Below are 72,089 nucleotides of genomic sequence, written 5' to 3' on the forward strand. Positions count from 1 at the left end.
TGGAACATATACAAGGGGATATTTGTGGACATATTCACCCACCTAGTGGGTCGTTTAGATAGTTTATGACCTTAATAGATGTATTTTCAAGATGGTCTCATGTGTGCCTATTGTCATGTCGCAACCTGGCATTTGCAAAATTTATGGTACAAATAATTCGATTACGGGAGCAACTCCCCGATAATCCAATTAAGTATATTAGACTTGATAATACTGTTGAGTTTTCATCCCAAGTATTTAATGATTATTACTTATCAATTGGGATAAAAGTGAAACATTTTTGTAGCTCATGTTCACACTCAAAATGGCCTTGCAGAGTCTTTAATTAAACGTCTGCAATTGATAGCAAGACTGTTACTCATGAAAACGAGGTTACCCACTTCTGTTTGGGATCACGTCATTTTGCATGCAGCAATGCTAGTTCATCTTAGACCGACAAATTATCATAAATATTCTCCGTTGTAATTTGTTTTGGGTCATAAAACTAATATATCCCATTTAAGAATTTTTGGGTGCGTAGTATATGTGCCTGTAGCACCACCATATCACACTAAAATGGTCCCCCAAAGAAGGTTAGGAATATATGTTGGGTTTGGATCGCCCTCAACATTAACGGGGGATCTGTTCACTGCACAATTTGCAGACTATCGATTCGATGAGACACTTTTTCCAAAATTAGGGGGAGAAAATGGTGAAACCAAACGAAAAATTTTGTGGGAAAATTCATCGTTGTCTAATCTTGATCCACGTGCCTCTATTTGTGAAAAAGAGGTGCAAAAGATTATCATTTGCAGAGAATAGAAAATCAAATGCCAGACGCATTTACGAATCTGAAAAGAATAACAAAATCATATATCTCTGCAGAGAATGTTCCAATCCATATTTATGTCTCTATTGTACAATCTTCTAGTGTCATAGCTAATGAGTCAAAAGCACGTCTAAAACGTGGCAGACCATTGGGTACTAAGGATCGAAATCCTAGAAAAAGGAAAACAAATAATCAAAATGACACTACGAAAGAGTCTCACGAAGAAATCCACGATTTAATAAATTCTGAGATTCATGAAGAAACCACTAAGACTCAAGAAAATAAGGAACTATCAATAAATCCAGTCGATATTGAGAAAAATTTAAATCGATTGGATATAGTGGTGGATTATGTCTTTGCATATAATGTTGCATCTAGCATTATGCAAGATAGTGAGGATCCTGAACCTCGATCTGTTGAAGAATGTCGATAAAGACATGATTGGCCAAAATGGAAAGAAGCAATCTAGTCAAAGATGAATTCACTTGCAAAACGTGAAGTTTTTAGGGCTGTAGTCCAAACACCTAATGGTGTTAAGCCTGTTGGCTATAAATGGGTCTTTGTACGCAAGAGAAGTGAAAAAAACGAGATACAAAGATATAAGGCACGCTTTGTTGCACAAGGATTTTCACAAAGATCTGGTGTCGATTATAAAAAGACATATTCACCCATTATGGATGCTATAATATTTTGTTATCTCATTAGTTTTGTTGTCCATGCAAATCTTGACATACATTTAATGGATGTGGTTACCACCTACCTTTATGGCTCACTTGATAATGAGATATACATGAAAATTCCCGAGGGATTTAAAATACCTAGTACACATAATTCAAAGTCCCGAAAAATGCTTTCAATCAAATTGCAAAGATCTTTGTATGGTCTAAAGCAATCAGGACGAATGTGGTATAATCGTCTTGGAGAGTATTTGTTAAAAGAAGGTTATACAAATGATGACATTTGCCCATGTGCTTTTATAAAGAAAACAACATTGGAATTTGTTGTACTTATCGTATATGTCGACGACATAAACCTTATTGGAACCCCTACAGAACTCCAAAAGGCAATTGATTATTTAAAGAAAGAATTCGAGATGAAAGATCTCGGAAAGACAAAATTATATCTCGGTTTGCAAATTGAACATTTGGCGAATGGAATTTTTGTTCATCAATCTGCCTACATAGCAAAGGTATTGAAATAGTTTTACATGGATGTAGCACATCCATTAAGTACTCTGATGGTTGTTCGATCACTTGATGTGAATAAGGATCCATTCAGGTCTCAAGAAAAGAATGAAGAGCTACTTGGTCCTGAAGTACCATATCTTAGTGCAATTGGTGCATTAATGTGTCTTGCTAATGCAACAAGGCCTGACATTACTTTTCCAGTCAATGTCTTAGCAAGATATAACTCTGCCCCTACAAGGAGACATTGGAATGGGATCAAACACATATTGCGGTATCTAAAAGGGACTACCGATATGGGCTTATTTTATGACAATAATTGAAGTCCTGATCCTGTTGGTTATGCCGATGCTGGGTATTTATCCGATTCACACAAGGCTCGATCTCAAACAGGTTATGTGTTTATCTGTGGAGGCACCCATATCTTTGCGATCGACTAAGCAATCAATTATGGCTACTTCATCTAATCATACTGAGATAATTGCTATACACGAAGCAAGTCGAGAATGTATGTGGTTGAGGTCTATAATACATCTTATTCGAGACAAATGTGGTTTCAAATGTGACAAACTACCCACGATTTTGTATGAAGATAATGCAGCATGCATATCCCAATTGAAGGGAGGATTCATAAATGGAGATAGGACAACATTTTACCAAAGTTATTTTTCACACATGATCTTCAAAAGAATGGTGATATCAATGTGCAACAGATTCGTTCAAGTGATAATATAGTTGATTTGTTCACCAAGTCTCTACTGACGTCAACCTTCAAGAAGCTAGTGTACAAGATCGGGATACGAATGCTAAAGGATGTGAATTGATGCTCTCATCAAGGGGAGTTAATACGCGTTGCACTCTTTTTCCTTATAAAGTTTTGTCCCACTAAGTTTTCCTTGCAAGGTTTTTAACGAGGCAACCAAAAGGCGTATTATTAAACATGTGTACTGCTTTTCCTTTACTAGAAGTTTTCGCACTGGGTTTTATTTTAGTTAAGGTTTTAACGAACATTACATATTGAGTAGACATTCAAGGGGGAGTGTATAGAATTATAATTAGAGTAAATGTCTATCTTTTAGAGAGTTTTACTTTGTGGTTAAGTCATTTTTCCTTTATAAATAAAGGGGTCTTACCTCATTATAAATCATCCCAAAATTCAATAAGAATTCCCTCTCTCTCTTTCTCTGCAATATTGTTCGTTCTTTCTTTTATTGTTTCATTAAACATCTGAAGTTTTGATTGAAATTTTGATATTGTTTGTGCAACAAATTTTCGACATAAACGTTTAATAAATATGTATATCTAAAGTTTGAACTACCACTTTCGGAAGTTTCAGATTTATATGTTCGAAGCAAAAATTACATTTTTTAAAGCTTGAACTACCAAACTGCATATAGGCCTTACTTTCTTAAAATTTCGTTTATATATGAAATTTTACCTGATTTTAGTTAGATTTTCTTATTTATATAAAGTAACTAAAGTTTTTTTATAAAACATACACAAATTCGGTCCAAAACTATAATTTGTATATAACTTGAATATAATTTTTTATTATACAAATTTTGGCCAAAAGCTACAATTTATATGTATACAAAGTTTTTTGTACAGGGAATCTGGTTACAAAAACTATAATTTATATATAATATGTATAAATTATGTTAGTTGTATATATTTTATATATCATCTGTACACCCGAAGTATAAAATATATACCATTAATATTTTGTATATGAAAGGTTGCCCAACTAATCACATGTTAAGTATATACAAAATTGAATTCTAAAAACCTTTAAAGTAAGTAAAAAAGAGTAAATATGAATTTGCATTATTCTACCTTTCTCTATTGGACAAATGACTGATTTCTCGATAGAAAGCTCTTTATATCCTTATTAGGTTTATTCGTTTAAATCTGAATAAGTCGGACAACTTTGAATATGGAATGGTCAAAATCGAAATAAAAATCGATTGACATCTCAATCTCAAATTATCAACTAATGAATTATTGAATGGTTGTTTATCTACTTTGTGGATTCTTTTAATCCTTTTATTCTTTTTAGTATCCAAATTTGATGGAAAGATTGATGTTAATGTGATAATGTCCAAAGAAAATGACTACTTATGTATACAAAGAAGAAGCCTTGGCCCAAAAAATTTGGGAGGGGTAGCGAAATTTCTTGTCGCATAAGTAGCGATTTGCACGAATGATGTAACGACTATCCCTGTCTCCGACATGAAACCGCTACTAAGCAAAAAAAGTTGATAGTATGAAATATGAATTTAAATTATATATAGTGTCATTGTAAGAAATTTTTTACACTATCAAATCAGTTTTACCTTTCGTAACTAGTGACATATCTTATTTTCAAGATTACAAGTCTCATGGAGGCTTCTATGTAAATATCATTAGCATGACTTGTTAATGTCTAAAATTATTTATGTCAACGATGCATATAACTTAAACTCATGAAATATATATGAAACAAAGTTTCAAGCAACTTAAGTATGAATACATACTTATCTAATGTACTGATAATGCAAGACTGCAAAAACAAGTAATCAAATGAAAATAGAAAGATATAACAAAAATGCATTGTAAATGGTGTTAGAAATTAGACTGGTAGGTAAGTCATGCAAATCTATATAGAGATTAGTTTAAACCTACTATTCTTCATGTAACAGCAACACTTATAGAGACAAATATTTATCAATGAGTTCTCCAATAACATAATCATTACAATTATTCAACAAATTGATTGGATTTTTGGTTTGCTTTCTAAAATGATAATGGCATTCAAATTTATAGCCATATTGTTACTGGAAATAACTCTTGCATTATTTGGCAGGGAAGGAAATGTTTTTGCAGTTAAAAGCATTCAGGTATGGGTAATAGTTTTATGTACATTATATATATAATTTTTAAAAAACATTTCCCAGTTTCTTCTGAAACCTACTTTCTTTGATACCAAAAGAAGGAAGAATATCCATTTTCCTCTAGCTATATTGTTCGGACTTTTCAAAAAATTTGTCACGTGCGTATCGATCGGATTTTTCAAAAGTGCTTTTGAAGATTCCGATACTCGACGATATTTTTGAAAAGTTTGAACAACATAGTGCTTTAGTGCCATTTCCTTTTCCTTTTCCCTTTCACCAAGCTAGTTCACTTGACATACTATATAGTGGTATTATAATTTTTTTCCTTTCTCTAATCTATATTTTCTTATTGAATATTATAGTTTTATCTATACATTGAGTTGTTACTTGATGTTTTTTTTTTAAAAATTCTTTTGATTTTTTGTTAGAGTGAAGATGGAGATGTCATTGACTGCATTGACATTTTTAAGCAGCCAGCTTTGTCTCATCCTGCTTTGAAGAACCACAAAATCCAGGTTTGTTCAACTGATATTAAAAATTACAGGAAGAGTTTATTAATGCAATTATAAATACTAAAGTGTAAAAGTATTTTTATATTATCAAGTCATCTAAACGATAACTTAATTAATCATTCATAAAATGCAGAGATAGTAACTTAAAAAATAAGGAATATTAGTTACTATTTATTTATTACACCATGTTAAAGTACACAGATTATATATACTTCCCGTATTCCACTTTACATGATACTATTTTTCTTTTAACGTGCTCCAAAAAAAATTACACTTTCTATATTTGAGAAAGATTTAATTTTGAACTTCTCATTTTATCCTTAGTGGCATGATTTTATGGCTATATAAATATACGTGGCATGTTTAAGACCACAAAAAAGGGCAATCCGGTGCACAAAGCATCCGATGTTCATGCAGGATCTGGGGAAGGGCCGCACCCCAAGGGATATAATGTAGGTAGCTTACGCTGATGCAAGCATCCAGGGGCGAAGCTATATATCTTAAAGGATGGTCAATTGACCATCCTTCGTCGAAAAATTACACCGCGTATAAAGGTAAAATATTAGGTTTTAGAGGTATATAACATATATTGAACACCCTTTTTCGGGATTTTTTTTTACTTCTTTCCAGTTTGAGCATCCTTGGGAAAACTCCTGTGCTTCGCTACTGCATCTGCAAGCATCAATCGTTGATTCTACTATATATTTAAGATCAAAAATTTCAAAAATCTTTTATTTTCTTAAATCTATGCCGAATCAAACAACTTCACAAAAAATTAAACGGAGGATATTAGTTATATCATTATAGAATAAGATACATATATTTCATTCACAAAGCTGCATATTAAAACCATTTTGCTTCATTGATCAGATGAGACCGAGTGATAATCCAGTTATGGAGAATTCTCTCACAACAAAAACAGACCAAAAATTCTACAAGTTTGTCACGACACAAATCTGGCAAAAAAATGGAAATTGTCCAAAAGGGACAGTTCCAATTCGAAGAACACAGAAGAAGAAGGATCAATTGAAAAAGCCTAGCTTTTTTCATAGAGATAATGGATTGAAAAGCAAGAAGGATATCTACCTTTCACAGATGAATCACTCAGTGAGTCATTTTTCTGTCAATATAGTTTAATTTGTGATAGCGGGTTAGTTACTATTTTTATCGGGTTACTAATTATGCTTATATATATTGTTTAACTAAAAAATAAAATTTTAGTCAAAGCTAGAATTTAGAAGAACACGAGTTACTAATAATCAAAAGAGTGTATAAAAGAAAGTAATTTAAGTAGCAAGAGAGTAATCAAGAGAAAAACAAGTAAACCAAAGTTTATATCAATAGTATTTCGTGTCCCCACAATTGATCAGATATCTCCCTTTTATGGATATCTTGGAGATATACGTTTTTCCCAAATCATAATGAGGCTATTATGAGTAATTAAAGACATTGAATGATACGTTACATAATCATTACATTCAATACAAATTCTCTAACGTATTCCACATTTAATACCTATTAAATGTCGTATCTGCACTCCTTTCTATTGTCAGATTCATTCCTTTTGATTCTCGGATATAAATGACTTAGATAGGTACGGGCGTTGGGTTATTTGTATACCTGCTCGTGCCTCTTCCTCTGCCATTTGCTCGTATATGTTGCAACTCGTGCTTCTTGGCTAGTTGTAATTCTTTGATTATTTGACCAGTCTACGTGTTTTGACATGTCACCTTTATATTTAAATACAATTTTGTCCAATACAGATAGTCTCCCCACTTTCCATTTATTCATCAGTTGAATATTTGGGAAGTGGATTTCATTAAAAGAGAATTTTTGTCACCATTAATGCTATGACAAAATTGACGCTTCAATTGTCGCTTCCATTTAATGCTCAGTACACGTGTCCTTTTTCCATTGGTTCTGCAGTTTTGCAGCCCTTTTCAAGGTTTTTTACGGCTCCACTATTCACGAAGTGCCAGTTATCATTATTATGGTCCTTCCATCACTGCACTTTTACCTTTGGCGGTGGCGTATTAATATAAATATAACTTCTTTCCTTGTCTTTTACCACATAAAGTTTATTAAACACTTAATTCCTCAAATCTCAGTTCACTTCTTCCTCACATTATTCTTCTTCGCCATGTCTTCACCAAATCCTAACCCTAGGAGAGTTCCCATTGTTGATATCTTCCCTAATGCCCCCGTTAGACATAGAAGGGGAGGTGGGCTTCGTTGCTTAGGGTCTACTTGCGGTGGTGGTTCGTCTATACCTTCTCCTAGTTCTGGTCCTTTTTCTAGAACTAGAGGTTCCCTTTCTCAAAAATCTTCTTCTAGGGATAAAGAACCTTCTGAACCATTACGTGGGCCTTTAGTAGAGGAGATAGCCCCTACAGAACTATCTTTTTACCATGATAGGGAATCTCTTAGAAACCAGGTTTCCGCTTTAGATCGTGCTGACGCTTACCCCACTCAAATTACAGAAGTTTCGACTCCTGTAGTTCGCAAAGACTGCCATTGGAGTAATGATTTTCCCATTATTATCCATAATCCAAATCAGAGAATTACTTTTTACTTGACTAGGTTCTCTTTTGTTTATACATACCCTTTCACTTTAGGGTTCAAACCAGCTATTGACCCAGTCATTCTTAAATTTTGCCATTCTTTAATGTCTGTTTGGGTCAAATTGGCCCAATCATATGGAGGGTTGTTGCCTGTTTGAGGCATTTAACCAATATGGCTGACGTTTTCTTTACCTTCCCTCACATGATTCATCTTTACTCCCCTAGACTTTTCCGTAATGGCGTTTTTACCCTAGTGGATAGGAGTAAGAGTGTTTTAGTAAGCTCTGAAGCTGACAAGGACCGTGGCTAGTACGCTCGATTTGTTGCTGCCCCCACTATTGGTTTAGTGGGTGAGAATAACGCTCCCTTCCCTGAGAAGTGGAATTTTGCACGTAAGTCTTTTATCCATCTCGTGCCTTTTTCTTTCAAGTTTATCAACTTCTCTAGTTTTGCTTTTTTTAGCAATAATGGGAGTGGTGGAGGATATTCCCAATTTTCGTGGTTGGGTAGATAAATTGCTGAAGACCGCACCAATAGATGGTAGGTCTTGGAAAATACTTTCTTACCGTTACGGTTGGAAAGTAAAGACTCATGGTAAGAGTTTTTATTTCATCTTTCACGCATGTATATATTTTTCTTTATTGTTCTAACTTACATCCTTCTTTTTATCAGGATTTTCTATTTGAGGAGTTACTGCTGAAGCAGTTGCGGCCTCTCGTGTCTCTTCGGGAACCCGTACTCTTTCGGGAACCCTATTTCTTTAGAAAGAGCCCGAGAAATAGTCTTGGGTTCTTTTTCTGCAAAAAGGAAAAATGTTGAAGAAGAAGACTCTGAAGAAGAAGAAGATGAAGGTTCCCTGGTGATGAGGCCATGAGCTAGGAGACGCATCATCTCTGATCATGAAGCTGAAGTTTCCCCTCGTCTTTCTGTTCCTCTTACCGAACCTGTTGAAACCCCAGTAATAATTCCTGATGATGACGTCACTCCTCATGATACTCATGAGTCTATTTATCACCTTTTCTTCAGTGGTATTAGTAGTGGAAGTTTAGGGCCTGTTTTAGATGAAATACCCTTATCTTCTTTTTCAACTCCCGTGCCCGTGATTCCTTCCTTACCAGCCCCAGCTGTTTCTGTTCCTTCTTCTACTGTTTTCACTTCCTCTACCGCTCCTCCTTCGACAATTCCCCCTCCTATCGTTCACCATACGTAAGTGGGCTCTTCAAGTAGAAGTTCCGCTATGAGGAGAGTAACCATTGAAGTTCATGCTGATAGCAGCCTTTTGAGGAAGTCAGGTCAGGCAGATGTATGGCTGGAACCTTTAATTGATCCAATTGAAAAAGCAAAGTTGGAGAGCCATAGTTCCCTGACTCTAATGAATGAAATCGTGCATGCCACTTTGAAGGTATTTTCCTTCTCTCCCTTCTTTACTTTGTAATTTTTTTTATCTTTGGGCTTATTATATTCTTATTTCCCTTCCCTTTTTAGGCCAATCTTATCGGCACAGAAATGATGAACCAAATCCCTCTCTTGGAGAAGGTAGCACGTGATTCTCAGTTGGAGGCGATCAATTGGAAGGAACAATTTGAGAGTGCACTAATTGATATGGAAGATTTACAAGAAAGCAAGAGTACCTTAGAGCAGCAGATGCGGGCTTTAACTTCAGAGTTAGCAGTTGTAAAAGCTTCCTCAAGCCAAGTAGAAAAAGACAAAGAACGTCTCGAAACTTCCTTCTCAGAGCAACTATATAAGGCCAGCGAAGAGAACAGAGAGTTGAAGGCTCTTTTGAGTCAAAAAGAAGTTTACGCTGGGGAGCTCGTGCAAAGCTTAACTCAAGCACAGGAAGACCTTCGAGTCTCGGCTGATAAGGTTCGTGCTTTAGAGAGCTCCCATGCCTCTCTTCAAGCTTCTTACAACTCCGCCTTGGCTGAAAATGAAGAGCTAAAGAATGAGATTACTGATTGGGAAAAGGATTATGAGACCCTTGAAGAAAAATCTGCTATTGAGGTAAGTTGGGCATTTTTGAATTCACGTCGTGATACCCTAATTGAAGCTGGCCAAGAAAACTTCAACCTGGAGTCGGAGTTAGCTAAGATCAATGAAACCATTGAAAAATCTCAGCAAACTCAAGACTTCCCTTTTCCCGTGGTTGAAGCTCCCGTGAATGTTGAAGCTGATACGGGTATCCCAACTCTTTCAAGCCCAATCGAGCCTATTGCTGCAAGCCAAGTTGAAACCGCATCTGTTGATGCACCTGCCCAAATTGAGCCCGCTGCTATTGATGTTCCTGCTTCAGTTCCACAAACTTCTCAGTGACCAGTTTTAATCATTTGAATGATTTTGTTTTTGTTTTTATTTTGGAAAATTGTACTCAAACCCTTAGCTTCATTTGAGGGTTGATTTTGGAAACGCAAGTCCCCAAGTCTTTTATGGGGCAATCTGTATAAACAATTTCATAGTTTTATGACTAAGTTTGAACTTAGTCTTAGATTTTTTACATATTAAGAAGTTTTTCATGTTATTATCTTAAACTTCTGTTTGCTTTATTCTTGCCTTTATTTTTAAGGACTTACATTTGTTTTTCGAAAATGCATCTGTTAACCTCATGACTAATTAATTTAAACATGAGTTTTATAAAAGAGGGCCCTTTTATATTTCGACACTTAATGAAGAAGACGTCTCAACTTCATAATGGTGTTGTCATACGATAAAAGAAATAGGAACACACATGTTTCTTTGAAATAACTTTGACAAGTTTTGAATAATACTTTACATGTATTTGAATTACATCTATAACTTTCTCGTAACTGTTTTTCTTGTAACAGATTTTTTCAAAAAAAGAATAATAGACACGAGGTTTTTCCTTATAACCCGTTTTAGTACATAGCCTTTACCCTAACTATAGTGAGGTTTTTATTTGGCCTTAGCTCGTGGCTCTATCTCGTGACTTTGTGACTTTTACTCTGCACTTGACTCTTTTAGGCTTGATTTTTCCTTAATCTTCTTTGCCTTCTTTATACACATGTCTGTGTATATTATGTAGTCCCCCAAGTGTTTGAGTGTTGAAGTATGAAGCCTCGAGCACTTGATAGTTTTTCTCATTTGGTCCTTTTCCTGAAAAGGAAAAATATACAGGACTCGGAGGTGCGATTATAGATGAAGACTGCTTAACCCATTTGAATTTCTATCAGAATATTTTTAACCCAAGGCCAGGAATTTTAGGTTATTCTGTGTGCCTTACAGGTCGTGACTCATCATTTAGTACGGGTTAGCCTTTTGCCTATCTTCTAAAATCGTTAATAAAATTTTAACAATTCAAAAATTAAATTTAAAATGGTGATACCTAACCGTGAGTATTCCTTAGAAATAGTATCTCTTCAAAGGAACAACATTCCAATGTGAAGGTAATATCTTGCCATCCATTGTCTCCAGCTCATATGCTCTCTTTCCTACAATATCATGAACTCTATAGGGTCCTTACCATGTTGGACTTAATTTACCCGTGTTAGCTGCCTTTGTAGATTGAAAAACCTTTTTAAGCACGAAGTCCCCCACTTTGAAGAATCTGAGGCGTGCTTTTCGGTTGTAATATTGTTCTATGACTTGCTTTTGTGCTGCCATTCTTATTAATGCAGCTCCTCTCCTCCCCTCGAGTAAATCTAGATTGACCCGCATCTCCTCGTCATTAGATTCTTGTGTCGCCTGTGTGAACCGTGTACTTGGTTCCCCAATATCAACTGGAATTAAAGCTTCAGCTCCATAAACCAATGAAAACGGTGTTTCTCATGTACTTGTTTTTGCAGTTGTGCGATATGCCCATAAAACTCCAGGTAATACTTCAGGCCAGTTACCTTTTGATTCCTCTAATCGTTTCTTTAAATTATTGATAATAACCTTGTTCGTTGATTTTTCTTACCCATTACCCACCGGATGATAAGGTGTTGACGTAATCCTTTTAATTTGCCAACTTTGAAAGAATTCCGTGATTTGAGCTCCAATAAATTGAGGGCCATTATCACACACGATATCCTTTGGTACACCGAATCGGCATATGATATTCCGCCAAATTAAATCTTTGACTTCCTTTTCTCGCACTTGTTTAAATGCTCCTGCCTCCACCCATTTAGTAAAATAATTAGTGAGTACGAGCAGAAACTTTACCTGTCCTTTTGCTTGTGGTAATGGACCCACGATATTCATTCCTCATTTCATAAATGGCCATGGCGCAATGACCGGGTGTAATAACTCCGCAGGTCTATGCATATTGTTACCGTACCTTTGACATTTATCACATTTGGCCACGAAACTTTCTGCTTCTTCTTCTTCCATTTTAGGCCAGTAATAACCTGCCCTAATTAAGGTTCTTACCAATGACCTTCCTACTACGTGATTCCCGTAATGTCCCTCGTGTATTTCTTTCATTACATACTCCATTTACGAAGGTCCGAGGCATCTTGCTAAGAGACCACCGAACATTTTACGATATAAATTGCCTTGCTTTAAGCAGTACCGAGCAGCCTTCTTTCGAAGCGCATGAGCTTTCTTCTTATCATCAGGGACGATACCATACTGCAAAAAAACAATAATCTCGTTCCTCCAATCCTAAGTTAAATTATTAAAATTTACCCCATTCTTATCAGGATCGAGAACTGAATGAAATAAATGTATAATTGAGGCGTTTGCATCGCTTGCCACATCAGCTGCAGATGCGAGATTAGCTAGGGCGTCCGCTTCAATATTTTCATCCCTTGGTATTTGTATAACTTTCCAGGTTAGAAATTGCTTTATCAATTCCCGTACCTTTTCTAAGTATTGTTGCATCCTTGCTTCCCTAGTTGTATAAGTCCCCAGCATTTGATTAACCACGAGTTGCGAATCACTCTTAATTATAATCTGATTTATGCCAAGCTCTCGTGCCAATTCTAGACCTGCAATCATAGCCTCATACTCCGTTTTATTGTTAGTTATGGAGTGACATTTAATAGCTTGTCGAATGGTACCACCCGTAGGTGGTACCAAGATAATCCCTAAACCTGCACCTTTTACATTAGATGAGCCATCAGTGAATAAAGTCCAAGTTCCCGGGTTAGTTCCATTGAGTACCTGTAATTCTTTTTCTGCTTCTAATTACATCTCTTGGCTAAAATCAGCCACGAAATCAGCTAACACTTGTGATTTTATAGCAGTTCTAGGTTGGTATGTGATTTCGTATTCACTTAACCTACCTGATAGCTCATGTTTATGTAATATATTACGTAAAGGGTAGGCAGTTACTACGGCGATAGGATGACACTGAAAGTAAGGTCTTAACTTTCTAGATGCCATGATTAATGCAAGTGTAGTTTTTCTAATTGAGGATATTGCATCTCCGCATCTAACAAAGATTTACTAACATAGTAGATAGGGGATTGTTTACCTTGTTCTTCTCGGACCAAAACAGCGCTTACCGCAACTTCCGAAATAGCAAGGTAAATGAGTAGTCTTTCCCTAGCCTTTGGTTTTGCCAGCAAAGGTGGATTTGATAAGTACGTTTTCAAATTCCTAAGTGCTTGTTGACATTCCTCATTCCATTCAAAATGATCCTGCTTTTTAAGGGCTGAGAAGAATTTAAAACACTTTTCTGATGATTTAGAAATGAATCTTCCCAAGGCTGCAATTCTCCCGGTTAATCTTTGAACTTCTTTCTTGTTTGAAAGTATATCAGGGATTTCCTCAATAGCCTTGATCTGTGCAGGATTTACTTCAATACCACAGTTAGAAACAAGAAAACCCAAAAACTTGCCTGATGCAACGCCAAATGCACATTTTTCGGGATTTAACTTCACATTAAATTTGCGCAAAATTGAAAATGTGTCAGATAAGTGTGGTATGTGATCTTTTGAATACTGAGTTTTAACAAGCATATCATCTATATATACCTCCATAGTCTTTCCTAAATGCTCTTGAAACATTTTGGTAACTAACCTCTGATATGTTGCACCTGCATTCTTTAGACCAAAAGGCATTACTTTATAATAATAAGTCCCCCTGTCTATTATGAATGAAGTTTTTTCTTCATCTCCCGAATCCATTTTAATCTGATTATAACCTGAATATGCATCTAAAAAACTTAATAGTTTGTGACTTGCAGTTGCATCAATCAATTGATCTATGTGTGGTAGTGGAAAAGATCTTTAGGGCAGGCTTTATTAAGATCTATGTAATCTACACAAACCCGCCACTTACCGTTCTTCTTTGGAACTACAACAGTGTTAGCTAACCAGTTAGGATATTTTATCTCATGAATGGAACCAATTTTTAGCAATTTTTGGACTTCTTCTTGAATCACCTGATTCTTGAAAGTTCCTTGCTTTCTTTTCTTTTGCTTGACAGGAGGGTATGATGGATCTTCATTTAGTTTATGAGTCATCATCTCCGGTGGTATTCCTGTCATGTCAGAATGGGACCAAGCAAAGCAGTCCACGTTAGTTTTCAAAAATTCAATTAACTTATCTCGCATACCTTGGCTAAGATTGGCTCCAACATAGACTTTTTTATCAGGGCATTGAGCAAATAACACGACAGGCTCTAATTCCTCTAATGTTGTTTTGATATTTTCATTCTCTTCTGGTTCTTAAATGGTATCAGGCCTTGAATCTACATATATTTTTCCTTGTTTAGTTGAGGTTTGTGTTGTAGTGACCTCAACTGCCTTTTGTGGTTGCTATTTACCTTCATTTCTCGTGCTTGTATCTGCAACAGAGTTGATAGCCCTGGCTGTATGTTGATCTCCACGAATTTGACAGATTCCCCATGGCGATGGAAATTTAATAACTTGATGCATGGTTGAAGGAACAACATCCATTTCGTGGATCCATGGTCTCCCAAGAATCATGTTGTAAGCCATCTCCATAACTACCACCTGGAACTTTGTATCTTTAACGACTCCTTCAGTGAATGTGGTGAGTGTTACCTCTCCTTTCGTGAGGACACTAGAATTATCAAATCCAGATAGAGTATGCGTCTTTGGTATCAGTTTATCTTCAGCTTGCATCTCACGTAACTCTTAGTAAAATAATGTTCACGGAACTACCTGGATCAATCAAAACTCGTTTCACATTAGTATCATGTATAATTAAAGATATTACCGGTGCGTCGTTATGAGGGGTTAATATGCCATCTGCATCTGCATCATTGAATGTAATGTTGTCTTCCTCTAAAACATGTCGCACCCGTTTCCCTTGGGTTATTGTTACTTTGAAAATTTTGTTAGCTGCAGTATATGATATACCATTGATGTCTTCACCCCCACTTATAACATTGACAGTTCTTTTGGGAGAAGGTGGTTTTGGAGGCTCCTGCATGTTCTTCATGTAAGCTTGCTTGCCTTTCTCACTGAACAACTCAGTAAGATATCCTTGTTTTAATAAATGATCAACTTCACTTTGTAAAAATCTGCAATCTGATGTTTTATGTCCGTGGTCATTATGAAACTTACACCAATGGTCAGGGTTGCGCCTGTTTGGATTCGATCTCATTTCCTTTGGCCATCGAACCTTATCTCCCATGCTTCTCAAAATAGCTACGAGCTCGGAGGTGCTGACGTTGAAGTTGTAACCACCGAATCTCGCTTTTAAATTTCTATCATCATCTCGTGACTCATAGTTGTTTTGCTCGTTCCTAAATCTTCATGAAGAACCCGATTCTCTGTTTCTTGATCTGTGATCGTACCTTTGATTATCTTGCTTTGATCGTGAGTCCTTTCTCGCGGGTCCCATGTAAGGCTCGTACCTATTTTTACCGGATTTTTTTAGGTATGCGCACATCTCGAACTTACCTTTTCTTCTTTTTGAAATCGTGGAACAGTATCTTCCTCAATCCTCAGCTTCGTGCTATACCTGTTAGAAACATCATTCCACGTTGTAGCCGGGAATTCTCGAAGGCTTTCCTTGAGTCTCCTCGTAGCTTCCGAGATTTTTTCATTCAAATTACTTGTGAAAGCTATAGCTGCCCAATTGTTAGGTACACGTGGCAATGTCATTCTTTCATGTTGAAATCTGTCCACGAATTCTCTAAGCATTTCTGAGTCCCTTTGCTTGATTTTGAAAATATCCTCCATTCTTTTCTCTACTTTTTGAGCTCCCGAGTGTGCTTTGATGAAAGAATCTGCAAGCTCAGCAAAAGAATTTATAGAATTTTTGGGTAAAAGAGAATACCATGTTAGCGCTCCTTTAGTGAGCATTTCACCAAATTTTTTGACTAATACTGATTCAATCTCCTGCTTAGTCAAATCGTTGCCTTTTACACCCATTGTGAATGCAGTCACATGATCTCGTGGGTCTATTGTTCCATCATATTTTGGAATATCAGGCATTTTGAACTTTTTTGGAACTGGGAGTGGAGCAGCACTTGGCTTCCATCCATATCTACCCCTTTGATTATGGGCGGCACCCCGAGTATCTGCTCTATGAGCTCACTTTGCTCCTTGAGCTGTTTCTGAAAGGTTAGTACTAAATTTTATAAATCTGAATTAACTAAATTACCTGGTTCTCCATCTTGCGATTCACTGGGGGTTCCTCCGCTGCCTGAATTCACAAGCTCGGAATGAGGGTTCTCCAGAGTGTTGTTATTTGGAGTAGGTGTGGGTGGTGCAGAAGGTAACTGGCTAACCAAGGACTGAACGGCTTTATTGACCTGTGCGGTAATAAGTTTTTACAAAGCCTCATCCATAGCTTCAACATTTTCGAATTGAGTCTGTCCATCTGTATGAGATCCCTCAGGAGTGCCTTCACAAGATTGCCGAGGAGAGCCTTGTGGAGAAATATTTAGTGCGTTATTATCCTGAGAGTCTCTCTAAAGTTGTTCGTTTATTTGGTTTTCTTGGTTTCCTTAAATGTTGTCATTGTTGTTCGACATAGTTGATGCAACAAGGGAAGTTAAGCGAAAAGAAAATAGATTATCAGATTCCCGGTAACGGAACCAATTTGTTTAAACAAAAAATAAAATTTTAGTCAAAGCTAGAATTTAGAAGAACACGGGTTACTGATAATCAAAAGAGTGTATAAAAGGAAGTAATTTAGGTAGCAAGAGAGTAATCAAGAGAAAAACAAGTAAACCAAAGTTTATATCAATAGTATTTCGTGTCCCCACAATTAATCAGATATCTCCCTTTTATAGATATCTTGGAGATATACGTTTTGCCCAAATCATAATGAGGCTATTATGAGTAATTAAAGACATTGAATGCTACGTTACATAATCATTACATTCAATACAAATTCTCTAACGTATTCCACATTTAATGCCTATTAAATGTCGTATCTGCACTCTTTTCTATTGTCTGATTCATTCCTTTTGATTCTCGGACATAAATGACTTAGATAGGTACGGGCGCTAGGTTATTTGTATACCTTCCCGTGCCTCTTCCTCTGTCGTTTGCTCGTATCTGTTGCAACTCGTGCCTCTTGGCTAGTTGTAATTCTTTGATCATTTGACCAGTCTACGTGTTTCGACACATCACCTTTATATTTAAATACAATTTTTTCCAATACAAATAGTCTCCCCACTTTCCACTAATTATGCTTATCATATATATATTTACTAGTAATGAGAGTACATTTTAGAAAAGGGGTAAAAAAAATGACCCTCTACTATACGAAAGTTATATTTAATTTTATCCATCGTTATACTTTGGACCCTTTATACCATTGGCGTTAGCAAATGGTATAAAGAATATTTTTCCTGCATTATAATTTATAAGTGATGGAGTTAGCAAACCTTGACATGAACGGAGTTCAAAATCTGAAGTATAACAAAGAATAGTTCTAAACCATAGTCAAAAGTAAAGGGTAAATAGGACTTTTTCCAAATATTTTGACACACGAAATAATTATAATGTTGCATTATGCGTGCTTGATTCGATCTCCTAACCTAATATAATGAATGAGAAGGTGAAAATTATCACTCAATTTATTCGCTAGCTAGAACTACATTTAATTGTCAAGACCAATATTTTACTAACGATAATAGTATTAACAACGTCAAGGTACAACAAATTAAGGGTAAAATATTGAGATATATATTTCTTATAGAATTTAAATATTTTTTTTCTACATTACAGGTGATTAGATTATGTAAATATTATATCGAAATTCTTACTTCTCGTCTAACCCTATTCTTTTTATTTCTTTTTCATTTTGTGACATGAATATGAAGTTGGCTATACTGCATACAGAAGGATATAGATATTTAGGAGCAAAAACAGACATGGTAACGTGGAATCCTCATGTTGAAGCAGATGATGAGTATAGCACTTCTCGAGTAGCTCTTATGAGTGGAGCTTACTATGACTATCAAGACATTGAATCTGGATGGGCAGTTAGTATAATATTTTCTCTTACCTTCTCTTTTTATTTATTTATTATCCCTTATAATATGCTGCTCGGATTCTCCAAAGATATTGTTGGGATATCGCCGAATGCGCGTTGATATATCCAAAAGTAGTGTAATTTAGCGGATTTGACAAGGGTGCAACATCATTTTCTAGAGAGTCCGCACAATATAATGTTGTTCGTACTTCTAATTTATGTTGCTAAGACTCTCCAAAAATATTGTCGGATGCACTTTTTTTTTTTAACTGAAGTACCCCAGACAGAGGTCGGGGAGATGTTGTATTTCAAAAAAAATTGCAGTGAGGGTGGCTTGACCTTACCTCAATAAGATAATACAACATGGTGATTTCTATCGCCCAAAAAATAGCAGGAGATATACAAAGTCCTCTCAACTGCCAGTACATATATATATACATAATAAACTAACAAAAAAGTTGCACTTATCATATTTTGTTCTAATACCAGGCATTTGCCATTTATCCAGAATGAAGGGGCCTTTAGCTTCCTTTTGTAGTTGGCCGAAAGAGTGGCAGATCAACTTTGTACTGGAGGTGGAGGCTAGTTTAGCTAAGGCATCGGCTACTGGTTGCCCTCTCTGTAGCAGTGTTGAACAGTCGCATTTGCATTTTGGACAACTTTTATAATCCTATCCACCACCATTTTAGTTTCATGTGCTTTGTTCCTCTTTGGTTGATCATGTTAACAATGACAGTTGAGTCTAGTTCGAGAGCAAAATTAGCGAAACCTAATTGGTTGCACCATTTTCCTCTAAACTCCGCAGCTAAGGCTTCGGCCATGTTGTTGCTATCACAATTAACAGGCATAACAAAGGCCATGATACAATTGTCATTCCCATCTCTGATTATCCCTCCTATGCCAGCTTTCCTGCTTTCCTTTATGTAACTACCATCAGTGTTAACTTTGATAGTGTCATATAGAGGAGGATGCCATTAAACTTGCTTTCAAGTTTGAACAGGTCTCAACTTTTCTATCCTGCTGCATAAGGTAGGTCAGTGATAAGAGACCTCTCCATTCGGCATTAGATTGGAGATTATGGATTTGATAGTCCATATAACCTGAGATGAAATTTCTTCTGCGTGCCATATCTACAGGAGCTTTTCTGTTTCCAAATCCCCCAGCATATGACAGTTGGTGCTACTTGGAGAATCGGGCCATGTACTTTGTTCTTTGCTTTTCCTTCCCACCAATTTTTGAAGATGGCATGAATAGGGGCCTGTTGATGCCCAATTCCGAGCGGGTTTTCCATTGCCTTCCAAATGAACATAGCTGCCTCGCTTTCCACGAACACATGTTGCATAGTCTCAACCTGTTGGACACTACAACAAGAACATCTCGAAGTGATGTTAGTACCAAACCTACCAATCATGTCATCAAACGGGAGTTTTATTTTAAGAAGTCTCCAAGTTAGGAAGGACATTTTAAAAGGGTAGAATGATGCCAAACTTTCTTTGAGAAATCATTTTTTTTATTTAATTAGGTGCCAAGCCAATTTGTTTGAAAACAAACCATCATCAGAAGAATTCCAAACAGGGAAGCCATCTTCCATATCATTATCTATATCAATTTTAATAATGTAACCAGTAATATGAGAAGGAAGAACCTGGTTTAACTTGTTGATGTCCCATTACCCATTATGAAAGAAGCCATTTACTTGAGTGTTTGCAAATTTCCTGATACCTTGATACATGTGAGCTAGAGTCCTTTACCAGTCCAATTATCCCACCAGAAGCTGGATGAACCATTTTGAATTTTCCAGTTAATGTGCATTTCGGTTTTACTCCTGGTCTTCAATAGATATTTTCATCTGTGAGAATCTGATGAGTTGAGGACTTTACTCACATGATGAGATCTCTTACAATACTTGGCTTTGAGAAAGGCGGCCCATAAAGAATGTTGCATTCTAAACCTTCCCCATCTTTTGATATTAAAGGTTTCAATCACATCTTGCATCTTCCTTATGCCAATGCCACCTTTATCTTTGGGAAGGCACATATTGTGCCAAGAGCTCCAGTGGTATTTGTTCTTACCATTTGTAGATCCCCAGAAGAAATTCACAAAATGTTTTTCCCTGAGAGTAATAGTAGATTGGGGGGGTTCATAGCCGACAGAATATAAGTTGGAAGCGATTGTAGAACATGCTTGATCAGAATGATTTTTCACCTGATGATAAAATCTTGCCTTGCCATCCATCGAGTCTTTTAACAATTTTAGCTAATATGCCCTCAAATAGGACAGTGTTCTTCCTCCCATGATAGATAGGGCATTCCAAGTAATTGAAAGGAAACCTTTTATCCATGAAACCAGAAGCTTGTCTAATTCTATTGATCCTGTAGGCAGAGGTGTTAGGAGAAGTAATGAGGTAACTCTTATCATTGTTGACTCTTTGCCCCGAGGCCTTTTCATACCTCTTGATTTGATTCTTGATAAGCTTGATAGACTGCTTGTTTCCACCACAGAATATGACAATGTTATCTGCATAGGCTAAGTGGTTGATGTTGGGTCCTCCGTTATTCATGCTGAATGGAGTGAAGTTGTCATATTCAAATAGTTTAATCAAAGATCTGGACAAAACTTCAGCACCAATGATGAACAAGGATGGGGACAAAGGACCCCTTATTTCAGACCGTGGGAAGAAGTAAAGAAACCTTTTCTATTACCATTGATAATAATAGAATACCAAACTTCATTGACCAAACTCCAAATGATGTCAATCTTTTCCTTGGAGAAACCATATTTCCTCATAACAGACATAAGAAAATTTCAAGACATTCTGTCATAGGCTTTCTCCATATCTGTCTTGATAATAACATTACCACCACGGTTCCTATGGTTGATATTCTGAGTGATCTCTTGCGCAAGTAGAATGTTTTCAATGATAGATCTTCCTTTGACAAAACCACTTTGATTCTCTGAGATAAGCTTGTGAAGCATAGGGTTAAGTGTTCTTGAAAAGATTTTGGAGATGATCTTGGCAGTGAAATTGCTTAGACTGATAGGTCTAAGCTCAAAGAAATTGTTTGGAGACTCCACTTTAGGAAGCGGGACACGGCAGGTATGTGAGAAGAATTTGGAAAGCCTCTTCCCATTGAAAACCTCTTGAACAAAATCAGTAATATCATTTTTGATAATATCCCAGCATTTATGAAAAAAGGTGCCATTGAAACCATCAAGCCCTGCTGCACTTGTAGCTCCCATATCAAAGACAGCATCTTTGATTTCATCAATATTAGGAATGGCAGTGAGAGTTCTATTGTCTTCACCAGTGATTCGTTGAGGGATGCATTCAAGAATTTCAGTATCTCTGAATTGGTGATTGATGTTGATTCTCTTATGGAAGTGTTATGGCAACTTTTGCTATGTTATCATCATCTTCCACCCATTTGTCTCTATTATCTTTGATCCTGTGGAGTTGTAGTTTTCTTCTTTTTCTCTGATTAAGCTGTGAAAGTGCTTGGTATTGGAGTCACCTTCTTCAAACCACTTGATATTAGCTTTCTGTTTCAAGATAGCATCTTGCATGGTCATCCATCTAATGTATTCTGCTTGCCCTTTGTTCGGTTCTTCTCTAGAGAAATCAATGTTGTTTTTTAAATCTAACTCCTTAAGGTCTTGAATTCTAGCCTCCCAGTGTTGAATATGATCGAAAATATTGCCAACTTCTTTTTTAGACCATTGAGTAAGTCTTTTGCTGAGCATCTTTAGTTTCTGTTTAAGTTTCCACAAAGCATTCCCACGTATGTTAGTTGCTCACACTTCTTCAACCAGGTTCATGAAGGAAGGCTGCTCGGTCTAGACGTCAAGGAATCTAAAGTACTTTATGCCATTATTGTTCCTGTTGTAACAACTAAGCAGCAATGGTCTATGGTCTGATCCAGTCCTCGGAAGGTGCTTGACAATGTTATTTTGAAGTAGTTGGCACCATAAATCATTTACAAAATTCTATCAAGTCTCTTCCAAATTCTTCTTCTAGACTCCCAATTATTACACCAAGTGAATTTAGGTCCAACGTAGCCCAAATCCTTAACTTCACAATTGTTCATACAAGAGCTGAAATCTAGGCTTTTGTACATTCTGTGTGGACGACCCCCCTGTTTCTCATATGAATCAAGAATAACATTGAAATCTCCTCCAATGCACCATGGCCCATCAATCAACATATGAGTATCCTCTAAACTACTCCAAAGATCTTTTCTTTCCTTTGCATTACATTTAGCATAGACAACAGTGATGAACATATTAGTAGTACTCACCCCATTCTGCATTTTGATGGTGATTTGTTGGTCATCTATACTAATTACACTTGTTTGATAATTACCTGACCACACGAGCCAGATTTGCCCATTGGTGTTGGAGATGCAGTGTCGAAGCTTGAGATACCTCATGTATTTATCAATCTTGTTCATGTTGGCAAACGGTTCCATAATAGCTATGAAATCCACTTTGTTGATGTTGACAAGTTTTTTAAGCCTAGGCATGTCTTTCTTGGTGTTCACTCCTCTAATATTCCAGAAGATTGCACTAATCATGGAAACATGGGAGGAGGATTAGTTTGATCTACCTCCCCGAGGAAGTGAATTGGTATTGCATTTTTCTTCTTTTCTTTCTTTTTATTTTGGTTTCTGGGTTTGGTCACAGGTAGGTGTGTCAACTGAGCGGGTCAAAATGGGTTGAGTCAATAATTGGGCGGGTCAAATGACCCGCCCAAAAGTTACTTGGGCTAAGATGGGTTAGGTCAAAATGGGTTAAAATTCGGGTCATAACTCAATCCGCCCAACTCTTATTAAACTTTAATTAATATATTCTATTTTCTTATAAATTGTATAATTACTAAATAAGGATTTTTTGCTTTTGTTATGGTCATATTTAAAATATTAGACAAAAAATAAAATTATTTCTCAGATATTTTGACAAACTTACTCATGGATCAATTTGGGCTAAAAATTAGTCCAACTTTAATTGGATTGAGATGGATTGGGTCAAGATGGGCTAAGTTCAATAAATGGGCGGGTCAATAACCAACCCAACCTTGGACGGGTTGGGCGGGTCATTTGGGCTTGGGCCAAATTTGACAGCCCTAGTCACAGGTGAGAAACCATCCCCTTCCTCGTTGTCATGCCCAGTATGTAATTGATCTTTTGGAATCACAACAGTGACACTGTTGGGGGAAGTTACTTCAAATTGTTGTTGAGTTACTCTGCTCATTGAGGCTGCTTCTGTGTGGGCTTCCTGTTCTTCAAGGATTAAGTTAACTGCCAGGTTAATTCCTGGTAGATTCTTAATGTCTGAAGGGACACTAGTTGATTCATTGATATACATCTGCCAGTCAGGGACTTTGTCTTTTTTGGTGGCCTCAATATTGCTTGATTCTTGCACTGCTTCTTCATTCTCATTTTGACTATCATTCTTGATCACATCAGTGCTTCCTTCATCTCCATTTTGTATCTTATCCTCACTTCTGTTAGTATCCATCTGAGTATTCATTTGCAAGTTGTTTTCTTGTTGGTCATTCATAGCAGCTTCTATACCTCCCTTGTTTTTGGAGTTGCCAGATACCTTAACATGTTTAAATGTCACCTTGGACTTCTTTTTTGAAACTCTCTTTTGTCTTCTAACTTTCAGTTTTTTGGTCGTTCTTCCCTTGATGCTTGTTGGATGCACGTTGAATTCTTCAAAAATAATGTATTTTGACGGATTCTACATGGATACAGTAGCATTTTTAGAGAGTCCACACAACATAACTTTTAGTGTTGTTCATATTTCTAGTTTATGTTACTAAGACTCTCCAAAAATATCGCCGGATGCGCATTGGAATCTCCAAAAGTAATGTATTTTGGCAGATTCAATACGAATATGACAACATTTTTGGAGAGAGTCCATGCAACATAGCTTCTAGTATTATGTTATTGGTAGTGTAAAAATTCTTTAAACTATCAGTGAAGTTTCATAGAATTAAATTCGCACGTCATTAATAATTTGTAGCATTTACTAACTGGTTGATTTAACTTCTAACATTTTAGGTTAATCCAAGGGTTTATGGTGATAGGCAGACGCGATTTTTCACTTATTGGACTGTAAGTTCTTATATTTTTTTCTTCATTTTTTTAAGTCATCATTATTTTTTTTATTTTTTTTGGAAGTTCAACACATATATAATATATAGGACTATTTTGATAAAATTATTTACCATATTATATAGGGGTGCATTTAACACAATTTACTGTTTACAACACTAGAAAGAAAATAACTAGTGGTGATCATATTCTCTTTATTTCATGCTTGACTTCTTAAAGTTGTAATTTGAGTGAAATGGCTTGAAATAAGCTTGAATTCTTACTAAGAGCTCGTTTGGCTTAGCTGATTTAAGTAGCTGATAAGCATTAGGTGCTGAAAAACACTTTTAAGTGCTGAAGCTGATTTAAAAAATAAACAGTTACGTGTTTGGATAAAAGTGCTGGAATTAATAATAAGCAGCGGAAGAATTGGGTATACGAAGAGTTTTGTTTAAAAAGAATTATTTTAGGGATAGAATAGTAAATATTTTGGTCAAACCTAAAGTGCTTATAAGCTGAAATTTGATAAGTTGGGGGAGACCAACTTATGCCTTTTGGCTTATTTTTGGCTTATAAGCACTTAACTTATAAGCACTTTTAATTTTACCAAACGCGTAGATAAGCCAAAAAGTGCTTATAAGCCAGTTTGACCAGCTTATAAGCTTAGCCAAACACCATCTAATTGGCTCTCTTCTTTATTATCTCATCTCTTTCACCTTATCTTTTTAAAGTCTGGTCTTGAAATATAAAAAATAACTATGATAAATGTAATCTGACAAGTTTAGTGATTCTAAAAGGTTTATTCAATTTGAAATGATACATTGAATTATATTTTCCTTTTCGTAAAAGGTAAAACCAATAATGGTAAATATGTCGTTCTTCCTTCAAGAGATAGAAAAATCAAATATGGTAAGAATATCAGGAAGGAAAAATTGATATCTTGTTATATGTGAAGACGCTTTAGTTTTATCACTTTTATTTTGTTCTTAATGACTTGTTATATATATATCAAGAAAGAGTGATATCTTGTTATAGATAAAAACTAAATATCGTCAAGAATATGTGTCAAGAATCTTACTGTTTTATTAAGTTACGTGCTCATTCAAATACTGTCATATAAAATGAAACAAACTCGATCTAATAAAGTCTTATGTAATGAATTTCACTTGTGTTTGGATGTTCAAATGATAGACTGATGGCTCAAGAGAAACAGGTTGCTTTGACCTGGCTTGTCCTGGTTTTGTACAAACCAGCCATGAGATAGCACTTGGTGCAGCTATATACCCAATCTCAACCCAAAATGGTCTCCCTTATTCAATTACTGTTTATATTTACAAGGTTAGTAACATAATACTTTTTTTTTTTGGTTTTCCAGTTCGATATTCACATTGGGTCCAAACTAATTCTGATTTGCGTCGTAAGTGTAAGATCCATTGTAGAAGGAAATGCTCCATATTTTCTTAATTTCCTATATTTGAAACCGAAATCTCGGGTCAAGGGTGAAGAATTCTTATCCATCACACTATGATCCATATACATTTATATGACAACATCTTGAAATATAAACATGTTTAATATACTAGACATTGACAAATATTCTATTTTTTTCCCCTTCAAATAAGAATGATTTGCTTGCATTTTGACAACAAACATGAGTCTTATTTTTTGTCAATTTTCACGGATGCTTTCGCAAATTAATACACGTCGAGGGCACGTTATGTTATGAATTTAAGTTATATATGTTGATAATGTATTAATTTTATAGTATCAAACTAATTTAATTGGACTTAGCAGGTTATCATAATATCAACATATATATGTAATTTTTTAGGTTGACAATAATATGTAACTTTTTATAGCAAATTTGATAAAATAATTACTAAAAAAATAGAATAACAAATTGCTAATTATATCTAGTTAAAGTTTCCTAACAACATAAAAATTATTATAGCACTATCAATATATATAATTAAAATCTTTAAATCTTTCTTTTCTTATTTCTTGTACTCATGCATATCCAAAATCAAGTTAAAAAAAACATATTATTAATTTAATTTACTTTTATCTTGTTCTCGTTGTTGCTTGTTGCTACCGCTCTTTTCTCATTTTTCTCAAGCCGAGGGCCTATTGAAAACAACATCTCTACATTTACTATAGGGGGAAGGTCTGCGTACTATCTATTTCCCCCAGACACTACTTGTAATAGAAATATATTGAGTTTGTTGTTATTGTTGTTGTTGTTGTATTAATTTAATTTACATGCCTTGGCATAACTGATAAAGTTGTTGTCATGCGGCCAGGAGGTCACGGGTTCGAGCCGTGAAAACAGCCTCTTGCAGAAATGCAAGGTAAAGCTGCGCACGATAGACCCTTGTGGTCCGGCCTTTCCCCGCACCCCGCGTATAGAGGAAGCTTAATGCACCGGCCTACCTTGCTTTACAAATATAGATAACTTGCTCACATTTGACAATTCTCTCTTTTTTTTCTTTGATCTTATAATTTCTCTATATTTTTCACCAAATTAGGATTTAAATACAAGCAACTGGTGGCTACAATATGGAGAAAAAATAAACATAGGATATTGGCCATCAGAGATATTTGAAGGTGGGCTAAAATACCATGCAGAAACAGTTCAATGGGGTGGTGAAGTTTATAGCAGCAAAGTAGGAACACATCCACATACAAAAACACAAATGGGAAGTGGAGCATTTCCTATTTTTATATATGCAAATACAGGATTTATGAAAAGAATAAGAGTTCTTCAAAATTCAATGGAGTTGAAATTTCCAGAATATGTTGATGCTTATTCTGAGGAATATGATTGTTATCGTACTCAGTATATGGGTGATTATGTTGAAGAACCTGAATTTCATTTTGGAGGTCCAGGAAGGAATCCAATATGCCCTTAAAACACATTGTTAACAGTGACGCTCGTTTCAGTTGCAGACAAGTTGGGGTCGGCTATATGAATTGTCACTAATTTTGAATTTTGTTGAGTTTATTATCAATCTTGGTTTCGCTTTAACAGCTAGTTTAGATGGTTGTTCTCTATTGTATTGTATCAATTTTCTTTATTATTATTATTATGTTGAAAAACCTGAATTTCACTTTGGAGGGCTGGGAAGGAATCCAATATGCCCTTAAAACATATTGTGAATTTAGAATATAGCGACACGATGACGCTAGCTTCAGTTCAAAACAAGTTAGGGTCGGCTATATGAAATTGTCACTAATTTTGAATTTTGTTGAGTTTATTATCAATCTTGGTTTCGCTTTAACAGCTAGTTTGGATGGTTGTTCTCTATTGTATTGTATCAATTTTCTTTATTATTATTATGTTGAAAAAGCTGAATTTCACTTAGGAGGGCCGGGAAGAAATCCAATATGCCCTTAAAATACATTTATGAAGTTAGAATACAACGACAACGACGACGCTAGTTTCAGTTCCAAACAAGTTGGGTTATTCGGCTATATGAGTTGTCACTAATATGAAATTTTGTTGATTTTATTATCAATCTTGATTTCGCTTTAAGAGCTAGTTTGGATGGTTGTTATCTATTGTATTGTATCATTTTTCTTTATTATTATTACGTTAAAAACCCTGAATTTCACTTTGGAGGCCCGCGGGAAGGAATGCAATATGCCCTTAAAATAACTTGTGAAGTTGGAATATAACAACAACAATGACGCTAGCTTCATTTCCAAATAAATTAGGGCCGACTATATGAATTGTCACTAATTTTGAGTTTTGTTGAGTTTATTATCAATCTTGATTTTGCTTTAACAGCTAGTTTGGATGGTTGTTATCTATTGTATTGTATCAATTTTCTTTATTATTATTATGTTGAAAAACCTAAATTTCACTTTGGAGGGCCGCGAAAGAATCCAATATGCCCTTAAAACAATTTGTGAAGTTGGAATATAACAACAACAATGACGCTAGCTTCAGTTCCAAATAAGTTAGGGTCGGCTATATGAATTGTCACTAATTTTGAGTTTTGTTGAGTTTATTATCAATCTTGATTTTGCTTTAACAGCTAGTTTGGATGGTTGTTATCTATTGTATTGTATCAATTTTCTTTATTATTATTATGTTGAAAAACCTAAATTTCACTTTGGAGGGCCGCGAAAGAATCCAATATGCCCTTAAAACAATTTGTGAAGTTGGAATATAACAACAACAATGACGCTAGCTTCAGTTCCAAATAAGTTAGGGTCGGCTATATGAATTGTCACTAATTTTGAGTTTTGTTGAGTTTATTATCAATCTTGATTTTGCTTTAACAGCTAGTTTGGATGGTTGTTATCTATTGTATTGTATCAATTTTCTTTATTATTATTATGTTGAAAAACCTAAATTTCACTTTGGAGGGCCGCGAAAGAATCCAATATGCCCTTAAAACAATTTGTGAAGTTGGAATATAACAACAACAATGACGCTAGCTTCAGTTCCAAATAAGTTAGAGTCGGCTATATGAATTGTCACTAATTTTGAATTTTGTTGAGTTTATTATCAATCTTGATTTTGCTTTAACAGCTAGTTTGGATGGTTGTTATCTATTGTATTGGATAGTTACTTTAAATACAATATTTATTTTGATTATTACTTAATTTATTTTATCGTATCATTAAATTTATTGTTACGTAATGACGAAGAGCGTCGCTCTCTTTGTGTACCTTCTTGGTACACTTTTTATTAATAATACTTCACCTTATCATAAAAATGACGAAGAGCATCGCTTTATGTAACGACCGATTTGGATGTGGTCGCGTCGCTAACTATTTTTTCCTCTCATCTTGCCCTTCCTTATTATTAACTAAACTTATTTTATCACTAATATGGAATTTTGATGTTTTGATTATCAATCTTAATTTCGCTTTAATTTTGCAAGAATGGTGGGCTATTTCAAGGAGTAAATTTCATATGTGGTCATCCATCTTTATGTTCATTACCCAAAAGTCACTATTCTTTCTTTTGTTACGTAAAAGTCATTTTAATTTGCTTCACTTATGACAAAAATAACTTTAATCAATATTTGCAAAAAAAACTACCTGAAATACGAGAAAAAATGACAAAAGTGATCCTTATATTTGGGACAACAACAACAACCCAGTGTAATCCCACAAGTGGGGTCTGGGGAGGGTAATATGTACGCAGACCTTACCTCTACCCCGAGGGGCAGAGAGGCTGTTTCCAGGGATCCTTATATTTGGGAGTAAATTCAAAATAGACCTCTAGTTTTTTTCTTTTTAACTTTTTTTTTTTTTTTTAAATTTTCAAAATAGACCCTTAAATATACTCTATAGCGATTTTATCATATAAGGCCGTCAAAAGTGAGTACTTTTGGTTTTTCTAGGATCTAACAAACTAGAGTTTTATTTTAATGAAAATAGCAACAACAAAAGGTGGGAATGGGGCCGGCTAGAATACAACAACAATAATGATGTTAATTTCAGTTCCAAATAAATTGGGATCGACTATATAAATTATCACTAATACAGAATTTTATTGAGTTTATTATCCATCTTGATTTCGCTTTAATTTGGCAAGAAAGTTGGACGACTTTGATATGAATTTCGAGTTCATTAGCCTTAATATAGAGTTAATATTTTTGGTATCTAAGGAGTTTTTTATTGTAACAATTTTGACTATACTTGTTTTTTTTTTTTTGGTTTTCCATTCGGTGTTCGGTATCCACATTGGGGCCCGATTAAATCCGGATTCGCATCGGAAAGTCCCACATTGGGAGTAAAGCGCTCCCTAACAAAGGCGACTACATACCCAGTGACTCGAACCCGAAACCTTTGATCAAGAATGAATGAATACTTAACACTCAACCACAACTATGGTGGTTTGACTATACTTGTTGCTGTGCAGTTAGACCTACATATTATCCAATGATAAAAAAATGAAAATGCAACTCGAACTTTTAAATGCAGGCGACCGTCTCCCCAATGAACTGATATTTGTCTTATTGTCTACCAATCAAAAATTACTTATATTAAAAGAGACATATACTTAGTTATTTTAATGACCAATGTGACATAAAAAAAAATGAAGAAATCTCAATCACAAACAATCCCAACAATAATTGTTGTACTCCAATAAACTATCTCTATATCCTACCCAAAATTGGGTCCATGGCCAAACTTTTTTGGCTTTGATTTTTTCCTTCAAGAATTCCCCTTTTCCCATTTCAAGAATCACTTCTTGTTTCTTCACTTTAATCTCTTGTTCAAAGCAAAGTTCATGTCTTTTTGCTTCTGGGTACTTCTAAAAGTGCTTGATTTGAGGTAAAGAACTAGTTTTTTTTTTTTAATTCTGAGTATATGGATTTTAGTGTTTTCTCAAGTGGGTTAGATTAGTTTTTAGTAGCAGTAATGGAACATTTGTGGTAAAAGAAAAGACTTGCTAGTGAAATTTGTATTTGCAAGTCATTGGAGGAAATGGGTTGATTTAATTTGTGGGTTTTTGACTTTGTGATTATCTAAATAGTTGATGGTTGCTCTTGGGGGATTCTTGAATTATTCAATAGTAAATACTACTTTGTTGTATTGTGCTGGTGAGAGGTACTAGGTACGTGGTGAAATAGTCCAGGTGCGAGCAAGCTGTCCTGGAAACCATCGTCATAATTTTGTGCGGGTGAGTAGTACGTATCCGGTGCAATAGTTGAGGTGCAATAGTTGAGGTGCAAACGAGTTGGTTTGGATACCACTGCCATAAAAAATAATACTTTGTTGTATCTTTGATGATGGGAGTTAGTAGGTATCCTGTAGAATTAGTCGAGGTGCGCGTACGTGTAAGCTGACCTGAACACCACCCTCATAAAAAGACTAGAAGGGGAGTAAGTGGGTAGAGGGGCGGACCCATTATCCCGAGCTTCGACTAGAAGAGGAGTAAGTGGAGAAAGGTAGAGGGGTGAGTCCATCATCCAAGAGTTTCGAGGGCTGCGGTTGGTCCCAGAGTTCTCGGTCATAAAAAAAGAAGTACTAGAAGTGTAGTGAGGTGGAAGAGGATGAAGAGAGGGAAAGATGAAGAGAGAGTAATGGGGCCAATGTTTCCAAGGCTTCATGTAAATGATACAGAGAAAGGAGGTCCAAGAGCACCTCCAAGGAACAAGATGGCTCTTTATGAACAGCTTAGTATCCCTTCTCAAAGATTCAGCCCTGGTGATTTGCCTCTTAACAATAATAGTAACAGTGTGCCTCCTTACTCAAGCCAGGTAAACCAAGTTCACATAGCTGTTGTTTACTTCCTAAATAAACAGGATACGTTCTAAACTTTGTCAGTGGTTTTTAGATCAGGACATTCTGCTTGAATTTACATTGTTATGGTAAGCAGAAGCAGATCCAACATATAAACAATGGGAGACTCTACATCTATATATATAAAATCCAATTTGTATATATGTTAAGAGCTGCAGCTGAGGGTCTATCGGAAACAGCCTCTCTACCCCTCGGGGTAGGGGTAAGGTCTGCGTACACACTATCCTCCCCAGGCCCCACTAGTGGGATTTTACTGGATTGTTATTGTATGTTAAGAGGTGCACCATCATCTTTAAAATTTGATTCCACCTCTACTGATAAGTAGTTTTTGTTGTTGAGTAGTCCATTGACCTTGATGCAGATAAAAGCTTGGATTGTCATTATTGGTAGTGGCTTCTTATGCCTCTTTGAATTCGTAAAACAACCTGTTGCACTGAGCTCCCAATATCGCGGGGTTTGGAAAGGACCGGATCACATTGAGTCTTACGTACGCAGCCTTACCTTGCATATGCAAGAGGTTGTTTACCACGGCTTGAGCCCGTTACCTTGCGGTAACATAGAGGCAACTTTTATTGTTGCGACGAGGCTCCCCTTAAAAAAAACCAAAAGCAAAAGAAAGAAAAAAGATAATAGGTTGTTCTTCTTGTTAAGATAAATGGTAGTACAGAATTTTTTCCTTGACTTGCTTGACTTCCGGTGCATTGATTGAGGATGAAAAATGAATCAACTGTCATCACTTTATGATTTGGTATCATGGCATTGCTGCTTGTCTATGTTATCTGCACTTTTTGTTCTTGTGTGTCTGTTTTTTTCTTTTTACAGGGGGGGGGGGGTCAATTCGAGTAAGGCTTACATTGGAATTTTTCTTCTTTACCAAGTATCAAGTACCAATAACTACAACTAATCCCCAGATGTTTCCCTTTAATGCTCCAGGAGGATGCTATTCAACTCTGTCGATGTGTTTCCATTTTCTTATAGGTCTCTTTATGCAAGTTTGATCACTTCTTCCACGTAAAATATGTCGTTTCCATTCCTCCATTTCTCTCCTTGTGGTCATACTTACAGCTACCTCGACTTTATACTTAAGTTGTGAGGTGGTACTCCTTAGTTACTGGTTTAGAAGGTTTCTTGATGTCAAACTTTATCTTTCCCGACTGAGCTGTTATTTCTATTTTTAGTGCATGGATAGTAAGTTTGTGGTTGTTTGAATTTTTTATATCTGAGTTCAGCAACTAAATTGTGTAGGGGAATGAACATGAAAGAGTTGTATTTTTCTCGAGACAGCTTCCTGCATCAAGACATCCAGTTGAGAAGCCACATGGCCGCAGTTATGGTTCAAATACCCCGTTGCAGAAAGTTGAGTCTAGAAAGCAAACAGAAAAGAATGATTTTAGAATTCCCACGTTTGGTAACTTCAAGGTAGATCAGGGACATGGGAAATTTAATAACAATATTGATATGGAAAAGCTCACTCCCTCTAATCAAGCAATTTCAGGGTGCTCAAACAAAGAATTGAAAGAAATCACAGGTCTGATTACGAGACAGCTTGGTAAAATCCAGAATGGAGAGAACTCCAAAGATCGTGCAATAAGCCGTAAATGTACCTCAGATTCTTTATCCATGGATAAGGCAGAAGGTATTTTGAAGCAAACTGATAAATTGTTGCATTTCAAACCGAGAAAGAATCATGCAAATACCTTTGGTGATTTACAGAAGACCAATATTGTACGGTTACAAGTCAGACCTGATTCTCTAGTTGATTGCACTGTCTTTGCCGGATCTGCCTTGGATGTTGATAAGGGTAATTCTTCATTTCATTTGAAGGAGTTTGCATAAGAAAAGCGGATAAATCCTAATAACCTTATTAATGATACAGAATTCCATGAACAAAAGACATGTAAATCATCACAAACAGGAGAAACGGACCGGAGTGATGACTTATCAGAGACTTCTATGGTGGAGTGTGTATCTAAAGTGGACATATCTCCCGATGATATTGTTAGAATAATAGGACAAAAGCATTTCTGGAGAGCAAGACGAGCTATTGCCAAGTAAGTCCGAGTTCTTGGTGCTAGCTTTGGTTGATTGTTGCATGCTTGAGCTTGATATTGCATTTTCTTATCACGTTGTGCGAACATGAGACCTATCTTTGTCTTTGGCGGATGTGTTTTCGGGGATGTTATAAATTGGCTTTATTTTGAACCTAACTTTTACTTGCTGATGATGTACTTTAAAATGCCACTCAGATCATGACTTGTACTATGAAAGTAAAAAATTGTCCCTTTTGTGTATCCTCATGGTATTTTTTTTTTTAAATGAGAGATGTGCTCCTCAAATATTTCTGCAGTCAATTAGCACCAATATGTTCTTGTTAGTGTTAAGTTATCTGCTTTTGAATACATGTTTATAGTATAACCATTCGTAACATACAGTTGTTTTTTCAAATTATTTCAATGATATTTGTGATTCACTTCTACATAAATTTACATCTCAACTGCGCTTTCTTGTATATCGAGAACTTCATCAAACAATGTGTCTTGAAGATCTCTTCATGATGTGGCTTAGTCTTTGCCATTTGACGCATGGTTGAATGACGTGTTACTTGGATGAATGTCAAAAGCATTTGTGAACTTTTCCATTTGGACCTGAAAAGGGACAACTTGTGCAAACATGGTTACTACCATTTACTAGCATTCTGTTGTGTGCTTCATCTTGCATTTAATGCTGATAGGCTTTGTTTGACGCTTTTGTTTTTATCAAGCGGCTTGTTAGACGCTTAGACCTACCAATTTTGTATTGGTAATCCTGCTTTCCGTTTGCTTGAGTTTGTTTTGCGAGTTTTAGCAATTATATAATTTAGAGCGGTACTTGTCTTCCAGCTGATTTTCAACTGTACAATGTCTTATATTAGTTTTATTTTGTATTGATACTTGGATGCCAACATTAAAGAGCTAGTCTTTTCCTCTCTGTTATTTGTTATATTGATCCTATCCCTATTGTCCTGGTTGCAGCCAACAGAGAGTGCTTGCAGTCCAAGTATTCGAGTTGCATCGACTACTCAAGGTAAAGCAACTGTAGAGACTGAATAACTTCAATTATCAGCTTTGAGATTTTGCATTCCCTGTTTTTCCTTGGACTTGGTATTTTGCTCAAATTTTTCTGTTTGTTACTCATTAGGTCCAGAAACTGATAGCTAGTTCGCCAAATAGTATACTCGAAGATGGTTCTTCTTTAGGCAAACCTTTAAAGAGGTTGTCTACTAAAAGACTTGCATTGGAGTATAATGTCAAAGCACCTGAAAATGTTTCGAAACAGAAGAATGATTCTGAGAAGCCTAACTCTAGGATGGAATCCAATGCCGAAAATGATGTAGGAGAGACATCTCTTTCTTGCCGCAGACCACTTTCAGAAACCCCGTCACCAACACCAGTAAAACACGTTTCCCACATGGGTCCGTGGCTCTTCAATCAACCTTCGGGACACCAATGGTTGATACCCGTGATGTCTCCTTCTGAAGGACTAGTATACAAGCCACATCCTGGACCTGCATTCATGAGTCCAGTATATGGCGGTTGTGGACCCCCGATTCCAATGACGGGAAACTTTTTAGCTCCGGCATACTATCAAGGAACGGGAGCTCCTTTCGCACCTCAACCTAGTCATGGCTACTTTCCTCCGTTTGACATGCCAGTTATGAATCCAGTAATCCCATCTCCAGCTATTGATCAACCGGACCAGGTTGCTGCAACGGGTTTTCAAGGTCTGTTATCGAGAGATCAGGAAGTTAATTTTCACATTCAACAACAGAACTCAAGTAATGTTGCGAGAGAGAATAATGTAGCCGCGCCAAAGGTTGTGAGATTGTATCCCTCTAGAGATTCTGAGTTGCAAGCCAGCACTGCAAGTAGTCCAAGGGAAAGAGGTCATGGATTAGACGTGGGCAACTCCACCGGAGGAAGAAGCGTGTTTCCTCTGTTCCCAACTTTTCCTGCTATTAGCAACCCCGCTAGTAGCTCCCAGCCTCATTTTCCTAGTCATACGGCTAGAGTTATCAAAGTTGTGCCTCGTAATGCCAGTGCTGCTACAGAATCTGCTGCTCGGATTTTTCAGTCTATACAAGAAGAGAGAAAACAGCATTGACTCAGATTTCTCTCATTTATAGCTATACAGAGAACAGAATTGACTCTTATCCCCTCATCTAGAGGTTGTACCTAGGCCGCGAATGTGACCATGTACCTTTGATAACTCGGTCGATGAGCCTTTTTAGATAATATACAGTGTACAGTGATTGCTTCTTACCATGCTGTACACTTATTTCCATTTTGTTGTTGGTCCTCATTTTGAAAATGGACAGAGCTCTCTTAAGATATGTCTTCGTTCTAGACCTCTTCTTTCGAATGTATTTCGAGATTAAATTTTTCATTTGCATGTGTTGCTACTACTGATTGGTGAACAAAGGAATTTAGCATCAAACTGCAAAGAAGTATAAGAACATTGAATCTTTGAATACTTTTTGTTGCATCCCTATCTATAAAGGGTGAGGGTGACAATTTTTAGTGGTAGTATTTGCAAACTCATTCTATGTTTGGGTGTCTTGTCCCTTGTACATTCGTGTTCCCAGGAAATTACACCCAACGACCTCAAAAATGGATGGTCTTGATTTTTTAACCCCCGCTTGCCCCCAAACCTTTAAGGTCAAAAGTCAAAAGTATTGACCATGAGGCAAGCGAGGGGCAACACTTGTTAAACTTAAAGTTCTGCCCATTGGGCTAAGCGGAGTCAAAAAAATTAATAGTGGCACCAAAGTGTCCTATTTGTGCAAGACGCCCGTTCGTTCCTTGGTCTTGCCGGTTTGGCTTCATATTGCTCATAACTTAGTTCATATAACTCACCAATTTTATTTGCTTCTATGGGAGGCTCGCTTCAAGCAGGTTTGAATCACTTACAATACACGGGGTCTATGAAAAAAAAGGGTTAAAAATGTTTTGAATATGGTTTTAAAAATGTTTTGAATATGGTTTTAAAAATGTTTTCGAATGGTTCTTTTCCGTATTTCACACCTACAAATGATAGCTTAAACTTGAGAATTCTCTAATAGATGACTAGAAAAGTTTTAAGCGTTCTTACAAAAAGATTATCTATTTCCACGATTCCAACCTGAGACATCTGATTCAAGGTGGACGAAGGTATCCCGACCATTCCAGCACACCCTGAGACATCTGATTCGGTGGTCAACATTACCACTCGATTTTTGAAACGTTGCAATCAAACCACTAGGAGCAATGCAGTGATCTTCTGACTAGATCACCATGAGTCAGACTAGTACCAGGTAATGTACACAATCAGTCAATCATATGCCAAATTTGTATATAGGAAAAGCACAAGACACAAGATCAAGTACAAGGAAAATCTGTATAGTACTAAAAGAGGCACAGCAAAAAAATATTTTGCACTCTGCAGGGCAGCTGCAGGGGGGGTATATATGTGAACTAGTAGCCTGTCAATGACATAACATTGATCACTTTCCTAATGTGCACCAACACACTACTGCTCTCTACTTCTATTTAGAGGTGAAATTCACAAATGAATATTTAGTGGGAACTGGGAGGAATGAACCTCAGTTGTGGTGATATGCGAAATCACTTTTGGAAGCTGCCAAATTGATAGTTCTGGTGACTTGAAAAAAAGTCATCTCCACCCGTTGATGTGGACGTGAACCCGGATTGGCCAAGCCCGGTTCCTTGACCCATGGCTCTACCCATGTAAAATGTAGTAGGCCCTTTTTCTTTCACATCTGACCCATCGGTCAATCCACCCACGATGCCTACGTCTGCAAGGTTGACCTTTTTGGCTGCAAATTTCGGGGGAGATACAGAATAAGTACAATCATCTATAAGATGAGTAACTGTAGCCTAGTTCTACTTTAAAGCTAACAGATTTAAACCAAATATCTAATGGTAAGCATACTATATACAATTGTTCAACCACCAAAAGGTCACTGGTGGAACCATAAAGGTTCCTCTACCCTTAACCAGAGGTCTTGGGTTTGAGCCCTGAGAATGGAGTTCTCTTTGGTAGGGACTAGGGAGCACTAAAACTCCCGTAGTGAGCTTCTACAACGTGAATCCAAATTAATAGGGCCACTGGCTTCCAGACACCGTATGGTTAAACCAAAAAAAATGTAGTTGTTCAACAGAATGTTGCCAGTGATAACAGAGAACAGAAACTTACGTGCAGAGATATTCAGATCAATCAGTCCACGGCTCAATGAATCAGCCCATATTCCAGACCTGACTTGAAAATCATCCTTCTTTGGTGCGGGCTTAGCTTCGACAGAAGATTTATCTAATTTGCTAGGAGTCTCCTCCTGATTCCCACCACGATTAGCATTTTCACTGGCTACTGATACAGGATCAGCATGAGAAACAAATGTACCAAAGGGATCAGAACTATCAAAGGTATTTAGTGGAACTGCAGCAAACGGATCAACCGTAGTAGCATTTATCTTGTCTGATTTAGGAGATCTGATATCGGATTGTACAACAGGATCTGGTGCAGAAAAAAAATCTATGGTTGAAGGAGCTGCAGATGAAGAGGCAGGCTGAGAAGCAAACAGATCTACACTTATCTGCAGAAAAGACAGACGGCCAATTTTAAACCAACAAACCAAAAAGCAAAATTGCGAAAAAAACATGATGGAGTGTTGCACACTGGAGCCTGAGAAGCTACCCTCACCTCAGACTGTGGTTTCGCCAATGCAAAATTGGCATCAGCAAATAAATCAACCTCTGATGGATGACTGGAGACAGTAGAATTATCAGCTGGAACAGGTGTTGGTACATCCAAGAGGTCACCAATCAAATTTTGTCCAAATAGATCTACTTGGTCAGATTTTTCGGTGGAAGGCTCTGCTTGACAATCAAAAGAAATAGTAAATTGCAAAGAAACAACAACTGAGCCTCAATCCAAAACTAACTAGAACACACATTCTACATGGAATAGGTTCCAGATGAATTTATTATACGGATCTTTCTTTAAATATTTTGCATCACAGAAACCAAATCCAATAAAAAAAAAATTGCTTAGGATTTGCCCCATTGGAATTCCTGCCAGGTTGTTGAGAACAAAATATCAAGGTACTTAGGCTTTCTTTCCATTTTCCGGTAAATCGAGTCCTTAAGATTTTACTGGCATTATCTTCGTCAAATCAGAAAAACAATCAACCAGGTCAACTAAGGAAAGGCTTCATTGAAGGCCCTTAATCACACAAAACAATAGGTTGACTACATGCACAAGTACCAAAAGGCAAGGGTGTGCGTGGATGCGGGTATAAACATGATAGAGAAAAGAAAAGGGTAAACAAACTAAAAGTGAAAGTTGCGCAAGGAAATCTGTATGTTGTGACTTTAGCACCAAACATGTAATGCTACATCATAAAGCATATAAAAATGAGACGTACATAATCATGAGAAAAGGCTGCTCAAGTTACTATGACCATAATGAAGACTTCACTTGATTTATTTTTCATTTCTTTGAAATGTTTGAGGATGTCTCTTTTGTATGCTCTCAAGTTGTTGGACAGTTACTTATTTACCTTCATATAGAAGTAATTTCCTAGGAAATAAGAAAATGAGTTCCAGGAATGCCCAAGTTTAAAAACCTCCATGTCATACTTTTCACCACATATATTGTCACAACTCTGCAATTTGGAAGTTCCTGTCACACACCCCACCCACCCAAAAAAAAAACCCAAAAAGAAAATGCATTTCATGTAAAAAGCTGCATTGTTCTAAACATCCAAAATGTTCGGCACACAACTTCATTAGATAAAAGATTAATTTAAAGATAAATGTCTTCTCTATGAAACAAAACGACTGCCGGACAAGCAAACCTTATCTTTGGCTTTTCATAACCAATAAATAGCGTTAGTATTTTGTAGTCCAGCCAACCTCTTTCTTCGGCATCAAAAGGACATCTTTTTAAAATTTACTAATTTTTCACTTGGAATCCTAAGCTTTTTGAGGCGAAAGAAAAATTCTTCCTATCTTTTGGATCCCCCAAGTGGATATCTGATAGATAAAAAGACCAGTTAAGTTCTTTGGCACAGACCACCAAAGTTTGTAAAAGTGAAACTTTGCCTTTGTATGCAAAACATTGGTGATACTTCACCTTTTTTTTTAACGACCGAGAAGTTTGGCTGGAGCCGACCCTTTGAGCCAACCGCAGCCTTCGAAACTCATGATGATGGGCCCACTCCTACCTTTCTCCACTTAAATACCAGAGTTAGTTCGGTTGGTGCAAGGCTCAAACGTGCGACCTAAGACACAAGTCCCTCAACCTTTGCCAATTGAGCTAACCCCCAGGTGCAAAAAGAAATGAAATGGAACCTAGTGATACTTCACCTTTTTATGCAAACATTAGGCAAAAGACTTGGAAAGGGCCTTCTAGAAAACATAAAGTAGAATAGCATTGCATCTATTACAGATATACAGATACTTACTAGTACTTGAAGTCCCTCGAGGATCAAAATCATCAAAATCTTCCTCATATTTGCTTGATGATACAGCTGCACTATGTGGAGGATTAGAAGTAGCTTTATCAGGTTTACCTACCCTCTTTGACGTCTTTGATCCACTAGATGAAACAGTGTCTTGAACATTGCTGCAAAATGTCCTTGAGTTTAAGAAAACGGGGATATAATGGAGTTTAAAGTGCAACAGTAGAACCATTGTGGAGATGATTGCCACTTAAACTTTAGTCAATTTGAATGCTAAATCTAAAAGTGATATAAAGAGGAAAATAAAGTTCGAACAGGTACGTATAAGCTGCATAAACATGCTGGACAGAGAACTACACAACAATTGAGGCCCAAAAGTATGCATAGAGTACACTATGCAGTAACCAATTCAGAAAATTGAAAACCTAATTGGGGAGAGAACCAATGAAGAAAAAGAGACAAGTTTCTCTCTTTTAGAATCAGAAGCAATAAGTAAAACTTTATACCCCCCCCCCCCCTTTCTCTTTATGCTTTATTACACTTCTCCCTCAACAGAAACCAGATAACACCACACTCTATTTTCTCTAATCCACATTCTTCACTCGCATCACTCTCTTCAGACACCATAACCTACAAACCCATCAACCTGCTTATGCCAGTAAAGAAAGCTACTGGATTTGGTAACTAGAGTACTAGACCATCATAATGCAGTTTGTCACTTTGTTTCTTGTAGAAGATTCTAGGCCCACAAGTTGGTGATGATAGTTCCCGAAGAAAAGTGAGGAAAGAAAAAACAAGTCCACTGGCTCTAGAAGTTCTTTGTCAATTATAATGACCTTGATTAGACAACAAAACAACAAAAAGTAATTCTAACCTACACATACATGGACTCAGGTATGATTAACTGATGGATATGTTAAGTTTCTAAAAAGGTTTTAGTGCATAGTTCGTCCATAGAGAGTGACCATAATCATGTATACTTCATTTAACATGGGTTTGCCGAGGCAATCAAAGAATCAGGGTTTAAAATTGCTTCTTCCCGTAAATCTAGAATATGCAAAAAAGAACTTGGAGGGAAAAGTCACACAGTAGCAATGAAATGATAAAGTGGAAGGACAATAACAAAAGATCTTCAGTCCCAAATGCTGCCAGAAATAGAACTTTTGGCCCTTTCCTTTACTGATCATTTTGTTTATTTTTAAAAAAGGTACTTTTTTTTGGTAATTTAAAAAAAAAAAACCTTTTGGCCCTTTCCTTACTGATCATTTTTTTATTTTAAAAAGGTACTTTTATTTATTAAAAAAGAAGATATATGCAATTGAATGGTTGTACATCAGTGCATAACAGGCTGTTGCAACTGTAACGGAACCAATAGTAAAAACACCTATGCCACAAACCCCAAATAGAAGGACAAAGTGAAGCATAGTAGAGAAAAAATAATCATGCTGACCTTCCATAACGAGAAGACCCCTTCTTTGATTTAAACTGGTCAAATTTATCTTCACCATACCGATCCTTTTCCCTGTAACTATCCTTAAATGAATCGCCATCACTTTTATTTCCAAAACCTCCATATCGATCACCACTCTGAAAGTTGCTGCTGCTATTTAGGGAGGCAGAGCTCGATTTAAATGTTACTCCAGAAGATGACAATCCAAAGTACCTAAAAGGTGGCATTCCATCATGACCATGCAACTAGTTACCAGGGACTCTTTGAATAATCAAGAGCAAAGTCAGACCATAAAGGATTAACTTACTTGTCGCGATTTGCAGCAGCTTTATTTCTAGCGTCTTCGATCTTTTCCTTGTTATTCAATAGTGCCACAATATTTTCTGCTTTCTTCCTCACATTGATCCCCATATCTTTCCCATTGGGTTCAACATACTCGAAACTTGTGAGAGACTTGAGTAGCAAAAGGAAAGAGGGAAAGAGGTAAGATACACGGGGAGGAGGGAAAGGACCACACTCCTTTAAGTATGACCACGGAACAACTGTCACTGGCAAAGAAATTTAACGCAATGACACAAAAATACATACAGATATCTGATAGGTATGTTCTACGATCTCATCAACAGCGCGTTCAGATCCGTGAGCCACCAAATACTCAACAACAGCCAAAGACTGGTACCAAAAGTATTTCACAACTATTAGACCTTATATAAGTTGTTCGAGAAGGTACAGAAATGAAACTCAAAATTTAAACAAAGAACCGACTATTGGGAGCTTGATATTTTAAACTTTTCTTCAGTTTTCTACAGGTTCTTAGGTTTTTACAATTAACTACAAAAAGTTGATACCGCAAAAGGATATAGTACACACCTTATAAACATAACGCCAATTCTTTCCTGTTTCAGTCAATCTTGTCCACAGGACATTCATAACCATCTGACACTCAGAGCTGCGGGATACACCAGTAATTGATAGCTCAATGAACTTACCATTATGATGAGAACAAATGAGAAAATCCAAAGAGTTAAGAATTAGCAACTATATTGATGAGGTTGTACAATTTTTTTGTAGCCTGAGCTATCTCAGCCAATGCAGTACCATGGGGGCCCCAAGGTTCATCATCCGTAGCGTCCAATACCTATTCATGTTATAATATTACATTATAATCAGAATATGAAGGGGAAAGGACAAAAAGAGCATAGGATGCAAATCCATTGTTTTTTGAAAGTGAAAAAGCACAAAAAAGAAATAAGCCTCAATTGCTTTAGGATTGAACTACACATAGGTGGACCGTCTTTTGGCTATGGCTTCATCTGAACCCAGAATTTTTGACACGAAATATAGATATATATGTAAAAACCTACTAAAATCTTAAGAAATATTAGATATGAACCCATAATTTTAACTGTAGAGTGAGTTCACGTTGAACCAATTAAATTTAAATTCTGGATCCGCCTCTTGTACTATAATAACTTTAATTGAAATATTATTTCCTAACAACCTGTAGAGCTACAGAATCTTTTGATAATTGAGATAGAGAAAGACAAGAGTGGACTGAGTAGAAGAAAAAAGCAAAAGAAAATCCAAAAGTAGAAGTAGCATAAGAGGAGGACTTGACAAAAAAATGAAGAGGAAAGAGTCATTTCAAAGGGAAAATAGGAACCTAAGAAGCAAATCTGAGAACTAGTGAAACAGTAGTAGTTAAAGAAGAATTGCTGCAACCCACAGAAGAAGAAGACAACAAAAAGTACACTGAAGTATGTCGGGAGAGGAGTCCTAGCACTCACAAGAGAATGCCCTATTTCCTTATCCTCCCTTTACCCTATCTCTTAAATCTTTAGGATCAAATTCAAAGAAACGATAGCTTCTCCATTACTTTGTGCCTCACTGTCCGAAGCGCAGACTTCTTCTGAATTCGCTTCATTTAACCCATGATAAGCGGTGGTCCCTCACTTCGCATGCTCGGTCGAAATTACTGTTAATAACTACATATAATACAGACATACAGTCCATACAACTAAAGTTTCCTCAGTAATCTCACCATGTAGTCAACGTTCATCACTATCTGATTCTATTGAATACATGTCGAAAGAAAAACAACAAAAAGAACCATGATCATATGCCCAGATATCTCGTCATTGACATTTCAGCACAGACATAATTATGACTTTCACGAATCTCATTTCTGCATCAAATGATAGATATTACACCTCACAATGCATGTGACAAAGAGGTTATTGGCATCTACCACAACATAATTAAGTAGAAATTTGTTGATCAACAAGTACGAAACAGAAAAACCGGATCTAGTTCAGAAAAAACAATAAATTTCAGACAAATCCTGAGTTTATTAATCAGTCAATGTGCTTTCCTTGAGCCATCTAGTTCTTTGTTAATCATCAATTACTATATAAGATCAAGGAATAAATATTATTTCTAAACTAAAACACATGATCCATTGATATCGAAAAACAACAATTTGAGTTCACCTTTTTTTAGTCCTTTGAAACGACACGTGCTACTCCTTTTCTGATAATGGGTGCACTGATACTTTTCTTTTTTTGATAACTGAGAAATCCCCGAGGTCTAGCGGCACACGATTCGAAACTAATGGGTCCGCTTCTCTATGTAAATACCAAGTTTTTGTTTGTGGCAAGGTTCAAACTCGTGACGTGCGCCTATTGTGTAATGGGTGCACGTACTTTGCACTTACAACAACAACAATAACAACAAACCTAGTGTAATCCCACAAGTGAGGTCTGGGGAGCAAGATTTTACGTGGAAACCCTTCTGAATAAGGGAAAAAACACGGCCAAGAAGAGCAACTGATATCACTATAGCGAGGAATTTTACACTGTGTAGTAACGAGTACGAATACTCCTAAGACCACTACATCCTCAAAAGAAATAAATACTCTTTTGCTTTTTCCACCTCACTACAATATCTCTTATTTTTCTTCACAAGCTATTTTCTTATAGCTTATGGAATACCTTCGTCTCTCTCTCTTTTCTCTCTTTGTTGGTGTGTAGAAATGAGAGTTAAAACTCTCCTTTTATAGCCAAAACCTCACTCTCTAAAGCCTACAATATTTGACAATTTGCACACCCTTTTCACAATTTCAACAAGGTTGGCTACCAAACCAAACCAAGTCAATAAAATTGGCTACCAAATTATACTAATTCAACAAGGTTGGCTACCAAACCAAACCAAATCAACAAAATTGGCTACCAAATCATTTGAATGAGATGGACACCATATCAATCTCCCCCTCCAGTCTCATTCATCTAGAGGAGGTAGCACTGTCTTCTGGTCTGAGTGCATGCCGACAAGTTCTTTGCATAGCTCGAACTTGTCTCTTGGTACCACCTTGGTCAACATATCATCCACATATAGCAAGAGGATGATAAAATCATCATCAGAAAATCTTTGTACAAACACTGAGTGATCTGAAGAAGTCTTCTTGTAACCTTGCTCCCCCATAACAGACTCAAACTTCTTGTACCACTGTCTGAGATCTTGCTTCAATCCATATAGACTCTTCTTAAGTTTGCATACAGGATTTTCCTTACCCTTTGAAATGAAGCCCTCAGGTTGTTCCATATAAATTTCCTCTTCTAAGTCACCGTGAAGAAAAGCAGTCTTCACATCTATCTGCTCAATCTCCAAATCAAGACTGGCAGTCAAACCAAAAACTGTCCCAATGGAGGACATTTTCACGATAGGAGAAAATATTTCGTCAAAGTCAATACCTTTCCTTTGACCAAATCCCTTGACAACCAATCTAGCTTTGTATCTGGGCTTCAAACTATGTTCTTCAGCTTTAACTTTGAACACCTACTTGTTCTTCAAAGCTCTCATGCCCTTAGGCAATTTCACCAACTCATAAGTATGGTTCTCATGCAGAGATTTCATTGCATGGCTTCAATCCATTGATCCTTGAGCTCATTTTCTATGGCCTCCGCATAACATTCAGGTTCTCCCCCATCATTGAGTAATACATACTCATTGGGTGAATAACGGGAGGAAGGAGTACGAGGTCTAGAAGACCTCCTAAGTGGAATATCTAACTCGTCCACAGCTTCGTGAGTATAAGCATCTGCCTCATCAACATTAGCATTGTTATCACCATCACCATCAATATGCTGATTTGAAATATGGTTCTGGGCATCACCATCATCATTGAGCCCACCAACGTCATCCGCATTTGTATGAGGAACTTGATCAAGATTGACTAAACCTTCAGAACTAGGAGATTTTAGCTTCTCCGCTTTGTTAATATCCTCAATGGTTTAATCCTCCACGAAGATAACATCACGGTTTCTCACGACCTTCTTCTCAATTGGATCATATAGCCTGTAACCAAACTCATCAAGGCCATAACCAATGAAGATGCACTGTCTTGTCTTGGCAGTTAATTTTGACCTCTCATCTTTAGGCACATGTACAAAATCTTTGCAACCAAACACTTTCAAGTGGTCATAGGAAACATCCTTGCCATACCAAACTCTGTTTGGAACATCACTTTGCAAAGCAACCGTAAGGGATAGATTAATAACATGTGCGGCGGTCAACAAAGCCTCACCCCAAAAGGAATTCGGCAACTTTGCTTAGCAAACACCTGACTCTTTCCATCAAGGTCCTGTTCATCCTTTTTGATAACCATTAAGCTGAGGAGTCTTCTGGTGTCTGATACCATGTTGCTTGCAGTATTCGTCAAATGGTCCACAATATTCACCACCGTTATCAGTACGAATACACTGCAGCTTCTTTCCTGTTTCTCTTTCAACTGAAGCCTGAAACTACTTAAAGACACCCAACACTTGGTCTTTAGTATTCAAGATGTAGACCCAAAGGTCTTTCTCATCCTATACTCAGGGTGACTTTGGAACTTTCAATATGGGTAATGAGACTGTATCTAGGATAACTGGTGTAGGAACGATTTGTTTGGAAGCTAGTATTGAACTAAACTAGTTTTAAACAATGTAAAGCATGCACTGATGTTCGTTTGCACTTGATCTCTGTTGATGTTTTGGATGATGAGGGATATGTCGGTACCAATGGTGCTGGAAAGAGGAAGCTTACTAAGGGTTCCATGATTGTGGCTCGTGGGGAAAAGCGTCGTGGTCTATACTGGACTACGGCCTCTACTTGTGTTGATATGGTGAATGTCGTTGAGAGCAATAACTCTTCAACGTTATGGTATAAGAGGCTTAGCCACATTAGCGAGAAAGGACTAAACGTTCTGGCTAAGAAGAAATTGTTGTCAAATTTTGAAAGTGCAAAATTAGAAAAATGTGAGTACTGCTTGGCTGGAAAACAAAAAAGAGTTTCTTTGCAATCTCATCCTCCTTCAAGAAAGACAGAGTTGCTTGAGTTGGTGCATTCAGATTTATGTGGTCCAATGAAGACAAGAACTTTGGGTGGTGCACTTTATTTTGCTACCTTTATTGATGATTGCTCAAGAAAACTTTGGGTCTACATCTTGAAGACTAAAGACCAAGTGTTGGGTGTCTTTAAGCAGTTTCAAGCTTCAGTTGAAAGAGAAACAGGAAAGAAGCTGCAGTGTATTCGTATTGATAACGGTGGTGAATATTGTGGACCGTTTGACGAATACTGCAAGCAACAGGGTATCAGACACCAGAAGACTCCTCAGCTTAATGGTTTAGCAGAAAGGATGAACAAGACCTTGATGGAAAGAGTCAGGTGTTTGCTTTCTAAAGCAAAGTTGCCGAATTCCTTTTGGGGTGAGGCTTTGTTGACCGCCGCACGTGTTATTAATCTATCCCTTGTGGTTGCTTTGCAAAGTGATGTTCCAAACAGAGTTTGGTATGGCAAGGAAATTTCCTATGACCACTTGAAAGTGTTTGGTTGCAAAGCTTTTGTACATGTGCCTAAAGATGAGAGGTCAAAATTAACTGTCAAGACAAGGCATTGCATCTTCATTGGTTATGGCCTTGATGAGTTTGGTTACAGGCTATATGATCCAATTGAGAAGAAGGTCGTGAGAAACCGTGATGTTATCTTCGTGGAGGATCAAACCATTGAAGATATTAACAAAGCGGAGAAGCTAAAATCTCCAAGTTCTGAAGGTTTAGTCAATCTTGATCAAGTTCCTCATACAAATGCGGATAACGTTGGTGGGCTCAATGATGATGGTGATGCCCAGAACCATATTCCAAATCAACATATTGATGGCGATGGTGATAACAATGCTAATGTTGATGAGGCAGATGCTCCTACTCACGAAGCTGTGGACAAGTTAGATATCCCACTCATGAGGTCTTCTAGACCTCGTACTCCTTCCTCTCGTTAATCACCTAATGAGTATGTATTACTCAATGATGGGTGAGAACCTGAATGTTATGCGGAGGCCATAGAAGATGAGCTCAAGGATCAATGGATTGAAGCCATGCAAGATGAGATAAAATCTCTGCATGAGAACCATACTTATGAGTTGGTGAAATTGCCTAAGGGCATGAGAGCTTTGAAGAACAAGTGGGTGTTCAAAGTTAAAGCTGAAGAACATAGTTTGAAGCCCAGATACAAAGCTAGATTGGTTGTCAAGGGATTTGATCAAAGGAAAGGTATTGACTTTGACGAAATATTTTCTCCTGTCGTGAAAATGTCCTCCATTCGGACAGTTCTTGGTTTGACTGCCAGTCTTGATTTGGAGATTGAGCAGATAGATGTGAAGATTGCTTTTCTTCACGGTGACTTAGAAGAGGAGATTTATATGAAACAACCTGAGGGCTTCAAGGCAAAGGGTAAGGAAAATCCTGTATGCAAACTTAAGAAGAGTCTATATGGATTGAAGCAAGCTCCCAGACAGTGGTACAAGAAGTTTGAGTCTGTTATGGGGGAGCAAGGTTACAAGAAGACTTCTTCAGATCACTCAGTGTTTGTACAAAGATTTTCTGATGATGATTTTATCATCCTCTTGCTATATGTGGATGATATGTTGGCCAAGGTGGTACCAAGAGACAAGTTCGAGCTATGCAAAGAACTTGTTGGCATGCACTCAGACTAGAAGACAGTGCTATCTCCTCTAGATGAATGAGACTGGAGGGGGAGATTGATATGGTATCCATTTCATTCAAATGATTTGGTAGCCAATTTTGTTGACTTGGTTTGGTTTGGTAGCCAACCTTGTTGAATTAGTATAATTTGGTAGCCAATTTTCTTGACTTGGTTTGGTTTGGTAGTCAACCTTGTTGAAATTGTGAAAAAGGTGTGCAAATTGTCAAATATTGTAGGCTTTAGAGAGTGAGGTTTTGGCTATAAAAAGAGAGCTTTAACTCTCATTTCTATCCACCAACAAAGAGAGAAAAGAGAGAGCAAGGTATTTCATAAACTATAAGAAAATAGTTTGTGAAGAAAAATAGAGTGTGAGAGATATTGTAGTAAGGTGGAAAAAGCAAAAGAGTGTTTATTTCTTTTGAGAGTGTAGTGGTCTTAGGAGTATTCGTACTCGTTACTACACAGTATAAAATTCCTCGCTATAGTGATATCAGTTGCTCTTCTTGGCCGTAGTTTTTCCCTTATTCAGAAGGGTTTCCACGTAAAATCTTGGTGTCATTATTGTTGCATTTCTATTCTTGCTGATTCAACCATAAATTAGTATTCTCCGTTGATCACTAATACCGTGAATACTATTTTTACGGGGTTTATTCCCAACAGGTTAGTGGGTACGCAGACCTTACCCCTACCTTTTGAAGATAGAGAGGCTATTTCCTGTAGACCCTCGGCTCTTTGCACTCATTGACTTAAAATCCTGAACTGATTTCTAAGTTACTTGATTATGTTATGTACTTTATGTGTATTCTACAAAAATAAATGCTAAAAGTTAAAGCTGAAAGTATTTATTTTAAGCTTTTTTACCTTCTGCTCAATCTCAGGAACCTTCAACACTTTCAAATTCACCTCCCTCTTTCTGCAAAACACACAGTTTACCAATTTTCAAAAAAAAAAAAAACACTGCGTAAAATATTGGGGACAAATTGAAATTTTCACACAAAAAAAAAACACGATGAATTAAGAGGTAAGAGAGGAAAATAGCTTACATTTCGCGAACTGTTTGATCGAATACCTTCATGAAATCCATATTGGACCTGCAAATCACAAAATTGGAAAAAAATTGAATTTGAATTCGTAAAATATGTAAATCGAATCTGAAATTTAAAGTTAATGAATTTTTCTAATGACTTTGATAATTTTGGGGAAAATATATTGGGTTGAGAGAAATACGTGAAACAGATGAGATTTTTGCAATTTTTTTTATTATACTAATAAAGAGAGAGGAAGCAGAAGACGACGAAGTTTGTTATCATAATTCGTTATTTTCTTAAAATTCTTTTGTTTTTTAAATTTGTAAAACTATTTTAATAGTAGATCGCGAGTAAATCCGACGACCTGCTCTTAAATATTTTTCTCTAAATTTTATTTTTTTTATTGAAATACTATTTTAACGTCCCTGAAATCCAGCGATATGCTTTTAAAATATTTTCTATAGTCATTTTTTTGAATTCCAAAATTATTTTAACAATAGGTCGCCTAGAACAACCTGTTTTAAAATATTTTCTATAATTTTTTGATTTCTTTTGAGTATTTCAAGTCTAGTAATGTTTTAGGTCTTTTTTTTTTTTTTTGAGAAACTGGAGATTTTATTGAAAATATACTAAAGTTGTTCCATACTATTACATGCCAAAGCGATGCCTTCTAAGGCATTACGATTGCCAAGTTCAGCTAACATCCTACAAGCATCGTCTACAACAAATTTTAGAGAAGATTCTCCATCTTTGTCTGACAACACCTTGGTCTCAACAAGAGAAGGAGAAATTGCCAGATAGACGAGATGATCCATGTTAGATTGATTGATTGTCTTCTTAGCCAGTAGGTGGGCTACTTCATTTCCTTCCCTGGAGTTATGCATAATCCTTGGCTTCCCCATTCCGGACAGTAATAACCTGCAGTCATAAATTAAGGCATCGTAAGTAGGACATCCATGCTTTAAGTATTTTATTACCTCAGTTGAGTCAAATTTTCACTTCCGGTGGTATGAGATTCATTTGCATAGCCACTTGGAGACCTTGTCTGAGTGCCAGGATTTTGTATGCAAAGGAGAGATAGCTTTGGAGTAATCATGGTAGCCAATTACCAGTCACCTTTACAATTCCTTACTACACCTCCCATTCCACAACACAATTTATTGACATTGAAGGCAACATCAGTATTTAACTTGTACCATCCAGCAGGTGGTTTATACCATCGAATATGTAAAGGAATTATCTTAGTGGGATTACTTTCTGTCAGTCATGAGCTTATATTCCACAGCATGATTAATAGCAGTCATAAAGCTCACGACATTGTTTGTGTTATTTTGATTGTTACGATTTATGTTTATCCAAAGATTCCAAATAATAAATGGAAGGAGATCCCTCCAAGTCAATAATTTATTAACATTAGTCGTGGGACTCATGTCTCTAATTTTAATAAGCCAGTGCTTATTATTAGATATTTGGCGATCTATTGCAATACCTAACTTGTTCCAAACATTACGTGCCGCATAACAATATAGAAATATATGCGTAATGGTTTCTTCAGCTTCTCTACATACTGGACATACTATGTCTATGTTCATTCCGAGGTAGTTTAGATAAGAACGATAAGGAAGCCTATCGTGATAACATAGCCATAAAAGGAACTTAATTTTGTTCGGGGAGTGAAGTTTTCAACTCCATGTAAAATCTTTCTCTATATTACTAAAGCCATCGATGAGTTTGTAGCAGGAGTTGGTAGTAAATACACCACTACTGGTAATATTCCAAACTGGAATGTCATAGGCTTTGGGATAGAGTGGATGAATAACTAGGTTGATGTTGTCAATAATATTGGGGGGTAAAACAAGAAAAATCTTCGAGAGGTCCTAGTCGTTGTTCCTGCACAAGTCTTTAATAGTCAAATTGAAGTCTGAGATGTTTAGAGGCTTCTCTATAGTGCTTCTAAGGCTATGAATATTTGGGAGCCATATGGCATTCCACACATTGAGTGTAGAATTTTTATGAGTGTTTCCCAAATTACAGTAGTACCACCCTTTGATTATACCCCGCCATATAAATGAAGAACTGGACTTAGGTCTACCAGATGCATAGCTACTTATAAGAAGTTGAGACCATAAGGCATTGGGAGAATTAAGTAGTCTCCAAGAAAGCTCAGTCAAAAGTGCTAAATTTTTTGATTTAGCCTTCTTTTATTTCTAATCCACCGTTGGCTTTATTAGTAGTAATAGTATTCCAGTTTAGAAGATGGAGTTTTTCCTTTTGGTCTGATGTACCCCAAATAAAATTTCTTTGAATTGTATCAATTTCTTTCAATATTTTTTGGGGTAATAAAGTAAATTGCATCACATGATTAGGGATAGAGGCTAGGGTAGAGGATGTTAATGTAGTCCTACCAGCTATATTCATGTAACGTGTTTTCCAATTAGAAAGTCTTGATCTCATGTTATCTAGGATAAAATAAAAATCAGAAGGCTTTGGAGCGGTTTTCAGGATTGGAAAATGTCACGACCCAAACTGATGGGCCGCGACGGATGCCTGAGTCTTACCTGTCAAATACTCTAAAGCATGCGTCTAAGATATAAACTTGAATAACATCTGCTAAATTACGAAAACAATATACAGGAAGGGAACCTGCCCAAAAAAAAAGCATACATACATATACGTGCGACATACGTAGGGTGCGCCGACAAGGCTGCTATAAACAACTATGTACCTCAAAACTGGAAGTCGACAAGGCCATATACTATCCACTAGATATGTTGTATACAGACCTCTAATAGAAATATAACTATACAAAGACGGGATGGAGCCACGTCATACCCATATATATACAAACATATCGTATCAAAATTAAAAGCAACTCCGGATCAAGTGGAGCACGCCAACTCTTGCTGATCAAGGATCCTAAGAAGGGGGGTCGTCAACTTGCCTACCTGCACCTGTGGGCATGAAACACTGGCCCCGTGAAATAGGGCGTCAGTACGAAAAATGTACTAAGTATGTAAGGCATGAAAATCTATACGTAGAGACATAGATGAAACATGGAATAAAGAAATCCATCTGTAAATCTAAATAACTTTATAAATCCTGAAACATTTATAATGTCATGCAAATGCATATAAATGTCATACCATGCATAGGTATATATGTATATAACATCATCAAGCCTCTGAGGGCATCCCATCATATCATCTCGGCCACTGTGGGCAAATCATCAACGTATACCAGCTGATCAGGTGGTGGTGCTTATATAACGCCATAACCTTTTTCCCATATCCCATATAAATATAATATACATATATACACGTATATAACGCCATCTGGTCATGAGTCAATGTTCATGTATAAATGCATGAAATGCATAAGAAATATGTCCATAAGATTTTCTCGGAATGCCATAAAAATCAATATGCCTTTCGGATAAACTTTATCAAATACGTATTTTTCTGAGACTCATGAACAGAAGATATAATAATATGTCACATGGGGAATCAAGAACATAAAGACCCCTAGTATATCTATGAATAGAGTCGTTTATGAAAATTGTGTATTTGCTCGTTTCTTCTATATACTTGGACCATGCCAAAAAGATAGAAGGGATGGCCTTAACATATCTGGAATAGGGAAAACTCCGTATAATTAATATTCCTTAGAACTCCAAAAATCGGATTAAGCTTCTGCTTTTTGAAATTCTTGAACAAAATTTGCTTCTGCTTCTTTGAAATTCTTGAATGAATTTTAACCCTCTATTCTTGAAACATTCAAACGAAGAAGGATAGGGTATTACTTTAGAAGAAGGATAGGATATTACTTTAGGATAGTTAACGTTTTTTATTCTTCCTTTTTCCAATATGAAAATATAACAAGACTTGTTATAAGTCTTGTTTTATTAAATTCCTTATTCTTAGGTAGCCACCTAGACATACATGACTAAGAGTCATTCTTAGTCTTGTGGCTTTGTGCCACATTTTTGGGGTGTAATTAAATAAGTTTTATCCACTTATTAGTTAACTGGGTAATGTTTCATTCCCCGATAATTAACCAATTACCCGCATAATTTAAAAATTATCTCAAATTACTTAAAATTCTACTTATTTTTAATATTGTTTATATATACTTTATACATTATACTATCATGGTCATATGGTACTAGTCCATAATTATCGGGTATTATATCTCGACCCGTATTTTTTTCCCTAAACCGGCCACCTTCAACGAAATTCATTTTCTTTAATTCGTGTATCCTTTATACTTCATGACACCTACTTATCGCTTGTTATAATTAGCATAACTACGTTAACCTCAAGATAATCTCATCCCCGAGTCTACGTCGATTAACTGAAGACGAAACTTTTAACTTACAAAAACGCAAGATGTAACATCCTTCCCCCCTTAGAAACATTCGTCCTCGAATGTTTAACTCTCCGGAATCTATATAACCTTGGCAGAGTCGCCTTTGTAACAACGCTACTACCCACTCTTCTTGTAGAAACTCAAAAAATTAACGCCACATAGGACCACAATTATCAATAATAATGATGACTTCACATGACCAATGACAATAGCTAACACAAGAATCCGTACACGTACCTTGAGGTTATGACGTCTCAGTCGGACCTTTCTCTAGAGGGGAAACAAGTAAGGGTATCTAGACTTCATGTCTTCTTCGGCCTCCCAAGCCATTTTTACGGAGGCTACCTCCTTATTCTGTAGCTTACGGATTTGTCAGTCTAGAATGACAACTGGAATTTCTTCGTATGATAAGTCCTCTGTAATTTGTACATCACTTATGGGCACCACTCGGGTAGGATCACCAATGCATTTCCGCAACATAGATACGTGAAAAATCGGATGGACAGACTCCAATTCCGAGGGAAATTCTAACTCATAAGCTACTTGGTCCACTCTCAGAATCCTATAAGGCCCAATATACCGTGGACTAAGTTTGCCTTTCTTGCCAAACCTCATTACACCCTTCGTAGGTGACAATTTTAAGAATACCCAATCATTAACCCCGAACTCTAAATCTCGTCGTCGCACGTCAGAATATGACTTCTAACAACTCTAAGCTGTCAATAGTCGAGCTCGGATAAGCTTTACTTTTTCTATGGCTTACTGAACCAGGTCTTGCCCTACTAACATAGCTTTTCCAATATCGAACCACCCTACATGTGATCTACACTTCCGTATGTAATGAGCTTCGTATGGAGCCATCTGAATATTGGAATGGTAGTTATTATTTATGTGAATTCAATAAGTGGAAGATGATCATCCCAGCTACCTTTGAAGTCTATCACACAATCTCGTAACATATCCTCCAGTGTCTGAATAGTACGTTCAGCCTGTCCGTCTGTCTGGGGATGAAATGTTGTACTATGACTTACTTGAGTCCCCAATCCTTTTTGGAAGGACCTCCAGAAGTTAGCTGTAAATTAAGCTCCTCTATTCAAGATAATAGATACAGGGACACCATGCAGTCGTACTATCTCCTTAATATAAAGCCTTGCATAGTCCTCTGAGGAATTTGTAGTTCTAGTGGCCAGAAAATGGGCTGACTTTGTAAGCCTATCAACAACCACCCATATTGAGTCGAGGTAAGCCTATGATGAAATTCATATTGATTACTTTCCATTTCCAAGTTGTAATCTCCATAGCCTGCAATAACCCACCGGGTTTCTGATGCTCAATCTTAACCTGCTGACAGTTCTGAGCAACAAACTCCACTATATCCTTTTTCATTCCGTCCCACCAATATACTTCCCTAATGTAACACTCCTCAAATTTATAAAAGTTTCGAGACACGCTAATTATAGAACTAAATTATTATTATTATTATTATTATTATTTTCTTCTTGCCTATAGTGAATATATATATATATATATATATATATATATATATATATATATATATATATATATATATATATATATATATATATATATATATATATATATATACACACACCCACTTAAATAATTGGATATACAATTAGGGAAATATTAATAATTTTAATATTATTAATTATTAAAGGTGGGTATCATTAATTATTAGTTAAGTTAAAAAAAAAGGAAAAGGGCCTAAAGCCCATAAAATGGGCACTTGAAAACAAAGGCTCTTCAAGCCTTAAGCAAAACATTGCCAACGTAAAAGCAGAAAGCCAAAGTCACGAAAAACAGAACAGCAGTTCTGTTCGCTCACGAAATAGAGCACGCAGGCAATGGAAAATCCTAGGGTTCTTTACAAACCACTAATCTTTGAACTCGGGTATATAAAATTTCCTATTGTTAATTATCCTACCGTGGTAATAGGTAAGAATTAAATAGTTAATTCTCTTCTTCCTCTATATCAATAGTAAATTCTATGTTTAGGTGTGAAACTTTAAAATTGATTAAAATGCACTAATTATTGTAGAATAGATTTGTCACGACCCCAGTTCGCCCTCCGTGAACTGTCGTGACGGCACCTAGTCTCTACGACGAGGTAAGCCTAACAAATGCAGAAAATAAACGAAACTTGCGGAAGAAATAATCAAAAGCCAAAAATAACTGAATGAAACAACATTTAAAATGTCGCTCGGCATATACAACACAACTTCTCAGAATCTAATACACTATCCCAAAACCCGGAAACTCACGGAACCACAAGCCTTTTGAATATCTAACAGTGTCTAACTCTAGAATATCTAACAAGGAAAGAAATACAAAAGGCAAATGTTTATAAGCTACAACAAAAAGGGACTCCTTGGTCTGTGGACGCAGCAGATGTATCTCGAAGTCTCTAGAGCAGTCGCCTCGCCTCACGAGTGGTAGGACTAAGTCAACGTACCTAGATCTGCACATGAAAAACATGCGCAGAAGGGGCGTGAGTACACCACAGCGGCACGCAATAAGTGCCAAGCCTAACCTCGGTCGGGTAGTGATGAGGAAGGTCAGGGCCCTACTGAGGTTAAATGAAATATAAAGTTCAACAATATAGAACATAATAGTATAAATAAGCGCAACAGTAAAAGTAACACAAGATATAAAGGGCAACAATAACTATTACAGAGACAAGGTAAACACAGAAAGAAATACGGTCCAACACCACAATAACAATTTGGGATCTCCCAAGATACCGTCCTGTAGTCCCAAAATATACATATCCAATAGATCTCCCGAGATCTCGTCCTGTAGTCCAGCTCATAATGCGCGGGGATCTACTGGAATCCCGTTCTGTAGTCCCAAATGTAAATACCAAGTACTGGGGGAATCTACCGGGTGCATTCCCGTAGTTCCATATAACTATGCAGGGGGATCTAATGGAATCCCACATCCGTAGTCCCAAAATAAACAAACAAGGGGGAGCTACCGAAATCCCAAATCCGTAGTCCCAAAATAAATACACAACAACAACAGGAAAATATACAGAAATGGCAAATTTCATATTAAGGCAAACAAGTGATTCTAGCCTAGCATGCTGCACAGAATTCAGGTAAGGCAGTTTGAGTAAATAAAGCAATTAAGTCACTTAGACATGCTTTCCTAAGCTAACAACAGGCTTAATAGTACAAGTAATAAAAACAGGAAAGGAAACATAATAGTAATTACTTAATGAAAACCGAATTTTCAACAATTAGCACAAGTATGCGCTCGTCACCTCACGTACAAGGCATTTCAATTAACAGTAATACCAAATCCTAAGGGGAAGGTCCCCCACACAAGGTTAGGCAAGCCACTTACCTCGAACCAGCTCAATTCAATCCGAAACCACACTCTTGCCACGAGGACTCAACTTCAAATGACCCGAATCTATTCAATTCAATTTCATAATGTAAATAACACTTCAAGTAACTGATTCTACAATTAAATTTTAAGTTAATACGCGAAATTAGGTAATATGACCAAAATGCCCCTCGGGCCCACATCTCGGAATCGGATAAATTTATATTTTCAAAATCCTCATACTCTCACGAGTTCATGCATACCAAAATTATCCAAATCTAAGGTCAAATTCCCAACCAAAAGTCGAATTCTAGGTCTAAGAACTTTCTTTTAACTTTTCCCCAATTTTCATCTCCAATCCGAATTTAAATGATGAAACTAACTATAGATTGATGGAATATAACTATAAAGGGTTAAAGAATTGTTACCCAATGATCTCTTCTTCAATTTTCTCTCAAAATCGCCCTCTCCCCAGCTCCAAATCGAATTTCCAACTTTTGAAACTAAACCCTCGAAATTTCATATTTCTGCCCAGCTGTTTCCGCATGTGCGTCCCTGGGACCGCTTCTGCGGTCCTGCTTTTGCGAAACCATTGTCGCATTTGCGACTTCTCACTTAAGGCTCGATTTCTGCATCTGCGGCTATCCTTTCGCAGATGCGGGGCCGCTTCTGCGGTTAAGACCCCGCTTTTGCGATCCCTACTGCCTTTCCTCCTTTTCCGCTTCTGCGGTTACTCCGCCACTTCTGCGGCTCCGCACTTGCGGAACCCAAACCGCAGGTGCAGTTATGACAGAAACCAGCTGAAGCTGCAACTCCCAAACTCCAAAAAATCCTTCTGTCAACCATCTGAAATCATCCCGAAATCATCCCGAAGGCCCCGGGACCTCAACCAAACCTACTTACATATCTCATAACTTCATTCAAACTTGTTCCAACCTTCGGAATGCTCAAAACAACATCAAAACACCTATTTTTCATCGGATTCAAGCCTAAGAATCCCAATAACTCTAAAAATACGATTTCAATCAAAAAGTCTATCAACCCTCATCCGAATGACCTGAAATTTTGCACACACGTCACATTCAACACTATGGAGCTACTCCAACTTCCGGAATTCCATTCCGACCCTCAGATCAAAAGCTCACTATCGAACCGCAAACTTCAAAATTCGACCTTTCGACATTTCAGGCCAAAATTAGCTACGGACCTCCAAAACACAATCCGAACACGCTTCTAAGCCCGAAATTACCCAACGAAGCTAATGGAACCATCATATTTTTATTCCGAGGTCGTCTTCATACTGTTCTAACTACGGTCAACTTTCTAACACTTAAGCTCTCATTTAGGGACTAAGTGTCCCAAAACTCTCCGAAACTCAAAACTGAACATCCCGGCCAATCAAAATAGCAGAAATAAACTCGGGGAAAGCAGTTAATAGGGGATAGGGGCGTAAATTCTTAAGACGGCTGACCGGGTCGTCACATCCTCCTACACTTAAACATTCGTTCGTCCTCGAACGAACATAGAGACATACCTGAAGTAGTAAAAAGATGAGGGTAACAGCTACGCATATCCTGCTCGGTCTCCCAGGTTGCCTCCTCGACTAGCTGACCCCGCCACTGAACCTTTACTGCAACAATGTTCTTTGACCTCAGCTTTCTAACCTGCCTGTCCAATATTGTCATTGAATCCTCAATATAAGATAGATCCTTGTCCAACTAGACTGAATTGAAATCCAACATGTGTGACGGATCATCGTGACACCTCCAGAGCATCGAAACATGAAATCCGGATGAACTCCTGCCAAGCTGGGAGGTAAGGCAAGCTCATAGGCAACATCCTCAACATGCCTCAATATCTCAAATGGCCCAATAAACCTCGGACTCAACTTTTCCTTCTTCCCAAATCTCATAATGCCCTTCATAGGCGAAACCCGAAGCAGAACCCGCTCTCCAACCATATAGGAAACATCACGAACATTCCGGTCCGCGTAACTCTTCTGTCTGGACTGGACTATACGGAGTCTATCCTAAATTACCTTAACCTTTTCCAAAGCATCCCGAACTAAGTCTGTGCCCAATAGTCTAGCCTCACCCGGCTCAAACCAACCCACCGGGGATCTACACCGCCTACCATATAAAGCCTCATACGGTGCCATCTGAATGCTGGACTGATAGCTGTTGTTGTAAGCAAACGCTGCCAATGGCAAGAACTGATCTCAAGACCCTCCAAACTCGATCACACACGCACGGAGCATATCCTCAAGAATCTAAATAGTGCGCTCGGATTGTCCGTCCGTCTGAGGGTGAAATGATGTACTCAACTCCACCCGAGTACCCAACTCATGCTGAACGGCTCTCTAGAATCGTGATGTGAACTGAGTACCTCTATCTGAAATGATGGACACTAGAATACCATGCAGACAAACAATCTCTCGGATATAAATCTCCGCCAACTGCTCCGAAGAATAAGTAGTACACACAGGAATGAAATGAGCGGACTTGGTCAGTCGATCCACAATCACCCAAATAGCATCGAACTTCCTCAAAGTCCGTGGGAGCCCAACTACAAAGTCCATGGTGATCCGCTCCCACTTCCACTCCGGAATCTCTATATGCTAAAGCAACCCACCTGGTCTCTGGTGCTCATACTATATGCTAAAGCAACCCACCTGCTAACAGTTGAGACACCGAGCTACGAATCCAACTATATCTTTCTTCATCAGCCTCCACCAATAATATTGTCTCAAATCCTGATACATGTTCGCGACACTCGGATGGATGGAATACCACGAACTATGGGTCTCCTCTAGAATCAACTCTCGAAGCCCATCAGCATTGGGTGCACAAATCCGACCCTGCATCATCAATACCCCATCATCACCAATAGTCACATCTCTGGCATCACCATGCTGAATCTTGTCCTTGAGGAAAAGCAAATGAGGGTCATCATACTATCGCTCCCTGATACGATCAAATAAGGAAGACCGAGAAACCACGTAAGCTAGAACCCGACTGAGCTCCGAAAGATCCAATCTCACAAACTGGTTGGCTAAGGCCTGAACATCCATCGCCATAGGCCTCTCCGATGCTGGTAAATAAGCCAAACTCCCCAAACTCTCTGCCCGACGATTCAAAGCATTAGCCATCACATTGGCCTTGCCCGGGTGATACAAAATAGTGATGTCATAGTCATTCAGCAACTCTAACCACCTCCTCTGGTGCAGATTTAGATCCTTTTGCTTGAACAGGTGTTGCAAGCTCCGATGGTCAGTATAAATCTCACGGGGAACCCCATATAAATAATGGTGCCAAATCTTTAGGGCGTGAACAATGGCAGCTAACTCAAGGTTGTGAACAACATAATTCTTCGCATGTATCTTCAACTGTCTGGACGCGTAGGCAATCACCCTACCATCCTGCATCAACACCGCTCTAAGGCCAATCCTCGAGGCATTACAATAGACCGTATAAGACCCCGAACCAGTTGGCAATACCAAAACTAGGTATGTAGTCAAAGATGTCTTGAGCTTCTAAAAGCTCACCTCACACTCCTCCGTCCACTGGAACGGAGCACCCTTCTGGGTCAACCTGGTCATAGGGGCCGCAATCGATGAAAACCCATCCACAAAACGAAGGTAGTAACCCACCAAGCCAAGGAAACTGTGGATCTCTGTAGCTGAGGATGGTCTGGGCTAACTCTGCACGACTTCTATCTTCTTAGCATATAACTTCTTCTCTCTCAGAGTCTGAAGCACAACAACCAAACTCACATTTCGAGAACTTAGCATATAACTTCTTCTCTCTCAGAGTCTGAAGCACAGTCCTCAGGTGCTGCTCATGATCTTCCCGACTCCGGGAATACACCAGAATATCATCAATAAAGACAATGACGAACGAGTCAAGATACAGCCGGAACACACTGTGCATCAAATACATAAAGGCTGTTGGGGCATTGGTTAGCCCAAATGACATAACAAGGAACTTTTAATGACCATACCGAGTCCTGAAAGCAGTCTTCGGAATATCTGGCTCCCGAATCTTCAACTGATGGTAACCTGAGCGCAAATCAATCTTAGAAAACACATGTGCGCCCTATAGCTGGTCAAACAGATCATCAATATGAGGCAAATGATATCAGTTCTTCACTGTAACCTTGTTCAACTAGCAATAATCAATACACATACGCATAGAATCATCCTTTTTTTTCACAAAAAAGACAGGAGCACCCCAAGGTGATACACTGGGTCGAATAAAACCCTTATCAAGCAATTCTTGTAACTGATCCTTTAACTCCTTCAACTTAGGAGAAGTCATACGATACGGAGGAATAGAAATGGGCTGAGTGACTGGCAACAGATTAATGCCAAAATCAATATCTTTATCAAGCGGCATGACCAGAGGATCAACTGGAAACACATCGGGAAAATCCCGTATTATTGGAACTGAAACAACTGAAGGGGTATCAATACTGACATCTCTCACATAAGCTAAATACGTATCACACCCCTTATTAACCATATACTGAGCTTTAAGAAAAGAAATAACTCTACTAGGAGTGTGATCTAAAGTACCCCTCCACTCAACACGCTCCACACCTAGCATAGCCAGCGTCACGGTTTTGGCATGACAATCAAGAATAGCATAATGGAGCGACAACCAGTCCATGCCCAATATAATATCAAAATCTACCATGCTGAGCAACAATAAATTGGCTCTGGTCTCAAAACCACTAAGAGCAACCAAACACGACCGATAAACGTGGCTCACAACAAAAGAATCTCTCATAGGAGTAGAAACATAAACATGGGAACTCAAGGAATCCCGAGGTACACCCAAATACAAAGCAAAGTAAGAAGACGTATAAGAGTAAGTGGATCCTAGATCGAATAGAACCGATGCATCTCTATGACAAACCAGTATAATACCTGTGATGATAGAATTGGAGGCAATAGCCTTGGTACGGGCAGGAAGGGCATAGTATCTGGCCTGGCCTCCCCCTCTAGGGAAACCTCTACCTTCCCGACCTCCACCTCTAGCTGGCTGAGCATGTGGGGTAGCAACTGGAGCTATAACCATAGCCTGAGAACTCTGCGGGGCACGCTGTGGCTGAGAAGTCTGTGGAGGTGCACCCCTCCCAAGTCTAGGGCAATCCTTCACCATATGGCGTGTGTCACCACACTCAAAACAAGCTCTAGGAGGATGTGGTGGCTGTGACGCACATTGGTCTCGTCACTGGACTGACCTCTAAAAGCACCTCACGCAGGAGGCGCGCTAGATACCGGAGGCGCATAATAAGGCTCCTGAGGCCTAGGAGGAGCTGGAATACCACTGGCTGCTGGAAGAGCTGAATGAATATGGTGACTCATATAACCCCTACCATGACGACCTGCTACTAGGGCATAAGCACCAGAGAAATGGCCCGACTCTCGAGACCTCTTGGCATCCCTCTCCCCTCTCTCCATGGCATACCCCCAATCCTCCTAACAATGATCACCACCTGCTGATAAGAAATATCCATCTCCAACTTACGAGCCATGCTAGACCTGATGCTGGGAATAAGGCCCTCAATAAATTGGCGAACCCTCTCATGAACAGTAGAAACCTAGGCTGGTGCATGCCTAGCCAAACTAGTGTAACGGACAATACTCTGAGACAGTCATAGCACCTTGGCGCAAATGCTCAAACTCTGCGTGCCATATGTCCCTGAGGCTCTGGGGAACATACTCTCTCAGTAACATATATGAAAACTGAATCCAAGTTAGTGAAGTAGCCTCATCCAGACTGTTTAACTCATAGGTGTGCCACCACTCATAGGCGCCTCCTCGAAGCTGGAAGGTAGTGAAGGAAACCCTACTCGATCCTGATATACCCATGGTACGGAGAATGCGGTAACACTCATCTAGAAATCCCAGAGCATCCTCCAATGCTAGACCACTGAATACAAGAGGCTTGTACCTGTTGAACCTCTCAAGCCTCAGCTGCTCCTCTTTAGAAGTCGTTGCCCTGCCCTCGGGCTGAACTGGCACTGCAGGCAGTATAGGAATAGCTCAGGGACCTGCTCAATATGCACTCTCTGCTCAGGAGTGCGGGCGCGGGAGTTTGTGTTCCTCCCCCAGCCCGAGACGTAGCTGCAGCAAGGGGAAACAACCCTGCCTTAGCCAAAGTGGTGTACATGCTCATGAACTGTGTCAGAGTCTCCTAAAGAGCTGGAGTAGTAGTAGTAGGCGTATCAAGTGCCTGGAATCCGGTTGGAACTATTGGTGGTACCTCGGCGGCAACTCGCGCAGGTGCTCTGGCTGCACCACGTGCGCGTCCTCGGCCTCTACTCTGGCCCCGGCCTTTGACGGCTGCAGTAGGGGGGCGCGGTTGCTTGATCATCTCAGGTAGCACGTGTCATCACCATCTGTGAGATAATAGATGACAGAAGTTTAGAATTGTGATGTCAAAATATCGCACGACAAGGAAATCAAATGAAGTGGAAATTTTCCTAACAATTACATAGCCTCTCGTGACGTCTCCGTACCGATCAACGAGACACTAATAAACTGGTTTGTGATCTATGACTCCTATGAACCTAGTGCTCTGATACCAACTTGTCACGACCACAGTTCGCCCTCCGTGAACTGTTGTGACGACACCTAGTCTCTACGACTAAGTAAGCCTAACAAATGCGGAAAATAAACAAAACTTGCGGAAAAAATAATCAAAAGCCAAAAATAACTGAATGAAATAATATTTAAAATGCCACTCGGCATATACAACACAACTTATCAAAATCTAATACACTATCCCAAAACCCGAAAACTCACGGAACCACAAGCCTTTTGAATATCTAACAATGTCTAACTCCAGAATATCTAACAAGCAAAGAAATACAGAAGGCAAATGTTTAAAAGCTAGAACAGAAAGGGACTCCTCGGTCTACGGACGCCGCAGATGTACCTCGAAGTCTCTAGAGCAGTCGCCTCACCTCATGGGTGGTAGGACTAAGTCGACGTACCTGGATCTGCACATGAAAAACATGCGCAAAAGGGGCATGAGTACACCACAGTGGTACTCAGTAAGTGCCAAGCCTAACATCGGTCAGGTAGTGACGAAGAAGGTTAGGGCCCTACTGAGGTTAAATGAAATATAAAGTTCAACAGTATAGAATGGAATAGTATAAATAAGCGTAGCAGTAAAAGTAACACAAGATATAAAGGGCAGCAACAACTATTACAGAGACAAGGTAAACACAGAAAGAAATACTGTCCAGCACCACAATAACAATCGGGGATCTCCCAAGATACTGTCCTGTAGTCCCAAAATATACATATCCAATGGATCTCCCGTAGTTCCGTATAACTGTGCAGGGGGATCTACCGGGTGCATTTTCGTAGTTCCATATAACTATGCAGGGGGATCTACCGGAATCCCACATCTGTAGTCCCAAAATAAACAGACAAGGGGAGCTACCGGAATCCCACATCTGTAGTACTAAAATAAATACACAGCAACAATAGGAAAATATACAGAAATGGGCAAGTTTCATATTAAGGCAAACAAGTAATTCTAGCCTAGCATATTGCACAGAATTCAGGCAAGGCAATTTGAGCAAATAAAGCAATTAAGTCACTTAGACATGCTTTCCTAAGCTAACAACAGGCTTAATAGTGCAAGTAATAAAAACAGGAAAGGAAACATACTAGTAATTACTTAATGAAAAACTGGATTTTCAACAATTAGCACAAGTACGCGCTCGTCACCTTACGTATAAGGCATTTCAATTAACAGTAATACCAAATCCTAAGGGGAAGGTCCCCTACACAAGGTTAGGCAAGCCACTTACCTCGAACCAGCTCAATTCAATCCAAAACTACGCTCTTGCCACGAGTACTCGTCATTTCATGTATGTAAATAACACTTCAAGTAACTCATTCTACAATTAAATTCTAAGCTAATACGCAAAATTAGGTAAAATAACCAAAATACCCCTCGCACCCACGTCTTGGAATCGGGTAAAATTTATATTTTCAAAATCCTCATACTCTCACGAGTTCATGCATACCAAAATTATCCAAATCTAAGGTCAAATTCCCAACCAAAAGTCGAATTCTAGGTCTAAGAACTTTCTTCCAACTTTTCCCCAATTTTCATCTTCAATCCGATTTTAAATGATAAAACTAACTATAGATTGATGGAATATAACTAGAAAGGGTTAAAGAATTCTTACCCAATGATCTCCTCTTTAATTTCCTCTCAAAATCGCTCTCTCCCGAGCTGCGAATTGAATTTCCAACTTTTGAAACTAAACCCTCAAAATTTCATATTTTTGCCCGCTGTTTCCACATCTGCGAAGCGGTCCCGCTTTTGCGGAACCATTGTCGCATCTGCGACTTCTCACTTAAGGCTCGATTTTCGCATCTGTGGCTATTCTTTCGCAGATGTCGGGCCGCTTCTGCGGTCCCTGCTGCCTTTCCTCCTTTTCCGCTTCTGCGGTTACTCCGCCACTTCTACGGCTGTAGACATGTGATTTTTGACCCTCCCTAAGATTTTTCATATTTTAGCGCGTAAATATTTAATTTAGTCATAATATAGATATTTTAAGTAATTTTGACTCTTTTACTTTATTTTATTACAATAAAAAAAATCACAAAAATAGGTTCATTAAAGCTTTGTAGTCATTTTTAATCTTAAAAAAAAACTCTTAAAAAAAAATATAATACAAAAATAGTATCGTATGATATTTGAAAATACCAAAAATAGATTTGTTTTAATGGTTAGTTTTATTTAAATAATTATTTGAATAGTAGGATTGATTAATAAATGGGGCCGTATTTTTAATCTCGTTTGCAGGGAAAGAATAGAATTTGGGCTCGAGCAACCCATTTTTAGGCCTAATTTTGAACCTAGCCCACAATTGTCAAGCCCATAATTTCTAGGCCCATACCCATTAATCTAAAACCCTACAACTATCTAGACCTAGACTTTACACTAAAAAGAGGCTAAGACTAAAATAAAGGCTGAAAAAAGGGGATGCATATACACAAGGAAAGATGCGCAGCAATAAACAGAGAGAGCCCCACTCTCCATATTGAATAAAAAGAGGGGCTAACATAGAAAGGATCAGCGGCGGAACCCTCTTGCAAACGACCCCCCTACGGACTGACCTTCTTCTTCAGGGAAGAAGAGCCAATTTCCATGGCTGCTGCTTAACCAAAATCAGACCCCAAACCCGTCGACCACCCCTGAAACCAGACGAACCCCTTCTTCTTCAAAGAAAAGCCAAGCTTCTTCACCTTCCAAAATCGCCGGAAAATTGTCGCCATCCAATCACCCCCAAGAGGAAACAGAAGCTGAAAAAACAAAAAATTGGGGGAAAAATTTGAGGATTTTTGGTTAACAATAGGAACAAGAACTAGGAAATGGAGCTTGGTTGAGTCAGAGTTTGAATTTGCCGATTTCGAGTGTCCATGCGGGGTTTCGTTCGAAGCTTCTGTTTGATTTAGCTGCTGAATTCTCGAGTAAACTTTTGGATTTGAAGCTCTCCCTGTACCCGATTTCTTTATTTCTGTTATTAAGGGAAGATTGTTCTTCAGGTCCAATTCTTTCTCTATTGTCTTATTCTCGTCACTTTCATGTGTGCTTTCTTGGTGATATGATTCTGGTGGAATGTTTTCTCTGTCACTGTACATTTTACGATAAGTAGGTCTGGTATATTTGATTGTTCTTTCAACTTTTTAACTTGTTTGATGGTAGTTCGACTTGTAATTATCTGATTTGGAATTCTGTGTCACTTTTACATTTTGTGGGGGAAATTTTTCAAGTGAAGCATGCATATTGCTAAATTATAGGTAAAAATTAACCGCGAGTATTTCGGGGGTAATGGCCCTTTAATATTTTTGGTTGAAGCACAAGGTTTATCTGTTTCATTGCAATATACAAAAAAACTTAAGATAATTTCACAAAAGACATGGATTATTTGATAACTGAGGGGAGACTAAGATAATTTTTTTTGATAGAGGAAGTAGATAAGCGAGTTGATTATAGAAGGTTAAATGGATAAGTTAAAATGTCTATAGGATCGGTGGTTGAGCAATCTTTTTACATGGGCTAAAATTCGTAGGATTTGTTGTTGTATCAATAAGGTGATTCTGTTGAGTTATTACCTATTGCTCTCCCAAAAGCAAGTCTCATGAGATTTCAAACGACACTTCTTTTTTTAAATATTTCCTTGTGACCTCTTGATTGTGAGGGTGTAGCTTAGTTGCAAAGTGGCAAGAGGTTCAGGGTAGAAGTGCCGGAGGTGAAAATTGTTGAGTAAAGCTTGTTCTGTGTACAAAATCTAGCTAGCTCAAAAGATGTTCGAAAAATAGCTTTACTGCTCAATATCTTTGGGAAATTCAAGACAATGTTCTAAAACATTTTATCACTGTGATCAACTTGTCATAGCTATTAGTACATTCCTGGATCCTACTTTATGAATAGGATGGATGTGGCTTGTCTGTTCTCTGCTTGTTGTGACCCCCTCGTGGACACGTTCGTGTGACATGATTACAATTTCTTAAAAATAAAATCGGGGTATGCGTTCGCGCAACTTTGACTAAACCTTCTTAATAATAATAAAGCGTTATCGATTGTGGACACGTTCGTGTGACATGATTTTTGACGCACCAAACAAATGGGTACACGTACACATGACCCGTTTCAAGATAATTTTCTTAATTTAAAAGCGGTAAAAGGTAAATGCTCATAGGTTCTAAAAATGAGTAATTAAACAATTTTAATAAGCCAAGTATGGTCAAAGCGACCGTGCTAGAACCACAGAACTCGGGAGTGCCTAACACATTCTCCCGGGTTAACAGAATTACTTACCCGGATTTCTGTGTTCGCGGACCGTGAATAGAGTCAACTTTCCTCGATTCGGGATCCTAAACCGATGACTTGGGACACCCTAAATTATCCCAAGTGGCGACTCTGATTTTTAATAAATAAATGATCCCATTTCGATTGTCCTTTAATTAGAAAACCCCCATTGTATTTATATCCTTTACGGGGTGTAGTAAAAAAGGAGGTATGACAGCGGTTCCGCACCTGCGGAACCCAAACCGCAGGTGCAGTTATGACAGAAACCAGCTGAAGCTACAACTCCCAAACTCCAAAAATCCTTCCGCCAACCATTCGAAATCATCCTGAGGCCCCCGGGACCTCAACCAAACCTACTAACATATCCCATAATTTCATTCAAATTTGTTCCAACCTTCGGAATGCTCAAAACAACATCAAAACACCTATTTTTTATCGGATTCAAGCCTAAGAATCCCAAAAACTCTAAAAATATGCTTTCGATCAAAAAGTCTATCAACCCTCGTACCTAAAATTTTGCACACACGACACATTCAACACTACGGAGCTACTCCAACTTCCGGAATTTTATTCCGACCCTCGGATCAAAATCTCACTATCGAACCGGAAACTTCAAAATTCGACCTTTCAGCATTTCAAGCCTAAATTTGCTACGGACCTCCAAAACATAATCCGAACATGCCCATAAGCCCGAAATCACCCAATGAAGCTTGCGGAACCATCAGATTTCCATTCCGAGGCTGTTTTCACACTATTCCAACTATGGTCAACTTTCCAACACTTAAGCTCTTATTTAGGGACTAAGTGTTCCAAAACTCTCCGAAACTCAAAACCGAATATCCTGGCCAATAAAAATAGTAGAAATAAACTCGGAAAAAGCAGTTAATAGGGGATCAGGGCGTAAATTCTTAAGACGACCGGCCGGGTCGTCTCACGATTGTTTGACTAGTGTCAATTGGACTGGGGCCTACGTGTTGGCTCGAGAAGTTTTGAGGTGAGTTGATATAACTCTTTACTAAAGTGGTTTAACTCACAAAAGCACTCATACGAGGTGTTTGATGACTTGTTTAAAAGAGTTTATATTTACTTAATTGGAACGAGTGAGTATCTATTAGCTTAGAATTGTTCTAGCAAAAGTTTAGATGATTTATTATGATATATGTACATAAATTTTCAGTTTTTTGTGTTATTCTTATATGCTATTTTCATGTTTAAAATTTATGAAGAAGCAAGACTCTTTAGAAATACTTTTACATGTTTATTTCATTCTTATGCCATGCTTTACATTTGAGGATACCAGCATGATCATGTACATGATGTTCTATAAAGAAATGATTTAGATTAGAAAAGTCACAAGAAGTTTTAGAAAGAAAAGATTTTTGGGAGTATACTTTATTCTGAGAAGGGGTCATCGTCCAGGCCGAGGGTCCTGACTAAGGCGTTGACTTCCTGAAACTACTTGTGCCAAAGTACGGAGCACACGAGCCGAGGGTCTCATTGCTGAGAATTTACTTAGACATGCTAAGGTATGATACATAAGCGTTGAGAACCATGAAGCGAGTGGCACCTCGTGGATTGGGCCTATTCGATCAGGTTGGGATCGAACCCGTGCCGATCACATGGTGAGTGAGACAGAATTAAGTCAGGATAGTTGGAACTCCCAAAGTATAAAGTGAAGTATTTTTTTAAAGAAATAAAAATAAAAGAATTTCTTTTAGAATATTCATAAACTGCTATTATGCAATTATTTTAGAATTATTCTTATAAGTTTTATGTTTTACATGCATTTAGAACCTTTGCTCATAATGTATATGTTATTAAAATTTCACCCCCTGTTGTTGACTCATTGAGTACAATAGATGGTACTGACGTTCTCTTTTGGGAACCTACGTTGGTCTGCGGTACAACGTAGGAACTAGTTTTGCAGGCGAGCAGGCTATGGGTTAGGACTTCCTTCTCTTCTAGTGTTATTGGTGAGCTTCACTTTTGTTCGTGGAGTATTCCTTCGAGTCATATTTATTTAGTTATTTCTTTGTTTACTTAGAGAACTGGCCAGGAAATCTTATGTCCTGAGCAGTGCGTCAGTTTATCAGTAGAAGCTTCATAGACATAGTCGTTGGGTTAAGATTCAGATGTTTTTGATAATAACTTAGCAGTAATTCAGTAGTTACTACGAATAAGTTTTGGAGTTGATTTATTTAAATATTTAAATTAATCAAAAGTATTTGGTTAGAGTATTGCCTTGTTGTATATAAAGTTTGGAGTTATAATAGATTTGATAAGAAGAGATGGTTCGCTCGGTCATGTTTAGTGATCAAGTGCCGGTTCCGGCTTGTTCAGAAAATGGGTCGTGACAAACTTGGTATCAGAGCCTCAAGTTTATGGAGTCCTAGGGGTCTATGAAGCCGTATTAGTAGAGTCTTGTTTATGGGTAGCGCGCCATACTTATAAATAGGAGGCTACCAACATTTAGGAAAAGTCTTATTTTTCTCATACTTTAGATCGTGCAGTAGATCCTACCTCTAAGAAATTATCTAATGTATTCATTTCTTCAAAAGTCACAGAAATGGCTAGTACTTGCAACTCTGACACCGACACTCAGGATGCTGCTCAAGAAACTATTGCTACTATTGTGGCTTAAGACAGAACTAAGAAGGCTTTAACTTAGAAAAGGAAGGGTAGATCCACAAAAGGGGTCCAAGTACCCCGAGTTGAACATGAAGAAGGGGTGGATAATGATGAGCAAGTACCTTCGGATCCAGTGCCGCCCCTAACAGTAGCTCCGACTTAGACAACTATATCCCCAGAGGTGGGTCAGATATTTAATGCAGTCAACAATGCTATGGAGATGTTTAAAGCCTTCATGGCCAACCAGAACAAGAGAAGAGATGAGATTCTACCTCAATCAAATAGACAGAACAATTCTGAGTCCTCAAGAGTGAATGAATTTTTGAAGTTGAATCCTCCAATGTTCCATGGTTCTATAGTTGATGAAGATCCAATGTTGTGGCTGGAGGGTGTTAAGAAAGCCCTCCGAGTGATGAAAGCATTTGATGATGAAGCTGTGGAGCTGGCTGCTTACCAGCTTAGAGATGTGGTTAGCGCTTGGTTTGAGATATAGGAAAAGGAAAGAGATGAAGATGATGGTCCGCCTACTTGGGAAGAATTTGAAGAGGCCTTCACGGCTAACTTTATCCCAGAAGAGGATAGGGAAGCTAAGGCTACAGAGTTCGAACAGCTCAAGCAAGGGAATAAAAGTGTGCCATAGTACTACATGAAATTCATAAGGTTGGCTAAGCATGCCTCTCACATGGTTAAGACAGAAAAAGCAAAGATTCGCAGGTTTGTTGGCTGTTTAGCTTACCACATTAAGGATACGACATCAGCTGCAGCAGTAGGGATGACAACTTTCTCCTCTGTTGTGGGATTCACCAAACACTTAAAAAAAGACAGACAACAAAGGAGAGAAAAAAAGAGCATAACAAGAAAGCCCGAACAGCAGGCAGGTTTAATGGTACATCCAGCGGAGGTGGAAGGGATGCCTCTAATAAGGAGTCATTAGCACCGACTCAGTCTAGTAATCAGTCAGGTGGTGGATCTTCATTCAGACGTACTTAGAGTTATGGAAATCAGTCTCGCCAGAATTAGAATTTTAGGACATCATCCTCACATAGCCAGAGTCAGGCTGAGCAACATTCACACCAACAAGGTCTTTGTGGAACATGTAAGCGACAACATTCAGGATAGTGCAAGCTCGAGTTTCATGGTTGCTATCATTGTGGAGACATTGGTCATATATAGGCCAACTGCCCAAAGTTGCGACATAATTTCATTGGTGGATCAACTCATCCTTCTAGTTCCTCAGCTACTGCAATTGCACCATCCCAGGCTCGTGGTT

The 72,089-nt window shown here is 37.8% G+C and overlaps 3 protein-coding genes and 1 long non-coding RNA gene across 5 annotated transcripts in view; 3 read left to right on the forward strand and 1 right to left on the reverse strand.

Moving 5' to 3' along the window:
• Positions 1 to 4,687: 4,687 nt before the first annotated feature.
• On the forward strand, positions 4,688 to 27,456 carry LOC107811693 (protein neprosin-like). The gene is made up of 7 exons (XM_075244561.1): positions 4,688 to 4,868; positions 5,291 to 5,377; positions 6,245 to 6,481; positions 18,127 to 18,288; positions 24,341 to 24,394; positions 25,565 to 25,711; positions 26,899 to 27,456. Exons 1-7 carry the CDS (start codon positions 4,770 to 4,772, stop codon positions 27,280 to 27,282), a joined length of 1,170 nt encoding a protein of 389 aa, XP_075100662.1. The 5' UTR covers positions 4,688 to 4,769; the 3' UTR covers positions 27,283 to 27,456.
• A 2,914-nt stretch (positions 27,457 to 30,370) lies between these two features.
• Positions 30,371 to 36,061, forward strand: LOC107811695 (protein HEADING DATE 3B). Its single transcript, XM_016636674.2, has 5 exons — positions 30,371 to 31,596; positions 32,885 to 33,440; positions 33,516 to 33,690; positions 34,651 to 34,702; positions 34,817 to 36,061. The coding sequence occupies exons 1-5, from the start codon at positions 31,390 to 31,392 to the stop codon at positions 35,777 to 35,779; spliced, it is 1,953 nt and encodes a 650-aa protein (XP_016492160.1). The 5' UTR covers positions 30,371 to 31,389; the 3' UTR covers positions 35,780 to 36,061.
• Positions 36,062 to 36,974: 913 nt separating this feature from the next.
• Positions 36,975 to 49,934, reverse strand: LOC107831865 (clathrin interactor EPSIN 1). 2 transcript variants are annotated; one of them, XM_075244456.1, is made up of 12 exons: positions 49,831 to 49,934; positions 49,647 to 49,694; positions 49,465 to 49,516; positions 42,645 to 42,724; positions 42,457 to 42,535; positions 42,175 to 42,258; positions 41,894 to 42,039; positions 41,587 to 41,799; positions 40,140 to 40,300; positions 38,375 to 38,547; positions 37,871 to 38,267; positions 36,975 to 37,490 (listed from the first exon to the last, which is right to left on the reverse strand). In XM_075244456.1, the coding sequence occupies exons 2-12, from the start codon at positions 49,685 to 49,687 to the stop codon at positions 37,279 to 37,281; spliced, it is 1,638 nt and encodes a 545-aa protein (XP_075100557.1). In that variant the 5' UTR covers positions 49,688 to 49,694; positions 49,831 to 49,934; the 3' UTR covers positions 36,975 to 37,278. The 2 variants fall into 2 exon arrangements, with proteins under 2 accessions (XP_075100557.1, XP_075100558.1); XM_075244457.1 differs by having other exon boundaries at positions 49,789 to 49,835.
• A 16,408-nt stretch (positions 49,935 to 66,342) lies between these two features.
• Positions 66,343 to 72,089, forward strand: part of LOC142176553 (uncharacterized) — an 11,461-nt gene continuing 5,714 nt past the window's right edge. The window contains exons 1-2 of the long non-coding RNA XR_012705216.1: positions 66,343 to 66,924; positions 70,104 to 72,089. The exon at positions 70,104 to 72,089 is cut by the window's right edge and continues 126 nt beyond it. This is a non-coding gene — a long non-coding RNA (uncharacterized LOC142176553). The remainder of the gene's footprint in view (positions 66,925 to 70,103) is intronic.

The sequence above is a fragment of the Nicotiana tabacum genome, chromosome 22 (genome assembly GCF_000715075.1).
Source record: "Nicotiana tabacum cultivar K326 chromosome 22, ASM71507v2, whole genome shotgun sequence".
Taxonomy (NCBI): domain Eukaryota; kingdom Viridiplantae; phylum Streptophyta; class Magnoliopsida; order Solanales; family Solanaceae; genus Nicotiana; species Nicotiana tabacum.

What these genes read in the sequence shown, in the direction of transcription:
- LOC107811695 (XM_016636674.2), top strand. Translation starts at nt 31,390, where the DNA reads ATGAAGAGAGGGAAAGATGAAGAGAGAGTAATGGGGCCAATGTTTCCA. An exon ending in TGCCTTGGATGTTGATAAGG is followed by an intron (nt 33,441 to 33,515) that starts GTAATTCTTCAT and finishes TTAATGATACAG; the next exon opens with AATTCCATGAACAAAAGACA. An exon ending in GCAAGACGAGCTATTGCCAA is followed by an intron (nt 33,691 to 34,650) that starts GTAAGTCCGAGT and finishes TCCTGGTTGCAG; the next exon opens with CCAACAGAGAGTGCTTGCAG.
- LOC107811693 (XM_075244561.1), top strand. Translation starts at nt 4,770, where the DNA reads ATGATAATGGCATTCAAATTTATAGCCATATTGTTACTGGAAATAACT. An exon ending in TGAAGAACCACAAAATCCAG is followed by an intron (nt 5,378 to 6,244) that starts GTTTGTTCAACT and finishes TTCATTGATCAG; the next exon opens with ATGAGACCGAGTGATAATCC. An exon ending in ACATTGAATCTGGATGGGCA is followed by an intron (nt 18,289 to 24,340) that starts GTTAGTATAATA and finishes CTAACATTTTAG; the next exon opens with GTTAATCCAAGGGTTTATGG.
- LOC107831865 (XM_075244456.1), bottom strand. Translation starts at nt 49,687, where the DNA reads ATGGATTTCATGAAGGTATTCGATCAAACAGTTCGCGAAAT. An exon ending in GCTGCTGCAAATCGCGACAA is followed by an intron (nt 41,800 to 41,893) that starts GTAAGTTAATCC and finishes GCCACCTTTTAG; the next exon opens with GTACTTTGGATTGTCATCTT. An exon ending in TGGCGAAACCACAGTCTGAG is followed by an intron (nt 38,268 to 38,374) that starts GTGAGGGTAGCT and finishes TCTTTTCTGCAG; the next exon opens with ATAAGTGTAGATCTGTTTGC.